This window comes from Haliotis rufescens, unplaced genomic scaffold (genome assembly GCF_023055435.1).
Source record: "Haliotis rufescens isolate VD_foot unplaced genomic scaffold, xgHalRufe1.0.p SCAF_2, whole genome shotgun sequence".
NCBI lineage: Eukaryota > Metazoa > Mollusca > Gastropoda > Lepetellida > Haliotidae > Haliotis > Haliotis rufescens.
This window is the reverse complement of record NW_025963890.1, coordinates 18,319,914-18,392,002: the sequence shown is the minus strand read 5'-3', so window position 1 is coordinate 18,392,002 and position 72,089 is coordinate 18,319,914. Positions and strand designations below refer to the sequence as shown.

The following is a 72,089-nucleotide window of genomic DNA, read 5'->3' as shown; positions in this document are numbered from 1 at the left end:
TTGGCTGTTATGAACGAAAAATGAGAGAGGAGTATGACACAGATTTCAAGAAAACCTTGATCCATCGCGGATTTGTATTCTACATGACATTTGTAAAAGAAAAGGGGAACCATGTTGAAATGGACCAACTCAGACACATACTGAAACATGTGTGAATTCATAGCATGAGATAAGTTACCAGTCATCCACCTGGGTGTTTCGTTTCTATTTAAGTATTTTTTAAAGCTGATATGTTCAGCTTGTAGGATTATGTATGTGTGTTCTCCCTATCATATATTTTCACCCATGGTTTAAACTAGAGATTCTTTGAAACCATTCCTTAAGGTGTTTTGTTTATAGATTCTGTTTGACAGCTGTGAAATGTTCACCATACTAGGTTTATTTGTGTTATGCCTATCAGGTACTTTCTTAGAGATGTCACTATTTGAAATCAATGTGACAAAACTGTCATTGTATGAGGAATATAAAAGTGTAGCACAAGTTAGTAACATTTTTACCTCTGATATTTGTAAAAGTATTATTTCATCCTTATGTATGAAGAGGAATATAGACCCATGCGTTATCCTGTTTGATAATGTAACTCCAACAGTATCTTCATATCTTAAGAAACTTTTATCAAGGTATGGTAAAGCTAAAAGAAAGGGTGGTAACCAATTGAAACGGCTTCATCATGAATGGGAGAAGGAGGAATATCATATGAAAGTATATGTTACAGGAGATTGCTTACCACATGTTTTATCAAAGCTTGACCATGAAAAGAAATCAAAGCTTTCCCTTCTGAAGAAATACAAATCAGCTGTTAGAAAGGCTACGTGGATAAGTTGCAAGAACGTTCAGTTGAAACATAAGGTTAAGAAACTTTCATCCAGATTGTTCTGAAATCTGAAGGAAAAAAAGTCAGATGTCTGAAATCTGATTTAATCTCTCAGTCACAGATGTATTACCGAAAGCAAATGCTTGTCACAGAATGTTAGCGTTCTCTTGAATTTCTACAACGATATGATATGGAGGCAAAGGCTGTTCAGGCCAAGGATGCTAAGGACAATTGTTTTGATGTATCCCTTGCTGGAGGCACTGTGAAGAAAATTACAGAGAGCCCTCAAGAAGATGATCATGTTGACAAAGTATTGTATGTGAAAGATTCTCAGAGTATCAGCAACAAGGCTTATCATGAACTGTCGATGGTAGTTCCCTCTTTACCGAGGTTGCATGTAGTAAAGAAGAGAATGTTACATTGCAATCATGAGGTCCATATAGTGAATACTCCTGGAGAAAGTAATGGTGTTCAACAGTCTTTGAAGGAGAGATTGAGTAGATACATTTCTGGTAGATTAGCAGATGACAGAGACAAAATGTTAGGAACCAGGTGTCTTCAGGTCAAATTAACAAGGGATGGTACTCTTGTAGGTAGAAGGAAAACCTTGATCAATTTTGGTTTCTCTGTCTTAGGCGATGGCTTGTGTAAATCCTGTAAAGGGAACTACCTTTTGGCTATGTTTTATGCCAAGGAAGGGGATGAGATTGTAGCAGAGGCTTTGACAGATATTATCAAGGAAGCTGAAACATTGGATCATCTTACTGTCGAGGGGCAAGTCTTTCATGTACAGTTCTATCTAGGCGGTGATCTTAAATTCCTCAATATGGTGTCAGGAATAACCTCCTGTGCTTGTTTGTATAGTTGTCTCTGGTGCAAATGTCCTGCTAGTGACAGATATGATACCCAAAAGCAATGGTCAGCTTCAGATATATCACAGGGGGCTCGAACTGTTGAGGAGATAGCATCAATGTCAAGGAAAAGATCACAGAACTATAACTGTGTACACCCTCCCCTATTCAAGTTTATACCAATAACAAGAAGAATTCCTGACACTTTACACTTGTATTTACGCTTATCAGATCAACTGGTGAAGCAATTGATATATGAGCTAAGGAGCAGAGACAACATTAGAAGGAGCAATGCCACATACAAAAGAGATCAATGTAAAAACATATCAAGGTTTAAAACCTTTGTTCAAAGTCTTGGAATTGAGTTTCACTTCAGAAATGAGAGAAGTCTGGAAGGTTCACTTTCAGAGATTTCACAGGACCAGAGCACAGGAAAATTGCTGCTCAGATAGTCCTTGGGGACATTATCCCAGATCATCCAAAACTAAGAGCTATAATCTTCCTTTGGGGGGAACTTGGTAGCATTATGTCAGTCCTGGGTCAAAGGAATTTCACAGATAGTGAGATAATGACTTTGGAGAGTAGGTGTAAGGCCTGGGTACACACATATGGTAATGTCTACCAGAGAAAAGATGTGACCCCTTACATGCACATTCCTGCGTGTCATATTCCAGAAATGATAAGACTCCATGGTGACTTAGTGTCCTTCAGTCAACAAGGTTTTGAAAAACTAAATGACTGCACTACAGTTTGGTATTTTCGATCCACATCTCACCAGGGTAGAGCTGCATTGAAACAAATAATGCTTAAACAAAACCGTCTCGAGTTATTACAAAATACAGCAGACCGAAAACCACTGAGGTCAGCAAAATGTTCTTATTGTCAAAGCAGAGGTCATAATAGTAGAAGCTGTGAAAATCATCCCTGAAATGCTCAAATACTGTCCTCTTGACAACATTTTATTGATCTTTCCCGGTAACACTGAACACAATTGTCTGATTTTTCAAGCTTCTTAACTTGTTTTATTGTGTCAATAATTCTTAGGTGTGGTCTGTAACTAAATATTAAGGATACAATGGTTTCATTAGATGAGCACAAAGTTTTACAGATTTCTTAAAAGCATTTTTAAATCAAAAGGAATATGATTGGCTTTGCAATAGACGATATGGTATTATCATGTGTGTCTTTTATTTCTTGACACAATTTGGTTTATTAAGATTTGATATTATTGACACCATATCTGTTAACAGTAAAATCAAATGACCAGACAAATGAAACTAAATATTTCATTGATTATTTTGCTTCCTATATGACATATTTCTACGAGATAAAATGGACATTAGATTGTGGACCGTACATCTTACACATATCTCCAAATATTAATGCTTCAATTATTTTCATTTCATAGGCAATTTGTTTCAGATTTCTCAAAAGCTTGTTTAATTAAAATCAAAGGAACATGATGGGCTTTGCAAGAGACGATATGGTATTATCATGTGTATTTTTTATTTCTTGGCACAATTTGGTTTATTAAGTTTTGATATTACTGACACCATAGCTGTTAACAGTATATTCAAATGACCAGACAACTCATTGATTATTTTTCATGACTTTAGATTGTGGACCGTACATGTACGAATAACAGGATGTCCTTCTTGTTTGTATTCTTCAGTGAGAGTACACTGGTTTTTAGTAATCTTATTCCCCTAATATATGCGTATCATAAACATACATTTGGTGACTGGTGATTTCACAAAATGTGGACCTTGTTTGTGACTTCTGAAAACGTTTGTGAGATTATAGGCTGTGGAAGACAACGTTATGAATATGGTACACCATTTTGTGAACTAAGAAATAAATCTTTTTGTTTAAATGATATCATTCTTGTTATTGCCTACCATGTCAATGGTGCATAAAAGGTTTAATTCCAATGTTATAACATTCATGATTGATTTGATAATTGTAAACTGCTCATCATTTTCCTTCTAGGAATAATGGTTGTTTGTTGTTTAACGCCGCACTCAGCCATATTCCAGCTATATGATGGCGGATTGTAAATAATCGAGTCTGGGCCAGACAATCCAGTAATTGACATCATGAGCATCGATCCACGCAATTGGGATACGATGACATGCATCAACCAAGTCAACGAGCCTGACCACCCGATCCCGTTTGGAAAAGCAAAGACAGCTTTTACTGCAAGCATGGATTGCTGAAGATATATTCCACCCCGGATCTTAACGGGTCTCAAGGAATAATGAGCTAATGCTGCATAGTATTATAAGGGTATCGTTATTTTTCAGATCAGTATCATCTTCAGAAGCCTCAGGTCTGTAATGAACAGACTGGGGGCTTCTGCAAATAATAATACCCTGAAAAATAACCTTACCGTTTTCATAGCTGAAATTTGTAGTTAATCCCCAAATTAACAAAACAACAGACAGCAGCATACGTTTCGTGACAAAGAAGGTCGCTTATTTACAAATAGTAACGTCCTAGAAAAATAATATTGGGTAACGTCATGATCACATACAAGAAATCATGATCACATACAAGAAACGTGACGCCAATGACGTCATATCAATAGAATAGATAACCTGTCGGGAGGGAATGTGGGGTGCTATCACGTTACAGTGGCCCGAAATTATTTTATATGCAGAAATAATTCTATCCTATTTAGCAATGCTGGTTGGCGCTATTAACCAAAAATGTACACAACACCCCCTTGAAGTAAATGAACTCTTCCATTGCAGGGGTAAGTAGGTCACGAGAAAATTTACATAACCATGTCTTGACATGTCATACAATCTAGACAAAACAGAAGCGACACTTTTTACTCTGAAACAAGCTAATTCAAACATGAGATTGAAATCTGATTATAAAAGAGTCTTACTAAAAGAGATACAAACTGTAAGTGCTCATAAGGATCTTGGTATAACAGACCCGTGAAGATCTGGGTTAGATGTGATCACTAGCAGCCAAAACTGATTGCTAAAGAAGGACAGTAATCAATGACATCAAAAATACCCGGTACAGATTACAGAAGCTAGGTTGTCGGCATTCGCCTGTATCCATAATGCTACAGAGATATTCTCAGCAACAAGGATTGTACTCACAATGATTCCCAGTCTACTGGCGAGCAGCGTAACAGAGGGATGTCACTATTTCATTCGTTGATATATGTCGATATAGATGACGCACATACTACTACGTCTGGTTAGCCCAGAGGCGTGTTCAGGAGGGCGAGCGACCGCGCGATAGTACAGTGAGGCAATATCACGCCTTTCTGAACGGGAGGCGCGTACTCGCTCTCGCGGCACAGCATCAAAAATGGCGTCACCGGGAATCAAAACAGCCCTGTCCACAAGTGTCATAGATTCACACATTTAATTTCATCACAAGTTTGATGGGTTCATACTTTGATGTTCATGATAACAAAGTGTTTATTTTTATTATTAGTTACATGTCCCTGTGCTGGACCAGACAATCCAGCAGTCGACATGAGCAACGGTCTGTGCAATGGGGGTACGATGACATGCATCACACAAGTCAGCGAGTCTTATACATTACTCAATCCTTACGGCAAACATATGGGTTGCGGAAGACCTATTGTCTTCCCTGATCATCACGGGTCAATATATTGAAAATGCAAAAATAACTTTTTGATGGTAGATCTAGTCTAAAAGAATATTCTATTGACATCGGTTCCATTCTCGCCAAAGGCAAACATTTGTTCAATGTGCGACGCCATCTTGGATTACGAGGCGAACTACCTCTCGGGCTCGACCGCACACGCGTGCGCTCGCGCGGTAAGCCGTGTTCAACAGCGCGCGCTCGCGTAATATCGCGAGCGCCCGCCCTCCTGAACACGCCTCTGGTAGGACAGTTGAGTGAGTTACGCGACGTTAAACCCCATTTCACCTCACCTCACCTATGACGACAAGCGTTTGGGGACCACTTCTGCACAATGTACTACTGTGTACCCGATAAATGAAAAATCAAGTGTGATTCGTCTCCGGTATTGCTAATAACAAAATATATGAGCCTATATTTAAAGGGACAGGACGTCGATAAACACAGCCGATACTCCCGAGCTCACTCGGCTCTGCTCGCCTTATTCCGTTTCTGTTCCAGTGACCACATCGCGGGTGGTGGCTCATTATGTGACCGGACTATGATTTTGTATGTAAAAAAGCGCACTTGTCGTAGTTTCGTATACCACATTTTTTTAATTTGGACAAGTGTTACATCATTACCTTACGTTGAGCCACATAAGAGAACCTCTTCTCTCTGATTGTTTGGGGATAGTTGTAATGCATTAATAAAAGGTTCGATGCCACAGAGATAACTCCTTTTGGGGATGGTGATGCCCATGCCTATCATGTTCAGCAGTTTTCTAAGAACGCATACCGTGAGACCCCATACCATCTTTCCAACGATCTTGAAAATTATCAACATAATCACAGGTTTGATTTATGTAAATAGTTACTAAATACCATCCATGTTTAAAAGAAAATCGATACCTGACCGCACCCAGGTGCAATCTTAGACTACATTACTACTATGGTATTTTTTGTAACACTTTGAAAAGGAATGTCACCTTTATACTGCTGTCACTCAGCTACAACGTTGTACAAAGTTAGAAGTGATGACTGGGTGAATGAATAGAAACCATCCAATTATGATTCTGCCCATTTGTTTAGTAACGGACATTGACTTATTTCGTTGGTATTAATAAATGTATTGCATCTGAATGTTGTTTAAAAAAAAGAAGCTAGAAAATATCAACATCGGCCATGTTTTTTTGCTATTCTATTCCAATTTCAATGTTTTCAACAGAAGTTTCATCAATTTGTTGGATCGATGCTCATGATAACAATCACTGGATTGTCTGGTCCAGACTCGATTATTTACAGACCGCCGTCATATAGCTGGAATATTGTTGAGTGCGGCGTTAAACAACAAACCAACCAACCCATAAATATATTGCAACCACATACGAGTCGTACAACACATTTCTATTTTGTCAGAAGAGTCACATCATATATATTACGAGTTATTCTTTATTCCTTAAATGGAACACCAACCCACTTAAACATAAACATTTTTGACGTCATGGAATGGAAAGTCAAAGTTAGGAATATTTTCACTGCGACATAAATATTGTATGCGTGGCTCTACATATGTCGACATATATAAACTTCCTACATACGTATCTCGTTCAATACCTGAGAATATTTTATTCGCTCAAAGTTTTCTGACAACTGTATAATAAATAGAGGTTATCACGCGAGTGTGTTTGGGGATGGTAAATATCCTGCATTAGGAATAAAAATTGTATTTAGCGAGCCTTGGCGAGCTAAAAACATAGTGTTTATTCCTAATACAGGATATTTACCATCCCCAAACACACAAGCGTGATAACCTCTTTATCATATCATGTCATTCTTTAATTCTGTGCTTCAAAATCGCTTTCCCTCTCTCACAAACATTACCTAAACATTGCGAGTTTTCCTGTAATGCGCGCATTAATATTTATTACGTCACAGGGTAAGTGATGTGTTAGTCGGACAGTGACAGTAGCCAATATAGTTCCATCTGAAACCTGTTTCTTATACAGTGGCGAAGCAACATATACGCAAAACAACAAATTTTTTATTGCCTTTCGCGGCAATCCATCGGTCTGTCCGCTAGAGTAACTGCCCTTTGTCAAAGGGAAGCTACTCTAACCCTAGTCTATGAGACGTCACGGCCACGGTCAGACGTAGTTGACAGCCTGTCTGTCCTGTCATAACGTTAAGAAGTGTAGTCAGATGTACACACAGCGACAAAACGAAACAAGGTAACAATTCAAACATATTTCGGCCAAATCCAGATATTTTAATTTGTGGAGAAGGTTTCAAGCCGCAGAGGTCTACAAGCACAGATATGGCTACTGATCCCGCTTGGCTAGGCCTCGTGCCCTCACAAAATTGTTTCGAAATTTATATCTCCAAAGTTGCCAAAACTTATAAAATGCCTTAGCTACGAGTACGTCACAGTTAGACACTGATTTTCAGTATATTAGACTGTTCTTTTGATAATGATAGCAATTATCCCTGTAGTTTATCCAGATTCCCGATGGTTAATTCTGACTCGATCGCCGAATGACGAGGGCGACGCCATGTTTGTTTATAAACAGTGAAAGTAGTCCCTACTTGACCTTTGATATTTGCATCTCTATCCGCATATGACCCCAACGGATATCGTTTTTATCCGTTGGCTTTATCCTGCCGAGAAACCTACCCATTATATGATAAATATTTTTCTCGCATAGCACAATTTGGGGGTGTATTCGAAAACCTGCGAAATGTTCATGCAAAGAATACGCGAGTCTATGTTCACTATTATTTTTCTTATTGATATCATGTACGTAAAATGCATGAAGAAATTACTTTTGGAAATTTAACTTCCTACAATTAAGTACAATTTAAAGTTTGAAGGTCTTTTGTGACGCTTCTCAATGGAGGCTTTTGAAGAAGGGTAGCGCTTCGTCTAAAAATAGCGACCAATGAAAAATTACATAACATAGTGTATGTCCAATATTTCGAAGGCGTTCACAGCCATCGTCTCATATTGGCCTGTACCGGCTCCGATATTAGAGACGGGCCCAGCTTATGCATAGCTTAGTTTTTGTCAGGTGTGCCCACCTCATGTTAGCTTTACAAGTTGCCGTGCTTGTATGCTGTCAATGCCTGTCACATGTTCGAGTGTAGTATTAAGGTGTAAACAAACTGCCTGAGCATATTCAGCGCCATATTTTGTTTAATGGCTTTAGTAAGTGAATCCGTAATTCACATCGACAACCCACTCAAAACACTGGACTTAACCCATGCTGCTTCACTCAAAATATTTGCTAACATCAAAGAGTTCGCGTTTTATTGAGTCATGGCATAATGGCGATAAACATACGGTGTTTTCAATGTAGACCTAGGGTACGTGTAGATTTAACCGCGCTAAATGTAACATTTGAAACCTCACGCTGTGCGCTAAATTGAATTTGGAACCGAACGCACATGAAATATGAATATGAATATGAAATGAAATTCAAACATTACTTCCCTGATTGAGGTAAAACACAGGTGGGAAAATGCTAGTTAGAAATGAAACCCGAAGACATGAAAGTTAAACCGAGGCGAGCGGGGGAAAAAACAGGCGAGCGAGCCTGCACGTTTGCTGTTTCATTCATTCTCGGCCTTCGGTTTCAAATGGTAGTTTGGACAATGAATTTGTCCTGTGCTAAATGTCCTGGGCATGACGATACACTTGAGCAGAAAGGGAATTCCCTTGACTGTTATATTGGGATTCCCCGACATTCCGCAGTAATAAAAGTAGTGCGCCTCGGTGGGCGTGGCTTAATTTTTTACATTCATTGGGAAATGAATGCAATAACACGTGACCAATTCAGTTAATCAGAATGCAGGAATTTCAATGAACACAACGAAAATTTAATTATTTAAGGATTGACTGTATTTTTTTCGGTTCATTGAGGTATGAATCGAAAAACCGAAGTGCAAACTGTATGAATCCGCGTACACTCGAACATATGACAGTCATTGAAAGCATACAAGCACGGCAACTTGTAAAGCTAACATGAGGTGGGCACACCTGACAAAAACTAATTATAAGCTATGCATAACCTATATGACATAGGTAGATTACATAAGGCTTATAAAATATGAAATAAAGGAGAACAGTGAGACCGCTTCATCTTTTTCATATTTAGATATTTAGATTCAGAGTGACAAAACACTCTCCACAAGACTTCATATTTAGATAATTAGATTCAGAGTGACAAAACACTCTCCACAAGACTGTATGACAAGAAGGATGACTTCTAATAGTCGATTTTCCCTTTATGTCCAGCAATATTCCTGCAGCTCCAGCCCTTGGTGTCTACATTTCACAACTTTTGAGGTACAATCGAGATTGTTCTTTCGACCAAGATATCAAAGAGCATCATACAACTCTTGCTCAGAAATTGTTTGATCAAGGCTACATCATTCAAGGCCTCATTAAAGCTTTCAAAAAGTGGTAGACACGTGGAGGACATTTCAAAATTTGACGCATCAGTGACAAAAATTATATCCGATGCAATTCCCTATTTCGATTTGTGCCATATGTTCCCGTGTTTTTTTCCGGTGAACAATTGACTTGTCTTTGCATGTGTTTGTGTCGGGTGGCACCGGTGGGACAGGATAAGCTCACCTTTTCGCAAACACCTGGTATCATGGGTTGGTTGGTTGGTTGTTTAACGCCGCACTCAACAATATTCCAGCTATATGGCGGCAGTCTGTAAATAATCGAGTCTGGACCAGACAATCCAGTGATTGATATCATGAGTATCGATCCACACAATTGGGATCGATGACATGCATCAACCAAGTCAGCGAGCCTGACCACCCCATCCCGTTAGTTGCCTTTTACGACAAGCATAGTCACCTTTTACGGCAAGCATGGGTTGCTGAAGACATATTCTATCCCGGATCTTCACGGGTTACCTGGTATCATCACTACAAGAATTTGATAGTGATTCATAAACAGATGCTCATGATATAATCAGAATCGTACAATCAAGCCTATGATTATGAATATGGAAAGTATTTTGTAGCTTTTATTTATGAGACAGTAAAAACAAAAATACAAAATAAGATAGTGCACATGATATACACAATTAGTCTGACCCAATGTCACTGGACAACGGCACGCCATAAGGTAGCATTATAAGTCCACCCTGTTTAACATTATGATCAATGATTTATCAACCCTCCAACCCAAACTTCTAACTTCGCTGATGACGGAGCAATATGGGTAAAACACAGAAATATTTTACAAATCCGAAAAAACTTAAGTCAGCCCTTGGCGGAGGAGATGAATGGTGCAATAAATTGGGGTCCACCCTTTCAAGCGAAAAAAGCGTGGGAGTTCAAACGCAAGGGAAAGATGCTTTGATACACCGTATCTCCATTAAAGGCAACCCAATCAAATTTGAGGTATGGCACATGAAGGACTCACCGATCTCAATCGATCAGATATATGTTATTTATCAAATAATGGGTAGGTTAAAGACACCGGATAAAAACGCTATAATGGGCAGGATAAAGCCAGCGAATAAAAACGATATCCGTTATGGGTGGTCATATGTGGATAGAGATGCAAATATCAAAGGTCAAGTAGGGATTACTTCCAGTGTTTACAAGCAAACATGGCGTCGCCTTAATTATTCGGCGATCGAGTCAGAATCGGGAATCTGGAGAAACTACTAGGATAATTGCCCAGTGTTCCCACTGGCTTTTGAAACTGCCAGTCCTTGTGGACTGGCATCTCTAAAAATTACCAGTCCCCTCTAATTTTTGCTAGTCCCAACTTTCAACAAATAAAAAAACGTATAAAAAGACAATCCAGTGTTTGATATCATGAGCATCGATCCACGCAATTGGATCGACGACATGCTTCAACCAATCGATTGTACGGGTCCGACTATAGCAAATAACATGACTGAATATAACAAGAGTCATCCGAAGATGACATATCCCCCCGACGTGGCATGTCGGTAAACTGTGTGTACCTTCAAATGTATTTAGATTGGCAAGGAAATCTTTTTCCTTGATGCCAAAACAAGAAATATAATGAAGGTCATTAAATATTGGTACATGAAGCTCACTTTCTGATGATCTCATGAAATTGTAATAACAATAACTTCGCAGATTCGCATATAAATAGCTCTGTAGTAGCCTCATGACACAAAGGCATAAAGAGAATGTACTAGGTTATGTAGCTCACATCTTATATATAGTATATGGTATCGGTAAATAGTACACCCTAGAATTATATGTCAGGGGCTACAAATTAAAAAGATTAAAATCTATAAATAACAAACTGCACTACTAGTGAACATGATTGATATGTGCATAAAGTTTGGTGAATCTCTGTCGCATGGTTTAGAAGATATGTTCCAGACGAGGACATTACCCAAAGTTTATCAATTTTCAATTGAAATTGAAAAAAGAAAGAAAAAATCTGTTAATAGCAAAGGCACCACTACATGACCTGCTTGATAGGTGTAAAAACTTTTGAGAAGCTAAGTTGTATGGTTCGGGACATATGGTCCGGACAAGAGCACTACCCTTAAATTTCCTAAGTTCATCATATTTCCATGGAAACGACAAAAATACAAAATTCTAAAAATCTCTTCTAAATAGCAAAAGGCACTTCTGAGCCCGATTGTTAAGTGTACCAAGTTTTGCGAAGCGAGGTTGTATGGTTTAGAAAATATGCTCACGACAAGAGCAGTACCCTAAAATTTCCTAAGTTCATAATATTTCCATGGAAACGACAAAAATATAAAATTCTAAAAATCCCTAAATAGCAAAAGGCACTACTACTGACCCTGATTGGTTAGTGTACCAAGTTTTGCGAAGCTAGCTTGTACGGTTTAGTAAATATACTCGGGACAAGAGCAGTACCCTAAAATTTCCTAAGTTCATCATATTTCCGTGGAAACGACAAAAATAAAAAATTCTAAAAATCTCTAAATAGCAAAAGGCACTAGAACTGAGCCTGATTGGTAAGTGTACCAAGTTTTGTGAAGCTAGGTTGTTAGGAAATATGCTCCGGACAAACAATGAATTCAGACGGACAGACGGACATACTGATGGCCCCCCGTCATTATATGTCGGGGGGATAATAAAGTCAGGTAACCACAGCACGTGGGACATAGATTGCCTCTGGGGGAACGCCTTATATGAGGAGTATGTGGAAATCCCTAAAATCATCCCTTAAGTATCATTTGTCACGAGAATATCATCAGGATGTTGACGCCTAGTTAACCCCTACAGAGCTGGAACATCTCTGTGCCCTGGTGGTTCAAGGATGGCCTGCACGTCATTTTAACGGAATATATCTCAGCTATATATGCCTTGATAAAGTTCAAAATTCATACATCAATTTTTCTGTATAAGATTGTATTCATTGGCCAATTTTGGCATTATTAACCCTTTATATTTGAAAACAAGTTAATACATATCGGCCTTTAATATGAATTTGAGGTGTCGAAATTTTAATCGATGCAGCTGCTAAATTTTAAATGCGTCAGAACATTTATCATCCTATATATTGTGCGACATGTTGTTGTCAAACCCAACAGCCGGGGAGTCGACAAAATGTTTTACCACAAAAGTAGGGCAGACACGTGATCTACATTCACAATATCATGCTAAGCCGGAAATGTGCCCAGCTCTGGCCCTAAGTGAGCTAATAATAGACATGGATGTCTTTCCAGTTGAGACACAAATTTGACTTCTCATAAACTATAAATTACCGGGGCGGTGAGGTAGCTTTTTAGGGTCATCTGCTGTTTATTTTCTTCTTGACATGTCAAGATACTAACTTGATATTATAATTGATAATACGTTACTTCGGAATATTCATATATCATTATCTTGAAATTTCAACTTACTATCTTGAAAATTCAAGAAACAAATTCAAAACCAAATGGCTCTAAAAGGCTTCCGTCTTTATTCTCGTGAAAAGGATTGAGCACAAGTTATCACAACTTAGAACGCCCTCTCCCATAGATTTACATGTCTGCTTATTTACAGTTAATAAATCAAATGACAGGAAGGAAAGGAAAGAGATAGAGAAACGTATATACATTCACACTGCTCACTCAAATTTTGTATTGTGACTATCTAGTATGTCATCTACAGCTACTCTTTAAATAAAGACTATGAGCCTAAATATTGGTTTCATAAAATAATCTTTGAAAATGTATTTTTTGTAGCCTACAATTCTTTAGCGACTTCTTTGTATACGTACATGTCATCTTTCGTATCCCAACTGCGTGGATCGATGCTCATGATGTCATTCAGTGGATTGTGTGGTCCAGACTCGATTATTTACAGACCGCCGTAATATAGCTGGAATATTGCTGACTGCGTGCGGCGTTGAACAACAAACAAACAAACAAAACATGCCCTTTTTTGTCTATTCATGGACGATATGGTGTTTGTATACCATGAGTGTCTGTAGATATTCTTTTCTTTAAATCTCTTCATTTTACAGTTCAATATTTTATTTACATAATTTGTCATCAGATACATTTAATACATGAACTCATGGATCATTCATCACACATAATTAACAATTGGCCACAGCATTTCTTATCATCAGAGTCACTAGTACTGCATGAGATGACAAAGTACATTTCGAGACAGGGACATCCGCAGCCACAGAGCTTCGAAGGAGTACGACGGCAGAACGAACAGATGTCATCGGTAGCCCATTTTAAAGAATATTTCGAAACGAGAATTCTGTTTAGTATACTTCATTTTGCCCATGTGGTAGCTCTAAAACGAATGAAATTTCATAATGATGGTCTAGACGAAGACACGATGTATGTTTTACTAAACAAAAGGAAAATAAACAAGGATGTGAAAATGGGGATACTGTCATTTAAAGGAGGACTACGTTCTATAATCTAGATCTAGATATTGTGGCAGACACAAAACAAAATGGGAAATTAATAACATTTCCTAGGACTGCCAAACTCCCAAATGCCATTCAATTACCAGGTTTTTTGGTGTTTGCTAGGGCTGGGACGAGTCCAAATTGACTTCCCGGGTACCCCCCTCCCTATTACCCGACCCTATCCGGGTACCCACTGTAGGTCTCAGGAGATGTCTCAAAATGTCCAATTGGGAACACTTTTAGCTTAGCCCTGGCAAAACGTATTTAGATACATGTATTAAACAATCTGGTCATTCATACACTGAAGTTGAAATAAGTTATATCTTTATTCAACCATATGAAAAATCAGAAGGAATGGAAGCAGTCAGAAAGAAATGCGAACATTATTGACTTGTGTTACCATAGAGTTCTAGATATTTTTGTAATTAAACAATATATGGTTTAAACATATTTTTATTTCAAAAGAAATCTGGATCGGTAAACAAGCAAAACGTGCTTATGTAAATACCTCTCCAGGTAATAACTTTACAATAGCTGGTTATATATCAGATTATATGTAAAATAGTGCTAAACATAAACATACTAAATACACAAATGAAATATATGAAGCCAATACAAGTGGTGTCTGTGAAATAAGATATAGCAGTTTTCCATTACTACATGCATAAGATTAAGCTACTCGAATCTTTTGCTTTTGACAATGAAATCGTGAACTGATTTAAGAAGTCATGTTTGTAGAACTGCTAACTGGACTATTGCCATGTAATACCGTTTTTAAATCATACCCATGTGTGTAGAAGTACATAGTGTTTCTGATATTATGGTATTTTTGACAGGTATAGAAAAAGTGAATTGCGTCTTCAAAGTGATACAATATATCACGTGACTAACCATGGGTCCGGGTCTTCCTGTAGGTACCCGGGTCCTACTCAGTACCCACCCGGCCCGGGTACCCGAGTTACCCGTCCCAGCCCTAGTGTTTGCCAAATTCAATTAAAATAAGGGCCTGGCAATGATCATCCGTGATGTTACGAAAGTCCCAAACATGAGTGTTTACTGAGCGAGCTTACGAAACGATTATCTAAACCATAGGAGACTTACTGTGGGAATGGTGACCTGCTTCGAGAAGAACGTATTCCAAGGCTAAATTGAGCCCACCATATCCAACTGTCAAGTTCTTCACATAATCTAGTCAAGCCAGTGTAAAACGTGTGTTATCTGTTACCATGACAACACGTGTATGTAAACACCGACGGTACTCTGTTGTCGCGTGGTATACTGCAGCCACCAGTTACTATATTCTGTTCTGTCTATGTGAATCCACATATTGGCAATCGATGACACCTTTCCGAGTCAGACGAGTGGCTACATGTAGACAGGCCACTTGAAATACGCATGTTTTTAAATAATATAACGTGATATATGTTGTAGCGGACACGCCAATGTATCTCTGATACTTTTGTGGGAACTGGGTTTTAGAAAATTACACATGTTCATGTGATTGGTCACAAAACAGATTGCAGTTCAATGACTAGCAGATGAATAAGTAATTGGTGAAGCATATGGCTGGTGTGTGCGATGATTTGACTGACCATTATTGGTAACCTAGAAATTAGTTATTGTGTTCATTAGTTGTAGCACAAACTTTATATGCTTGGGTTAACCCCCTGGATATGTCCCTCCTCTTTGGGACCCTCACTTTGAAGTCGAATAAAATTTAAAATACATCACCAACATAATATACTTCACGGTTTTGAATAAGGTGGGAAATTCCCTGTTCTGTGATATCATCCACTGGCATTTTAAGCCAAGCAATTTCTACACATTACTAAATCACGACTCACGGCGTTATTAACAGCATGTTTTGAAATCTAAATTTCGGATATTTACTCGGAGAAATGAATTTCAAAAGAAGCATATTAGTGATCACGGGTATCTGTCTTTTATGAAATCACCAATGATCATTCCAAAAACCCTACAATCGTTTCGAATGTTTTGGAAAATACGCAAACACGAACGCCGAAGTGAACTTTCCGCCATATTGGATAGTGTTTACAAAATCAAACGTTCATATTTCAAACTTAGCTGCAATACATACATCCTTGGATTCCTCATACATTTTAGAATAAAATGACTAATGGACTTTATCACTAATACAAAGTGCCTAGATGAAATCAAGCAAACTAAGTTAGGTGTGAAAACGAACGGTGTGTTAGAAAACCTGCACTTGTTTGAAATGTAAAGAAAGCAAAATATGTATGGGGTGAGAATCGTAGGAAGAATTAGGGAATTTAAAATAGATACATTGCAATGATTTGATATTTTCAACAGAAATTGTCAAAGTTACCCTCCTGTGTGACGCCATGACTGTCGCAAATTCACGTACAACGACAAAGGTATTTATCGGAATTTCTGATCACTTACATGTCACATTTATGTATACACCATCCCTGAATCAACGAAAGTCCCCTCGTAAAATCCCGCGTACTGTTGACAGTGAACGAGCCATTATATATTTGGTGAAAGTCGGTCACCGGTAGTAATATGTCAACATTGTTGATTGTAATTTCTTTTAGGTGAGAGTGCACACGATCATTTTATCATGCTCTTTACAGTTTCAGTTATGATGTAGATTTTGCATATCTTTTATACATTTTTCACACTATAAATTTCACTTTGGATATTCAAAATGATATCATACGTAAATATAGGCCACAACACGTATGAACGAACCTTTTATAATCCCCGGTTTGTTTGAACATTGTCACATTAGAATGCCCCTTTCCGTAACCTGCAAGAAGACTCGCCCCCCATCGATAAATGTCATGTGCGAAAATACGACAAACCAAACAGAATGCGCGTATGATTTCAAGTTCTTCGTCAAAGAATCCCTCAGAAATACGTTAAAATAATATTCAAAATTTAGGCAATCATTTTTTATGATACCATACATTGTGCCTTTTGAAGACTTATCCCTTGCACTGGTCCAACACTGTAGGTTTTTGTCATTTTTTCATGGACTAGATGTTTTAGGTATGAGGGATTTTTTAAACTTTGTGAAAGCCAAATGTAGCTAAGTCCAAGTTAATCAAAAGTTCGTTTGATATATGTAATCCATATATGTTTACATTTTCCAAATAGGTCATAATTAAATAACAACTTGTATACAAGAAAGGATAATTTAGATGATTTCCCGTAAAGTAATTTTGCCCCAAAACTTATCATTCTCATTTTGACGATGTTTGACAGATGGAGTCTTCCAAGTTCCCCATGTACCATGAAATTTGGAGAACATTTTCTTAATGATAAAAGATATTTTAGGAAACACAAATGTAAACTTTCTAGAGCTGAGGTCTAAAATTCCCATACCCCGCATTCGTAGAGAAGAACTGGTACAACCATACTGTCAAAAAGCCACAGTTGACATTTAAGTGACAAACTGAACTTCCGTCCTTGGCATAAAACATAGAACACAGCTTTCGTTGCTTGTTCTATTAGCTTTTTCTTTGTTAAAGTGAATTTCGAAAAAAAATTGAAAGATAACACCAAGGTGGTTATAGGAATTAACTTTATCCAGAACATCATGACCAGTTTTGAAACTATGTTTTTGATCCGCCAAATATTAATATTTTAGTTTTGGTAGTATTAACCTTAAGACTTCAGTGTATACAAAAAGAGTCTAACATATGTTTTAGATCATAAGCTTTTGTGGCCAATAGCACGGCATCATCTGCGTACAGTAATACAAATAGTGTGACAATATTTCTATTCGATCATAGAATTCATCTGGTTTCAATTGGACACCTTTACATAAATCCTGTACAAGAGATGCCTCGAGGTCATTTAAAAAATATTGCAAACAAGACAGGCGACAGGTTTTCTCCTTGTCTTACTCCAGATTTACATGAAAAGAAACCTGTTACCATTACCATTACAGGAAACACATGATTTTATATTCTGGTACATATTATAAATAACTTTAAAACAGTTTCCAGATATGTTATTTTGTAATGGTTTTTTGCCAAAGTCCTGATCGCCAAACTGTGTCAAATGCTTTCTGAAAATCTACAAATGCACAAAATAATTTCTTTTTCCTAGCTTTCAATAATTCCATGAGGTTATATAGAGCAAAGATGTGATTACTGGTAGAGTAACCCTTTCTGATATCGCCTGAGCTTCCGACAATATGGAGTTCGTTTCGATGAATGTTTGTAAACGGTTATTTAAAACTTCTGTGAAAAGCTTACCAAAACAGCTTAGCAGGGTGATAGGTCTGTAATTTTCGGGGGTTTGTGGGCCACCTTTACCCTTAAAAATGGGTTTGATAACACCTACTAACCATTTTTCTGGAAATGTACCAGTATCAAGAACCATGTTAAAAAGTTTGATATAAATATCTATGAAGACATCAATTGTGTTTGAAATATATTCGTTAATTATATTATCAAGACCAGCAGCTTTTTCACCTCTGACTTGTTATAGCTGCATTAAGTATTGTGCTTTCTTCCATGTTTACTTTACGTAGATTATCAATATCAAAGTCGTCATGTGCCGAAACTTCATTTAAAGATTTAAAAAAGCTGAATAATGCTTAACTATCTGGTAGGTTTTCATCGACAGACTGCCTTTGCTTAAGAAGTTTCCAAAATAAATAGGGTCATTTCTTTCAACATTTTATAATTTGTCTTAAAGTTTTTTTAAAATGCACATTTGAAAATGTATGAATGCAGTTTTTATAACTTTTACTTGCATTAACTAGTCGTTGTTTATTTTGAAATGTTTGACTACGTTTGAAATATTTCTTGGCCTAAAAGTATTTTCCATGGGCGATTTTACATTGTTTACCAAACAAAATTATAGTTCGCTTGTGGGGTGTTGATTTTCTCTTACTCTTTTTAACAAATCCGAACACTTTGCCAGCAGTACGAAGAAGCACATCACTTTTTTTTGTCATTTACGTTTGTTATAACATCAATCGGCTTAAATAATCAGCACAAAGTAGCTCAGATTCAGTGGATTGTATAAGCTCTTTGTTAATAGAGTCGACATATCCAGTAGCCAGCGTCCTATTCCATTTTCTCAGGCGGGGGCTTGTGTCGTTCTCTGGTCTCAACGGTTAGTGTTACAGTGATAGGTGAGTAGAGTGGAGCCGTGGAGCCAAGCACCGGGGACACAACGAGGCTCCACAGGAAGGCTTTTCTTGATGAGCATTAGGAGGTCGGGATAGGGAATATGACTTCAGTCCTCAGGGACGGGAAGGCCACGAACCATATTTCTATGTTTTCAAAATTCAAACCATTGTCATTAGTCAATTAAAATCTGAAATTCCGCAAAAACGGACTGTCAAATGAAGCTGATGCTCTAATTTTAAACTGAGTAAGATCGGTCAAACAGGTGAGAAGACTTTCATCACGCCTTATTTCAGGACTGGAATGGACCCAGCTACTACAGCCGACGACTTAGAAACACAATTCTTAGCATACATGAACAAAATCCGTTGCGAAATTTCAAACTTTATCGCAGTTCATCCTACATTTCCCTTTCTAGTGAGCTAAAACACAAATGTATTCTGTTAAATATTAATAACACAGAGGATGTGAAATGTTTTCTGTTGTCTGTACTTGCTTATCTGCACCTTGTTGGGTCAGAGCGTGTGCGGCAACAAGTACATGGTTACATGGCTTTAACTTTCCCACGCCGTTGAAATATGGCTTTGAACGTATGACTCTATTAGCTGTACGTGTGTACGGGTAGGAGAAAGACACCAGGTTCCCCGCACGTTAGCGATCAAACGGATCGCGTAGCAAAGTAGGGTGGAAGATAACTTACCCTGGACGCCCGATATCGATGAAGAATAGCCGTTCTATGACAGGGACGTCTCACTTCCACTTCATAACCAGTGCGACAGAGTTGGTGAGAAAATGTTGCAAATGTTTGTGGACGTTTACTTCAGAACAACGTTTAGAAAAGTATATGACGCGTTATAAGGATAAAGTTCAAACAGTTCAAATGCACAGGCCAGATAAAGCCTCGCGAGAGAGGTAGGTTGTTTGTTTTCTTTATGTCAACGGGTCAAGGGGTCTTATTTGTCGACTGTGGTGATTTTCAATGGATTCTCGAGCCGGTGGATACCCAACGCATTCAACATCACGTGCCATGTGGTTACGCTTACAAACTGACATACTTACCCAATCGTTTCTGTTCTGCAGGTGATGAACACTTCATAATCTGCTCGGCTGTACCAGTCCCCAAATATGACCGCTTTGCTGAATACATGAAACACTGTTCGGCACAAATCTATTGTCAAGACTTACCATCGACATGAGAGTGGTGTTGACTGAATAACAGTACGAACCTATCTGCTATCATTGTTGCCATGGTGAGACATTCACGCACACAAACGTTATCACAACTTGATGCTCTGCATCTTCCCGAGGCAAGATCGTTAACTGACTATAAAAGTCCTGTTTCCACCCTTACCGAACTGGGGCTGGAATTTCTCGGCGTAGAGCCACCAGTAAGTATTACGATTTATGTCCCTTCTTTGTTTCTACTATTGACCAATCTGATTTCATTTATCATATCACTTACATTATCTTCAAACAAAACAGCGGCGCTCACACTAGACGACATGCTCGGTGGTCAAGATCTGTATTGTAATCAAACGGGGCTTACCCAAAGAAGTGCATCAAATCACGTGAGCACCTAGATAAAAAACATAAGAATTTGCGAAATATCTGTCGACGCCCAGTTGGCGGTACACATGCTTTGCAAATCCTGCAGTCGACCGTAATCTGCACGTTTGAAATCCATGTTTGCGAACCGGATGTCTAGTGCGTTACGCGATTTGGATTGGACTTAGATAGACTAGTTAGTCAAGTCAACATTTAACTCCACAATTGCAGCCTAGTTCGGCAAGGCTGGAAACTGAACTTTTATCGTCAGTTAACCCCCTTGCCCCTTGAGAAGATGTTTGCTCTGATGAAAGGCTGTTGAATGGAAAGACAAACGAATGCATACATGCATAAAAGACCGAAAATATGTTCTAAATTCATAGGCAATTGAAAGGGTAAGTGAAGCTGATTTGTTAGCTTAGCTTTTGGTATCACATCTATAATTAACATATAAAATGATTGGCTAGGCTATACAGAGAAGGGCATTCACACATTCTATTTGATGATGATCATTCGAGAGTATCAGAAGGAATCAACCTGGCTACCTTTCTAAAATTCAGTGGCATTCCTAAAGAATTCCTATGCTAAGGTATTTAAATACATTCTTCACATTCAACGGGGATGTGAAATCTCCGCGGAAACGCGGAAAATCGCGTTTTTTAAAACAGTAGTCCTCGGAAAAAATCATCTTCCGCGTAAAAATATAATCAAAGATTTTTAAAAAAAACACTCTGAAAATTATGATCGAAAACCGGACAACCGTCGCGGATTGTTCTGTTTTCGACCAGAGCTTTCAGCAGCGTAGGTTTTCGGGTATCATACGTTTTCTATCACGAATACTTGCACTATAACGTGGGGTGTGGCGTCACACAGAAATTGTAAATACTCTGAGTCAGATGATGGCTTGTTTTTAAGATAAATTTGTCTTTTAGCCTGTAAGTGAATGAGATGATTTACAGTTGTTCATGTGATTAGCGAGAAAACTATGAATGTTTCTTCAGCGTCCAAAATCCCATAAGGTGGGGGTATATGTTGTATTAATGTCTTATGTTTGCAATGGAGTTTTGGTTTTTTTCAACAAAAGGTAAGTAAGTACAAGGTAAGTTTTTTTCAATATGCTTCAACATGGGGAAAGGGTCAGACATTGCACGCTTGTGACAGTTGTCCTTGTGTCTGGGGGATGGGGGTTGAAGTTTATGGCAGTATTGCTCCCAGACCTAAAATTGGGCTTCACACATTGTACCTGATATGATACTAATTTCATGACTAGTGACCTTAAACTTTAAAGACAACCAATGATTTTTAATGGTGTTTCTTAACTCTGTCAAGTTAAGTAAGCATGTGGACAAAACTGAATATTCACCTGATTACAAACACCTTAAACCAACGTCATGACATTCCCTTTCAAGTTCATGATTAAAAGCTTACTGTGAGGAAGGACCTTATGAACATCCTCTGAACATTCAAAACATTATGTTCAATGGGCTGTGTGGAAGAGAATGTTGCAGTGTTTGCGATTGTGAATTGAAAAATAGAAATCTCCCTTTGTGTTCATTTCGGAGCCCTCCTGCTTTGTACCCCTGTGGGGCATCTACATAGATGGGTTGTTGTTTGTTTGGTTTGTTTTTTTATTTGTCTTTTTTATTCTTTTTATTTTTTTAAATTATATTTAATTTTTATTTTTTGGAGGGGGGGCTGTTGTTTAATATTGCACTTAGCAATAATCCAGCAATATGACAGTGGTTTGTAAATGTTCAAGCCTGAGCCAGAAAATCCAGTGATTGACACCATGAGCCCAATCTACGCAATTGTGATATGATGACATGCATCGACCCAATCCTGTTAGTCGCCTCTTTCAACAATTAAGTATGGGTTGCTGAAAACCAATTCTAACCCAGGATCTGTACAGAGATGAACAAAAAGTAAAAGACACATGTAACATAGAAGAGGCTTTATTCATGTTATCAAGTCAACTTGATTTCACTTAACAAAAGAGAAAGCTCTGTATAGCAGGAACTAACATTAAACCGATAACCAGCACTTAGGTAATTTGATCCTGTGTCAAATGCATGTATGTTTGTTGTTAACTTCCTTTCAGAATACAATATGTCCACTTTATATTTTAAATTCATTTCCAAACCCATATAGATAAAGATGTTTCTTTTTCAATTTTAGTAGAATCTAAAAACTAAAAAATGATTTATTATTCTCACACCATGTTAGAATTACCTGAAATTTCTTGCTTCATCAATTTCCGTGCCAACATTTTCTGCAGACATATTTTCTGCATTCACTGGCAGCAACAATGTGAGATTGCATGAAATAATTCACAGATATGTCAATGGCAAAATGATGCATTGAAGCCAAGGTATATCCCTGTGCTTTGACGTTGTATTAAGTGGTAAGGTCTCCTAATGCCTGCAGCAACATGAAGAGTTCTTGAAATAATTGATTACCTCCTTTTTCTTATGTCATAGCAAACTACAAGATGGATGCAGAACAAAACACTTTTGCATCTTGGCCCTCCAAGGATAACTACTTTCACTGCAGCAAGATGGTCAAATCTACAGGCACTTTGAAATCGACCCACCCAAGTCAACATTAGAGTTATTAAATTCCACTGATTTAAAATGAAAGTTCCAATTTTGATTAAACTCTTCAGTAACCATTCATGCTCAACAATACAAATATTTAAACCATGTAAAGAGTAGCACAGACAAAAATGCAAGCATGGTGAGTGATTTTCATTTTTTACTGATAGGTTCAACTACATAACAAATATTTAACACTTGAAAAGAGCAAAATCCTTCAATACATATATTTAGTTATTTATACTTTGTTTTTTGCGCCATTATGATGATGTCCAGTTTACATAAACCTCACAAAAGGCAGGAACAACTATGAACCATACACCACAGCACACACTAACACATTTCTCTGTTCAAAGAATTACCTTATGTTTGAAAATGATGTCAAAATATTCCATGGGTACCTGTGTCAACTTCTAATGCAGGTCTTTCAAATCCACAATGTTTCAATGTTAGAACCTATATTCAGATCCTACACTACTCCTGCTTCTCATACAAACAGTATGGTTGACGTGGATTTACAGGACATACTACTAATCAGAGGGGAGATAGTGGGATTTATTGTAACTACCAGGTACCCATCATAGAGGCAGATGGAAAGAGATAGGGGGATGTATTCCAACCACCAGGTACCCATCAAACAGCTGACTTAACAGAGATAGGGGGATGTATTCCAACCACCAGGTGCCCATCAAACAGCTGACTCAACAGAGATAGGGGGATGTATTACAACCACCAGGTACCCATCAAACAGCTGACTTAGCAGAGATAGGGGGATGTATTCCAACCACCAGGTACCCATCAAACAGCTGACTCAACAGAGATAGGGGGATGTATTACAACCACCAGGTACCCATCAAACAGCTGACTCAACAGAGATAGGGGGATGTATTCCAACCGACAGGTACCCATCAAACAGCTGAAATAACAGAGATAGGGGGATATATTCCAACCACCAGGTACCCATCAAACAGCTGAAATAACAGAGATAGGGGGATATATTCCAACCACCAGGTACCCATCAAACAGCTGACTCAACAGAGATAGGGGGATGTATTCCAACCACCAGGTACCCATCAAACAGCTGACTCAACAGAGATAGGGGGATGTATTCCAACCACCAGGTACCCATCAACCAGCTGACTTAACACAGATAGGGGGATGTATTCCAACCACCAGGTACCCATCAAACAGCTGACTTAACAGAGATAGGGGGGTGTATTCCAACCACCAGGTACCCATCAAACAGAAAAGTTAATAGATAAGGGGATGTATTCCATCAAACAGAGTTATCAGTGATAGATGGATATGTTCCAACTACCGAGTACCCATTAGACAGCTGAGTTATCAGAGATAAATGGATATGTTTGAACTACCGAGTACCCATTAGACAGCTGAGTTATCAGATAGATGGATATGTTCCAACTACCGAGTACCCATTAGACAGCTGAATTATCAGATAGATGGATATGTTCCAACTACCGAGTACCCATTAGACAGCTGAGTTATCAGATAGATGGCTATGTTCCAACTACCGAATACCCATTAGACAGCTGAGTTATCAGATAGATGGATATGTTTGAACTACCAAGTACCCATTAGACAGTTGAGTTATCAGAGATAAATGGATATGTTTGAACTACGGCGTACCCATTAGACAGCTGAGTTATCAGATAGATGGCTATGTTCCAACTACCGAATACCCATTAGACAGCTGAGTTATCAGATAGATGGATATGTTTGAACTACCAAGTACCCATTAGACAGCTGAGTTATCAGAGATAAATGGATATGTTTGAACTACGGCGTACCCATTAGACAGCTGAGTTATCAGATAGATGGATATGTTCCAACTACCGAGTACCCATTAGACAGCTGAGTTATCAGATAGATGGATATGTTTGAACTACCAAGTACCCATTAGACAGCTGAGTTATCAGAGATAAATGGATATGTTTGAACTACCGAGTACCCATTAGACAGCTGAGTTATCAGAGATAAATGGATATGTTTGAACTACCGAGTACCCATTAGACAGCTTAGTTATCAGATAGATGGATATGTTCCAACTACCGAGTACCCATTAGACAGCTGAGTTATCAGATAGATGGATATGTTTGAACTACCAAGTACCCATTAGACAGCTGAGTTATCAGAGATAAATGGATATGTTTGAACTACGGCGTACCCATTAGACAGCTGAGTTATCAGATAGATGGCTATGTTCCAACTACCGAATACCCATTAGACAGCTGAGTTATCAGATAGATGGATATGTTTGAACTACCAAGTACCCATTAGACAGCTGAGTTATCAGAGATAAATGGATATGTTTGAACTACGGCGTACCCATTAGACAGCTGAGTTATCAGATAGATGGATATGTTCCAACTACCGAGTACCCATTAGACAGCTGAGTTATCAGATAGATGGATATGTTTGAACTACCAAGTACCCATTAGACAGCTGAGTTATCAGAGATAAATGGATATGTTTGAACTACCGAGTACCCATTAGACAGCTGAGTTATCAGAGATAAATGGATATGTTTGAACTACCGAGTACCCATTAGACAGCTTAGTTATCAGATAGATGGATATGTTCCAACTACCGAGTACCCATTAGACAGCTGAGTTATCAGATAGATGGATATGTTCCAACTACCGAGTACCCATTAGACAGCTGAGTTATCAGATAGATGGATATGTTTGAACTACCAAGTACCCATTAGACAGCTGAGTTATCAGAGATAAATGGATATGTTCGAACTACCGAGTACCCATTAGTACCCATTATCAGATAGATGGACAACCCCTATTTTTACCCTTCTAAACATGTTGAGGAAACAAAAATTATTTGGAATTTTAAGGTTTTGGACCAACCGACATGAATTTTTGGGCAAAAGCACCTCTGAACCAAAACTAAAAGCCTGGCCTTACTGTAATTACATAGTTGGTTGCACAAGTCCTACAACAGTTAACTGTATAGTGACCTTTGTATGAATAACTGTGAATAAAACAACCTATTTTACAGTTTTACCTTTTGACAATCAATAAAGTATTTATACAAGATTTTCATACCAGTACTCTTATATGATTATAGGGCGTTCAACAAAAGATCATTCACAGACATTGATAAGACCATAGAAAACAGGATGATCTAAAATCGATAACTACAAATATACTAAAAGATATTTGGATTAAACTCAACAAAAACATGACTAGAAGGATAAAATGATTTGGAATAACAAATTCTTGAAGTCTGGAAGATGAAGTTGATGAGATATGAATTAAAACCATCTGAACAACCCTCATTTCTTGCTTGATGCTGCAGCAATGTAGAACATCATCACAGAAAGTTTGGTTTCAAGGAGTTTAAAGTCATCAGCAGAAGTAATTTTGCTAATGTGACGAGTGAAATTCCTGAGATGAGACTTGATTCTTTGGAAAATGTACAGATCATCCTCTTCATCAACTGTTTCCAACATGGCCTCATGGCTTCCAAGTGAAATTAGTTTACTCTTGTCTCCATGGAAGGCTGTTTCAGCGTTGGTCAAATCTTCTTGAAGAACTTTCCGCTTGCCCATATCATAAGAGTCGAATATTGCCGGTTGTTTTCTCACCCTGGTTGACACTCGTCCAGGCCGTTGGTTCTCTTTCACTGCCACCTCAGGTACAACCTTGACAGTGTGAAAAGACACTGGTCTGGTCTGCTGCGTGTGTGTCTGGTGTGTGTGTGTCTGCTGCATGTGTGTCTGCTGCATGTGTGTCTGGTGTGTGTGTGTCTGCTGCGTGTGTGTCTGCTGCATGTGTGTCTGCTGCGTGTGTGTCTCGTGTGTGTGTTTCTGCTGCGTGTGTGTGTGTGTCTGCTGCGTGTGTGTCTGGTGTGTGTGTGTCTGTTGTATGTGTGTTTGGTGTCTAGACAGGAGTCTGCTGGCGTGAATGTAGGACAGGACAAGGTGAGTAACCAGAGTGACATATAGACGGCAATCTGTGATGTCAGCCATCGCCTCATTGCCTTCCTCACCCAATACTTGTTGATACAGGAAGGGGGCTGGCATGAAGTCTATCTTGTGAGATCTGGGAGAGTCCTGAGACTCTGAAAGGAGAAGTGATAGAAATTCTAAATCCATCTCTTAGAATCAACAGAATATTGATCATTTTGAACAGGCCTTAAGGTTGCGACTAAAACGGTCGCCAATGCGACCTAAATTTCAATTTGTCTTCTGACTAAAATTCTGAGGTCACCAAATGACTACCTTGAAAAATATCTTGTGGCGACTAAATGCCATTGCTTCATAGACACAAACATGAATAATTTTATTGACATTTGCGACGCCGTTGTCTTGATCGCCAGAGTTTTCACAGTCGCAATGGAGCGCATATACAGTTCTCATCGTCTGTTTCATTAATATTCCCATAGCTCAAAGCAGCATTACGAGTGATTCGGTTACATAAACTCTTTCAACCCCATAGGCCAGTTAATGGCCAAGAAGCCTCGAGTCCCCAGACACCGCGGGCCGGCTGACCGGCCAAGATGTAGTCACGTCAAAATAGTACATAACTTTAAAAACCTACCTGTCATATTGTTCATTCATTAAATCTATCACATTTCACAATGTCTGATATACATATTCCATTTCAATTTATAATTTTTCATCAATAGATTAAAAAATTATTCACTTTTTCCTGCAATGTTATTGAAAATAAAATTCTCGGACACACACTTCGACAACGGGTCCACATCGAACATGTCAAAGAGCAAAATAAATTTGTTTCAAGCAAATCTCTAAATATATTATACAAAGTAATAAATACAATGAACAAAAATATTTCTTAAAGTTGTCAAACATACATCTAAGTTATTATCTCCATCTTTTCGTGCAGTCACGTGTAGTGTAAGTCAAATGACATCTCGGTTTTCGTCACCTCGGTCGAACACGATGTTTAATGCCAAAATATATGCATGAAAAAGCTTTGTCACAGCTCGTAACCTAGCATGATACATCCATGTAGTTCCATATTGTTAATATAGATTGTGATTTCCTGCTTAAAAACATTAGGAATAACAAGATTTAACAAGAGTTTGCCAGTAACGTGGCTATATCCCCCGCCCTTGTTGCAGAATTTATGACATAATTAAATCTAAACAAACCCTAACCTTTTTTAATCGAGGTTGAACTTGTCATGGAAATTGTAAAAAAAAGATGAGTTTGGAACCTAAGTCCATCTTGTTGCCATGGAAACGTAAAAAATAAATATTTCTAAAATCTAAATAGCAAAAGGCACCAGTTCAGCATGTACCTGACAGACCTGCAAAGTTTGATGACAAAATATTTAACGGTTTATGACTTATGCTCCGGAAACGAAACGTGATGGACGGACGGACGGAGCCCGTTTCTATATCCCCCGCCAACTTCGTTGGGCGGGAGATAACAAAAATCCTTTGTCAAAATCTGAAATTCATCACACAAGGGGGACAGAGAGTAGCTGTAATTTGATTTGCTGCCTTAGGTCACATGCTCCAATTTGACAATCACGAACCTTGTAGCAGATTTCGGCAAGAAAGCGTCTTTAGAAGCCAATTTTTATCCAATAAAATTCCATGTTAGTACAGATACAAAAAGACTTCAGGTGATGTTATGTGTAGATTAAAAAACAAGCTTTCTAGCGGTGTGTCATATGAGAGTCTTCGACAAATCTGTTTGTCACACGAAGTTTCGAAAACGGAGGTGTTTCTTCATGTTACTGAGCGCCTTTTGTGAGAAATAAATTATCTCATTGTTGCTAATTTAACAAAAGAGTGAACCTGGAACAATATTCATTGCATAATGAAATGGTAACACCATTTACAACACTGGTATTCGCTTTTAATATCTTATCACTTTGAATATTTTTTATCTAAGATGTAATTACTATTTTATTTTAGTTGACAATGCTCATTAGATAAGCAAGGATATACGTTATCGTGTAAAATAAACTGCATCATTCGAGTTACAAATGACAAAAATCAAGTTCACTAATATACAGTTTCAAGCCTAGTGCTATGTGCTACTTGTACATATTATAATAGTTATTTGATAAAATTTTGGCTTGTCTTGTTGATTTTACCACTGGCTACCTGGAAAAATATACATGTAGCCATGTGGCTACTTGTTAAAAAATTAAACTTTGAGGCCTGATCAGAGATTTGGGAGCAAAAAGGCTTTCCAAACACTGATGTGACAAAGGCCCCGTGGGTTCATTTTAATAGGGAGACAAGTTGAGTGAGAGGGTTGGGCTTAGTGCAACTTTGAATACTTTTTCAATGACAGCATGTCAGATGAATGGGTCTAGAGCCTCAGGGTGCATATGTATTCTGATGACACCTGTTGTATGATAGTTACCCTGAGAGGAGTGGAAGTCCATGCCCCTGTGTTTCATTGGAGTTGGCAGCGTGGTCAGCAGTGTCCGCATACTGGGAGTCCTGGCCAGGTCGGACGGACACTGACCCCTTGAAGTCTTAGCCGTCAGTAAGCTGGGCCCTAAAACAGAGCATGCACACTGATTTGAACCAAATACAGCATGCATACTGAATTGAACCCTTACATAGAGCATGATTGCTGATTTAAACCAACAAACAGATCATGCATACTGACTTGACCCGATAAACATAGCATGGACTGATCTGAATCTAGAAACAGAACATGGATACTGATTTAAACCAACAAACAGAGCATGCATACTGACTTGACCCGATAAACATAGCATGGACTGATCTGAATCTACAAACAGAACATGCATACTGACTTGACCCGATAAACATAGCATGCACTGATCTGAATCTACAAACAGAGCAGGGATACTGATTGGAACATACAAACAGAGCAGGGATACTGATTGGAACATACAAACAGAACATAGATACCAATTTGAACATATAACAGAGCATGCATACTGAATTAAACCTATAAACAGAGCATGGATACTTACTTGAACTTATAAAGAGAGCATGGATGATGATTTGAACATACAGAACAGGGATACTGATTTGAACATACAAACAGCAGGGATACTGATTTGAACATACAAACAGCAAAGATACTGATTGGAACATACAAACAGCAGGGATACTGATTGGAACATACAAACAGCAGGGATACTGATTGGAACATACAAACAGCAGGGATACTGATTGGAACATACAAACAGCAGGGATACTGATTGAAACATACAAACAGAGCAGGGATACTGATTGGAACCGATAAACAGAGCAGGGATACTTACTTAACTTATAAAGAGAGCATGGATGCTGATTTGAACCGATAAACAGAGCAGGGATACTGATTTGAACCGATCAACTGAGCATACATATGGACTTGATTTTTACAGTGTTTTTGAACCTTGAAGTATTTAATTATGTTCATGAACCAGGTCGTATGAAATTTAACTGCCAGGCAAAAGAAAGAAAGCATACACTTGAAAATACCTGCTTCACTCATTACTGTGTACTATGAAAATGTGACCCCATGTTACTTGAGATGTCAAGCACACGCCACCTGTTATGAGGTACTCATTTATATGATGCATGTAATGTCACATATGATGCCCGTTCCAAATACATCACTATGGAATAACCAGTTCTTCTTAGTATCATCTTTAGCCACCATCAAACATGGGGGCATACTTTCTTTTGCCAAGGAGTTTATGTCAGTGAGCCTTGTAATATTCAGCACTATGATATTCAAGTGTGTCATAGTATTGCCACCTCATGGTATTTACCCATGTTCTGGTGTGAGTGAGTGAGTGAGTTGGGTTTAACGTGGCTTTTAACATTATTCCAGTTATATCGAGGCGTGTCAGCTTACTGTGGGAGGAAAGCCCGAAGTGATGCAGGTCTCAGACGTTTACCACTTCGGTGAAACCCACGAGCACAGGTATGGTGCTGACAAACCTAGAAACATAACTGGGGCAAACCAGGTTTCGAACCAACAATCATAGGTTTCTGGCGTGCCCAACGGACGCAAGTCTGCACAGCGAATCGTGGCGCCTTAGACGACTGGGCCACCCATGTTCTGGAATGTGATATTTAACTATTTCTGCAGAAGTTACCTCCATGTGTGAGCAGGAGGCGACACACGTCCAGTCTGTTGCTGGCGACAGCGTCATGGAGAGGCGTGATGCCGTCCGGGGTGCAGGCTAGTAGGTCCACCTTCTTACAGGTCTGGTCTGGAGATAAACCTGATTTATCAACATACTACAATACACAACACAGCATGACATGTATTGAATGCATGATCCTTACACCGCCCCCGTGGTCTTGTGGTAGAGCGTCCGCCCGGAGAGTGGAAGGTCAGGGGTTCGATCCCCGACCGCGTCATACCAAAAGACGTTAAAAGATGGTACTTGTTGTTACCCTGTCTGGCGCTCGGCATTAAGGGGATAAAACAAGGACTGGTCGGCTCGGAGTTAGTATACTGTGTCTGAGTAGGGTATTCATGTTAAACTGTGGCATGGTATCTCAGTGAGCTAGCACTATATATCGGCATCAGTCCGGACTAGTACAAGCAGGGACACCCACCCACACCCACACACACACACACACACACACACACATGCATGTCACTATATAAGTGCAATAATCTTGGACGCGACGTTAAACCCCATTTCACCTCACCTCACCGCACATAATAGTGAGTGAGTTTGGTTTTAGGCCACTTTTAGCAATTTCATGATGGAGAAATGGACTTCACACATTGTACCCACAATAGGGAAGCCAAACATTCCGTGTGATAAGCAATCGCCTTACCCCCAGGGCTCGACAACTGCCCTGACTGAATGATAGTGTGAAGGAATGAACCTTCAGATTTTACACTAGTCAGTGCCAAAATGGTACCAGCCATCAGTCAAAAAATAACTGCACAGCAGTGTTATCATATTGTATGCAATAAATCTCCACTTCCGGGTTATAAACTTTTTCACTCTAATTGAAGTAAGTAAGTAAGTGGGTGGGTGGGTGGGTGAGTGAGTGAGTGAGTGGGTGGGTGAGTGAGTGAGTGAGTGTGTGTGATTTAGGTTTAATGCTGCTTTTAACAGTATTCCAGTTATATCACGACGTATCAGCTTAATGTAGGAGGAAAGAGCGAAGTGACTCAGGTCTCAGACGTTTACCACTTTGGTGAAACCCACATGCACAGGTATGGTGCTGACAAACCTAGAAACATAATTGGGGGGAACCGGGTTTCGAACCCACAATCATAGGTTTCTGAGGTGCCCAAGGGATGCAACTCTGCATAGAGAATCAAGGCGCCTTAGACGACTGGGCCACCCATGCCCCCCTAATTGATAAGAATGAAGTCTGTTGACCTTAATCTTCATTGCCTGAAAAAAACAATTTTACCCTTTTGCCATGGCATTTATTATATAAATAGGTCAGGGGTTTATTCCTATTGTGTTCAGCTTACACAAAGCCATAATCATCAATATCACGATGATGGTGACCAGTAAATAATTGAGCCTGGCCAGACAAACCAGTGATTGATATAAAGAGCAAAACCTCAAGCCATTGGTACAATGAGAGTCAATAAAACAAATTAAAAGATTAAACAATCACGTGTCAACAACAAACTGAGGCTACTAAACAGATCACAATTTAATCTTGTATACTGACATAAGGCTACTTCAAAATATTCTGTTAATTTGAGCACCATAAGATCATTTTTTAACTTGACCGTGTTTATATTTTAGAAACATGAATATTAAATTCAAAATTGCCATCATATACAATCAAAGCTGTGATTTGACAGACAGTTTTACTTTTGCTGAGATATGAGTCAATGGTTCTGGCTGGGACGTGTTTGAGCAGCGTGTCGACGCACTCCACATGGCCTTTGTTGCACGCCTCGTGCAGCGGGGTCCAACCTGCATGGTCTTGTGCATTCACATCCACACCTGAAACACGCACAGAGGATGAGTGAGAGGTTTAAGGGGAAAGAAGCAGGATTCAATTGAGGTGGAGCCTAGTGGAAATGTGAATAGCACGCGAAGTCTGGCGCCTTGGAGTGGAACAGAAGGGAGGGGACGAGGGTGGAATTAAGTCAAACGGAACCAAAGGAGGTGGATTTAAGAGGAGAAGAGCTGAGCATAAAGACAGCCAATTGGATGGTGAAATGGAGAGGGGGTGGAGCAGAGTAGAGCCATCGGGAGTCGGGGACGTAGGGAGCGGAGTAGAGTGGTCTGACATAGATTCACAATTCAGCAGTTACTTCTCAACTCAGATAACAACACTGAACACAATTTAACTGTGTACTCAACTTTACATCTTTAATCTTTGAACTTCCGACTCAAAACTTCTGAAAACTACTACAAAGTTTTTTGCGCACCTGCAAAACTGTTCTTTTTCAAGAAACAACAGTTTTGGTGAGTAAACCATGAAAGCAACTTTAATATATCTGTATTTGTTGCACTCCTATGTGACTTAATAGCTTGAGGCCGTACAAGCATAAGTGACTGGGGACCAACAAGCATAGGTTACTGGGGACCAACAAGCATAGGTTACTGGGGACCAACAAGCAGAGGTTACTTGGGACCAACAAGCAGAGGTTACTTGGGACGAACAAGCAGAGGTTACTGGGGACCAACAAGCAGAGGTTACTTTGGACGAACAAGCAGAGGTTAATTGGGACGAACAAGCAGAGGTTCTGGGGACCTACAAGCATAGGTTACTGGGGACCAACAAGCATAGGTTACTGGGGACCAACAAGCATAGGTTACTGGGGACCTAAAAACATAGGTAACTGGGGACCTAAAAACATAGGTAACTGGGGACCTACAAGCATAGGTTACTGGGGACGAACAAGCAGAGGTGACTGGGGACGAACAAGCATAGGTTACTGGGGACCAACAATCATAGGTTACTGGGGACCTACAAGCATAGGTTACTGGGAACCAACAAGCATAGGTTACTGGGGACGAACAAGCAGAGGTGACTGGGGACCAACAAGCATAGGTTACTGGGGACCAACAAGCATAGGTTACTGGGGACCAACAAGCAGAGGTTACTTGGGACCAACAAGCAGAGGTTACTGGGGACCAACAAGCAGAGGTTATTTGGGACGAACAAGCAGAGGTTACTTGGGACGAACAAGCAGAGGTTACTTGGGACGAACAAGCAGAGGTTACTGGGGACCAACAAGCAGAGGTTCTGGGGACCTACAAGCATAGGTTACTGGGGACCTACAAGCATAGGTTACTGGGGACCAACAAGCATAGGTTACTGGGGACCAACAAGCGGAGGTTACTGGGGACCAACAAGCAGAGGTTACTAGGGGCCAACAAGCATAGGTTACTTGGGACCAACATGCATAGGTTACTGGGGACCTACAAGCAGAGGTTACTGGGGACCAACAAGCATAGGTTACTGGGGACCAACAAGCAGAGGTTACTGGGGACCAACAAGCAGAGGTTACTGGGGGCCTATTCGAACCCATAATCCCCCAAGGGCCATAATACCAACAACCTATACCTGCAACATTACAGTATATGACTCACACATACCTGGCACCGTCAACAGCTGTTTCAACTTCACAATATTGTTCTTTATACAAGCCATATGGAGTGCTGTCTCACCTACAAAAAGCCAATGAAACCTTCAAGGTATAAAACAAATCACATAAGAAACAAAACAATGAACCTTCACACACGTCTGGTGACTACAACTCAATATGAATCACAACACATAATTCAGAGATTTATCTAGGTTTCAAAAGTAAGTGCCCTTGGCACTCAAAATTGGAAAAAACATCATCTCGTTCAAAACAGGGACTTTCTTATTTTATCAAATCCAGGGGTATTTGAATATTTCATCCAATGCAACAATGTAAAACTGAATATTCAAGATTCTTCCTGTTTACAGGTTGTAAATTATCGGTGAGGTGAAATGGGGTTTAACGTCGCGTCCAAGATTATTGCACTTATATAGCGACGTGCATGCACGTGTATGTGTTTGTGTTGCTGCTTGTACTAGTCCGGACTGATGCCGATTTATAGTGCTAGCTCACTGAGATACCATGCCGCAGTTTAACATGAATACCCCACTCAGACACAGTATACTGACTCCGAGCCGACCAGTCCTTGTTTTAGCCCCTTAATGCCGAACGCCAGACAGGGTAACAACAAGTACAATCTTTTAACGTCTTTTTGTATGAGGCGGCCGGGATCGAACCCTGGACCTTCCGCTCTCCGGGCGGACGCTTGTAAATTATCGGTAGCCTAGACAGTCCAGTGAATGCCTTCCTAGTTGCATGGCACAATATTCAGGGTTTTACATAACACTAAATTCCTACTTCTGTGACTCAATAATTTCCTGAAATACTTGCAGCAGTATTTGATATGAGTCATAACTGATGTAACAGTGTTAGAAATTGGCACTAGTCCTATAGTCCTTGCCAAACTGCCCAATAGTTAAGGTATGATAAGGACTAGTACAAATTTGCCTTTTTAAGGGTTTTGCTGTGTGTTATCATTTTAAGGACAAGTGGACTAAAAGTGTTAGTTTCTACCGCTGTGTAATTTACAATATTTTTGATTTTATCCTTCTAATCTGAACCTCCAAGTCCACCATGTATAATGGCTTGTATGGATTCTAATGCTTTTGTAGTAAACCCTATTGCACTGAACTACAGGGCTCATTTGGACAAAGCGAACTGAGCGCTAAGATGATCGTAACTTTAACATACGATCGTCTTAGCGCTAAGATCACTTTGTACAAGTGGGCCCTGCACTGCTCTACAGAATGTAGCTGGTTACCCTTGTTGTTGGTTTTGTTGATCTTGGCTGCCATGTGCTGGGTGAGTCGTTCCCCACTGCCATCTCTCTGTTGATCTTCGTCACACTCCTCCGGTCTGCCATGCCTTCTGCAGTGGAAGGAAACACTCAGGGAAATGATACTGTGTACTACAACACCCCTCTATACATCCCTATACAGGGAGGCCGCACTTCCTTATTTTTATGTTTCACGGATCCATTCCAGCTTTTCCAAACGAGGTCGGTCGAAATAAAACTAAAAATAAATGTCAGTCATTTATTAATGTATATGAAAGTATATTTGCCATGGCATTAAAACTGGCAGCCTTTGGATCACTGATAGTGATGTAGACATGGAACATATATATAACATTTGGTATTGTATTAGAGGGTCTACATTACTAGCAGGACAACATAATAAAAATAAAATGTTCTTTAATTCATTTCTTAGACCGGCTGCATTTCAGTAGGGGCAGCAGGCCCAGGAAACAAAAAATAAAAAAATGTTTGGCCCAACTGCTGATCAGTTGAGGAATAAACTCATGCTATTGACAACATAACAAGATGAGGAGTGAGTTTTCTTATAAGCCACTTTGAATAGTGTTAAATTATATCATGCCATGTCAGAGCCATGTCAGAGCTAAGCCCAATGTGATGCAAGGCTTAGACGTTAAATACTTTAGTGAAATCCTCAAGGAAGGATCAGGTCGAATCTGGTATTCAAACACATAATCATGGGATCCTGGCATGCGGAAGGGATGCAACTCTGCATAGAGATTTGCAGCTACATAGATGACTGAGAATCATTTTCCAAAAAGCATGCAATGACATAGCTGCCCATTTTTTTATGCAACTTGTACTTAGGCCAAATTCTTCAAAGCTTATAAAAGATCACTGTTCGTGAGTCTGAAAAATATGATTTGAACAACAGAGCTATGTACCTCACCTTAGCTGCCGCTTGTGAATTTCCTTCATGGCTATCTTTGTACTTGACAACCTTGGCAAGAGGAAGATATACTGAGACACCTGTATGTAAGAGAGGAAGAGATACTGAGACACATGTATGTAACAGAGGAAGAGATACTGAGACACGTGTATGTAACAGAGGAAGAGATACTGAGACACCTGTATGTAAGAGAGGAAGAGATACTGAGACACATGTATGTAAGAGAGGAAGATATGCTGAGACACATGTATGTAACAGAGGAAGAGATACTGAGACACCTGTATGTAAGAGAGGAAGAGATACTGAGACACATGTATGTAAGAGAGGAAGAGATACTGAGACACCTGTATGTAAGAGAGGAAGAGATACTGAGACACCTGTATGTAACAGAGGAAGAGATACTGAGACACCTGTATGTAAGAGAGGAAGAGATACTGACACATCTGTCTGTAACAGAGGAAGATATACTGAGACACCTGTATGTAACAGAGGAAGATATACTGAGACACCTGTATGAAACAAGAGTGTAGGAAGTATGGAGACTGGGATTAAAGTATCAGTAGACAGTCAATACAGGTATCTAATCAGCAAACACTCTCCAATACCTGTATCTGCAAACACTGTATGAGGGTACAGTAGTAGGTTTTACAACTGGCAGTGTAGAACTATTCTATCTAAAATAGGTAAAAGATTGTTACTGAAACTAATTGATTTCTACACTGTAAAAGAAAACATGATTGTAGCGCCACCTGTGTAGCGCCAGTAATGTAGCCCAATGGCCCTCCTATTGACCAATCAGATTCCACCTTTCATATCATTTGCATTTGCTTCAAACAAAATGGCAGCACTCGTCAGCCCATTCAAAATAATCCCCATCTCTAAATTCCAGCCTAGTTAGGCAAGGGTGGAAACCTGACTTTTATAGTCAGTTAACTCCCTTGCCTTTGGAAAATATGTAGGATATGGAATCTTGTAGAATTTTCCTTTTCGGAATATTCTATAAGTAATACGTTACCACTGTTATACCGAGGCTGTTGTCTCCCACAACTGCTGCTATAGCGAAATCTACCACAGAGATCTCAATTACCTCATGCAGCACGTGCGTAGCCACCTAGCTGCCATGTGACACCCTTCACTCTTGTCTCTTGCGAGAGCAAGTGCTCGGGGGACGGACGGGCGGGCAGCAGCCCAGTGGTAACGTATTACTTATAGAATATTCCGCGGGCCAAGACGGTGCACACTCTCCACGACGGCATCAGCAACCTGTTTGAGGTAAGGATTGGCAAAAACCGAGTCAGAACGCCAGTAACAACCTCGTAATATTCTGCGAACAGAGATATTCGAGTGTAGGGAAAATGTTGCCGCTAGCGCCCTGATCTCGTGCGGGTTTGACCCCGCTACCGGTAACCCCCGAGACCGGTACGCCAGATTGATGACAGAACGAAGCCACAACGCAATCGAGTTGCGAGTTATGTCAACCGTGCGATTAGGGTTACACGATATGAACAGACGGTCACGCCCTTGTCTACGTTCATTCGAAGCCTTAAGATAATACTTAAAGGCCCTAACCGGACACAGCGCTCTGTCCTCAGTATCAGCAGGATGTAAGATTTCTTTGAGTGATCTTACAGTGAATTCTCTCTCCGTTTGCCCGACTCTCTTGGCGAGGAAGCCCATGAGCAGGCCCAGGCGGACCGCTCCTTCGTCACCCCTAACGAATCGTACCTTGGCGACATCGAGTGCATGAATTTCGGATACACGTGCCGGAGAAGGAGAGGAGAAATGCTGTTTTCCAAGTCACATGCCGGAATGAAGCACTATGCAAGGGTTCATACGGAGCTTCCGTAAGTGATTGCAACACTAGGGAAAGATCCCAGGCCGGTGCCCGAAGGCGGCCCTTCTTAAGATCGTGCTGTTTGAAACCCTTGATAATACCCCGTATCACCGGCTCTTTGGAGAGACTGGTACCCATAGCAACGTCCCGTACCGTAGCAACGGACGAGACATAGTTGGCAATGGAACCCCCGGAGAGTTTCCGGGTCTCTCGCAAGTGAGACATGAAACGAGCAATAACCTGCACATATACCTTATCTGGCGAATGAATGTGATGTTTACAACACCTCTTCGTGAAAATAACCCAACGTGCATTATACACCTTCTGGGTAGAATCACGATGCAAACTAACGTATGCCCGAGACGCCCGGCGAGAAAAACCTTTACTCCTCAGACGCTCGGTGACAACATCCACGCGTGCAGATTGAACTGCCCTGCGTTTGGATGAAGCTGACGTGTGTGAGGGTGGATCAAGAGATCCGGTCTCACAGGCAGTGGAAGTGGCGACTGCGTGACCTGGGTCAGCAAGTCGGGGTACCACGATCTGTTCGGCCACATGGGCGCGATCAGTAACATTCGACAGCGAACTCCTCAGAGCCGGCTTAGAATGTGTGGTATCAACGCTGTCGGCGGGTAAGCATAAGCGTCGTCTGTGGGGCTCGGATCCTGAGGCCTCGATAGAGCATCGGCCAGTACGTTCCGCACACCTGGGATGTGACGGGCACGTATCTGGCACGGGACACTGTCCACCAGAGCGTAAAACTCGAACGTGAGATCGAGTAGCGAGTGACTGTGGGTTCCCCCCAGTTTGTTCACATAGGACACTACCGTCATGTTGTCGGTCGCCAGCATGAGCCGGGCGTCGACGAGACGATGCTTCCAGTGATTGACTGCGTTGATCACTGCCTTGAACTCGAGACAATTGATGTGAAGACCTAGTTCGTCTACGCACCACAGCCCCGAGCTCACCTCCCCATCTAGATGGGCGCCCCAGCCCACCAGAGAGGCGTCTGTATACAGGTGCAACGTGGCCCGGTAGGGCCGCATAGAGACTCCTGATAAGACATTGTAAGGGACCGTCCACCACTCCAGATGCGGTCGGAGCCGATCCGGGAGGGCGACGGTCGCACTGTTCACCTCCGTTGCTAACAACTGGATTAAAAAACGTTGCAGCGGGCGGAGTTGGAGACGACCCCGTTCGGTGCAGTCCTGGGCTGATACAAATAGCCCTAACAGCTGTTCCCAAAAGTGAACAGTCTGTTGCACCGCTAAGACTTTGGCAATCATCGCCTGAAACTTGTGCCCCCGGTCTGGGGGGACAAAGAGGCGATGGGACACCGTGTTGAACCGACCTCCGATGAACAGCAAGTTCTGAGAAGGGGTTAACTCGCTCTTTGGGAGATTGATAATCCACCCGAATTGCTCCAAGAGCCAACGTGCGAAAACGGGATGGCGTGACAGGGTGTCCGTCATTCGATTTGCTACTAGCGAGTCGTCCAGGTACGCGAAGTACCGGACACCACCCCTGTGGAGGAACCCCACTATGGGGGTGGTTAACCGGGTGAACAGCCAGGGAGCGGACGTGTGAATCATTCTGAGTTCGGCACTGTCCTACTTGGGAACGAGAAATATCCTGGAGTAAAACCCCGGTGTTATTTCTGGTAGAGCTAACTCCCGTACTGCCCCTTCTCCACCAACCTGCCGATGGCATCGGCGAGGATGGGAAGATCGGTTTCCGAATCGAAACCTGCCAACGGGGCAATGGTGAGCGGCGGATTCGCTTTGAGATCAAGCCGATAGCCGTACCGAATCGTGTTGACCACCCACGGGTCGTCGAACACTTGTTCCCAGTTCTCCCAGTAAGTCTGGTGTCTGGCTCCCACTGGGGAAGGAGAGGGGGCCCTGACAGGCTGCGGCAGGCGCAACTGTCCAGGGCCAAGTGACTCGGGTTCGCCTAAGGGCCAACTGAAGATGGCGCTGTCGGCATACGAACCCCTCCAATGAGAGTCACCTGGAGGGGCCCTTGCCGTCCTTAGACGACATGGGCTTCCCCCAGTTCCCCGTCTTCCCGCGAAAGGGCAGCTGATTGCCCATACCGGAGCCCTCAGGGCGGGGCTACTTCCCAGAGGAAGAAGAACCCGACCCCTTAGACCTACCGGCGCTTGCAGCCCGGGACGTCGGAGGCAACGGGAGACCCCGACCGGAGGCCGCCGCAAAGGCGTTCTCAAAGGAAGGCTTGATACCGCGCAGCAAGGTTGATGCGGGGAAAGCCGTGTCGGAAGACTCATCGTATACCTCGGAGGAACCCACAGTCGTGGATTCCCCGCGGTACCGGCCGGGGCATGTCCTCAAAGAGGTCATAAACCATGGCCAGGCGGTCCTTAACCGATAGCGGGAGCAACGGTTCGGGGGAAGGACCGGTGACCACGGGAGCCGCCGCCGTACCGGTGGACCCCGCGGACACCAAAGTGGCCGGGGACGGAACAGCCAGCGGCCTATCCTGAGATAAGGCCGCCAGCTTGGAGTCCACAAGTTATGCAAGTAATGCAGCGACGGAATCCCCGGACAGCCCACGGGCCGCCAAGGGATCCGCCGCAGCCGTGGTGGTGGTACCCGCAAGGGGACCCCGACCGGACGAGTCGGCCACCACAGGGATGGAAACGGACTGCACATACAGCCGGTAGCGCTCGCTTGCCACACCCCCCGCAGCTCCTGGTTGCGGGGGTAGAGGGGGTGGAGGACGGCGAAACATCCATGTCAGACATTTTGTTTGTACTATGAACAAAGAGCAAAACATGGTTACAACACACGCACCACAAATAGTCACAAACGAGTATTTTCACAAGAAAATAAACGAGCAATGGGAATATAGAACATACACATATAACATATAGAGGAATAAGTGATGTGAGTGAGTGAGTGAGTTTGGTTTTACGCCGCTTTTAGCAATATTCCAGCAATATCACGGCGGGGGACACCAGAAATGGGCTTCACACATTGTACCCATGTCGGGAATCGAACCCGGGTCTTCGGCGTGACGAGCGAACGCTTTAACCACAAGGCTACCCGACCGCCCGAATAAGTGATGTAAAAACCCCAAGATATACTAGAACAGGGGAACGTAAGACGCAACGTGCATACGAGACACCCCGCAAGTATATAGAAAAAAAGGGCGGGAAAAATATTTCCTTTTGGCAGGAAAAATATTTCCAAGCGTAGTTACAGCAAACGCCCCGTAAAAGCACAATTTTTTTAGAGAGAATAAACAGTAATAAATATCACCAAATGGTCGGAGAAACAGGAACGCTTGAGCAGTTTATTGTACGTCTTGCTAGAGCAAGCGAAGAGACAAGAGTGAAGGGTGTCACATGGCAGCTAGGTGGCTACGCACGTGCTGCATGAGGTAATTGAGATCTCTGTGGTAGATTTCGCTATAGCAGCAGTTGTGGGAGACAACAGCCTCGGTATAACAGTGGTAACGTATTACTTAATGTAATAAATGCTAATAAAATTGCTTGATTATCCAACCAAATGACACAGCAATATATTTTTCCACAAAAAAGTAGACTATGTTTACGGGTTTACTAAATCATGAATTCTTTAATGATGAACAGAAAAGTTGAGATCTTACAATTTTGGTGAGGTTGAGATGTCCTAGATCTAGTCCTTTGACCAGCAAGTAGTCATCCATTTTGGCCAGCAGGAGCTGTGTAGAATAATAATAGAGCACACAGCATCACTGTACAGGTGGTGTCCATGTCCCTGATCTGGAGCCTACATTTCTCAGCACTACTTTACACACACCTTGTTGACCAAAGGTCACCGAAGTCTATATGCTTATCCATGTGAAACAAAGGTAATTGTGAGAGAGTGAATGTTGCTTTATGCTGCAGTCAGCAATATTCAAGTCAGAACTGGACCAACACTGTCAGGGATCAATGGTTTGTTTGTTTGTTTGTTGCTTAACGCTGCACTCAGCAATATTCCAGCTCTATGAGGGTGGTCTGTAAATAATCAAGTCTGGACCAGAAAGTCCAGTGATTGACGTCATGAGCATTGATCCACGCAATTGGGATATGATGACATGCATCCACCAAGTCAGTGAGCCTGACAACCTGATCCCGTTGGTCGCCTCTAACGACAAGCATAGTCACCTTTTACCGTAAGCATGGGTTGCTGAAACCTATTCTACCCCGGCGCTTCACAGGGAACAATGACACACAATCAGCTGAGTCAAACATAGCAACCACAGCATCTACATAACCATCATACCATGTCAACAAATCTGTAGTGAAGTATGCAGGTTGGTCCTGTTATTATACTATGTTGTTATAAAAAATACCCCAAATGGCCATTGGAAGGTTCATCAACAGCAACCCACATCGAATGAACGAACTGACATGCACATATGTAACATGCATTTTTCATAATGAAACTTTGGTGGCTTTGATGAACCCTTAGTTGTCATGACATCAGAATAATCCTGATTTGTCAAATCCTTACATTGGATATCCCCTCGTTTTTTCTAAAAGTATAAATGACATGTCCTCACTCCAGGTCCACATATGCATTTTTTTTATTGATACATGACCTCACGATAGGATTCTAGTACCATGGCACAACATCATTGATTGAAATGCAGACAAATTGGTGGAAAAAAATAGCATTATTTTGTTAAAACTTTGGATTTTTTAAAGTTCATATTTTGCAAATTAAGGGGTACTTTAAAAATGTATTTTAAAAATCCATTCATGGCAACAATTCAAAACTAAATATAAAGCCCCTTCCTCTGATATTTGGTGACTTGCTAGAAACCTATTAATTTCAGAATTGAGGTTATGCCACATGCTCACAGACAGAACAAATCTTCACACTAGAACGGATATTAGTTCGGACCAGAACTGATTAACATAGCTAGGATGAGAAGAAATCTCAGAACAAGTACAAATGTTAATGTGAGAACAGATTTCATTTCTTGCACAGACCTAACAAGAACAAAACAAAACAACAAGAACAAATGGAAGGTCTCAGATGGATTGTAAGACTAAAAAATATCCTCACCTGAACAATCCGCAGACACAACCAATCAGGCTGTAGGTTACGAAGCGTGGTCAGTAGAGTTGTCTCCTCCTTGATACTGCAGCCTGAATGGGACATACGAGGTTCAAAATGGCCACTGGTTCATAGAACACAACTGACTTTAATGAAATTGTTGTCATTTATGACACATAACAATGATAACGATGGGATTATCAGATAAGAGCTTGCTCACCTGAAATGTTCCGAGCCAATGCATTCACAAACAATGATGTCCTCTCTCCGATGTCTGGGTAGCCACTTGTCACCTCACCATGGTCAGCTATCTGACAACATTGTGTTGCCATGGAAACAAGGCTAAGGACACTCTCCAACAGTTGCCCCTGCAACAAAAACCAAAATAAATTGGAGAATAGAAAGTGACCAGGCAGCAGTCACTGCCCCACTAAGTCCAACAGACTTGAGGACTACCTCACCTTGTGTGTGCAGTCACTAGGCAGCAGTAAGCACTGCCCCACAAAGTCCAACAGTCTTGAGGAGTACCTCACCTTGTGTGTGCAGTCACTAGGCAGCAGCAAGCACTGCCCCACAAAGTCCAACAGCTGCTGTGTGCGAGAGTTGGGGAACAGCAGATAGGAAGGGTACCACAGACACTGGACCAGCATGCAACTCCTCAACAGTTTCCGTCTCTGCTTCTCATCTGATGACTGCAGCCTGGATGGAGATACAAAAGATGAAAAGGAAACATCCATGTACATCCCCATAGACTCATTCAGGTGTTCAAGACAGCAGAGTTCTGACAAATTGGCTTTGCTGACGGCTAAATCTGGATTTCTAAAGAGAAATCTGGTATTAACTTCAATCATACAACAAATATATGCAACAGAAACATCTGTTGTTTTGCCAATAACCTCTTAATGTCTCAATGTTTTAGCAATAATTTTAGGTGATGAAAAGAAAGAAGGGCACAAAAGGTGACAACTATTAAGAGAGTATAAAATTCCCCGAAATTTCAGTCAGACAACCGTACTGCCAACATTGTAAAGTTACTGGACTAGACAAAATGTTGCCAGTCCAGAATTTTCTAGACTTACAAACAAAAGTAACAAAAGGGCAAAGATAAGAATAGAACTGTTTAATGTTAGTTCTCAGAAAATAACAATAAACATGACAGAGGGCAGCTTCATGTGCCATGTGCATCACATGATACCATGTCCATAGACCAGCATGAATTCAAAATGCATTCTCAGACCTGTCAACCCTCCCGCATTTTGCATTAGATTCCTGCAATTTGATGAAATCTTCCAGTTTCCCGCATGATGGACTATTTCTCCCGCAAAACAGGTTTCTTCATCATTTTAAAAATTCGCCTCCATTGTCCCGTGAGTAAAAACAAAGAACGGGAAGTTTACGTCCCGATCTGTCCGGTAGGCTCCCGGATTAGCGACCCTTATCGAAGACACCAGGAGGGGGGACCCAGACGGGCCTTTGTCTAGTAATCACCATATGGTGAACGATTTAACAATGTAAACTGGAAAGAAAGCACGGTTAGTCCTAACAGGTGCCTGAAGGGTTGAACTTTAAATGAATAATCAGCCGAGTACTTATCATTTCCTGAAATGAACTGTTGTCTTCATGTTCTTATCGTGTTTATTCCTCCACAATTTAAGAACGTAGATACATATGGTCCAGTTATACATGACTTTATTGGCTGCAGATTTTTCAGAAACTTTGTTAAAACATGAATTAAAGTTACGTCATTAAACTCTCGGAGATGAAAACAAAATATGAGCTGTCTTTAGAAACAACACTATGAGTGATTGGTTGATTCGGTAGTCGAAATAAGAATAGGTCACACGGTCAGAGCTAGGGTTTCAAAGTCAAAGTTTAAAGTGAAACTTTTGACTGACATCATGACTCGTGTTCACAGAAATATCAACATACAGAACTATATCAAATTTCCCGAAAATGTATCATGAGATTATTTTACACGATTTGATTGGCAAATAGTTTGCTAGCGTCCCAGATTGGCAATCTAATTTGCAAACAACAGTACTAGTTAACCAATGAAATTAATACATGTCAAGGTCAGAAAGGTCAACAATGATGACGAGACTCATTTCATTCATAAATTGTAGTAAAACATAATAGTACTTCCAAATATGGCATGCATTTCTTGGAATGGAATAACGTGAACATTTCTAGGAAATTTAAGAAGCGAAGTAATGGGACTGTCAACAGACTACCTCAGACAGAAATAAACAATATATTTTATTGAAATTAGGGACGATCATGTTGCGCCAGGATAAATGCACTTGATATTTCTTTGGCGTATTTAGAAACCAAAATCGCTCCAAATACTCAGAAAACCTGCATCATAACGAAGCCTGACAACTGGTCAAATTGAAACACATTGTCAACTGGTCGAGCTACCAATCATTGAATTTCAGTATCTGTTTATCTGAGATGATCTTTGAACGAAGGTGATATCGGTAGATTGGGCTAGGTTTATACTTGGAGGCGGAAAATGCAAACGGAAATTAAGCAAGCTGTAAGTATAAGAAACTTCTTAATTATTTATTGTTTTAAAACATTTGGTTTTCTTAATAATAACATTAATAAAATAAAAGTTGGAAATAATCTCATCTTCATTATTTTAAAAATCTCCCCCTTTGGAGGCAAATCTTCCCCATTTTGAAGGCAAATCTCCCACATTGTCATGATGAGGGGTTGACAGGTCTGCATTCTCAGCTCCCTGGGGAGGGTACAAATATCTTCTGGCTAAATGTAGGATTAAATCTTGCATCATGAACTTACTCTGACACAAAGCTGCGGAAGCTGTGCCGGAAAACCGTGACGAGGAACTGTAGCAGAAGACAGTGGTTGCCCCTGTGGGCATCTTGCTCCATCGACAGAGCCCCCCTGAAACCAGATGGATGGATTACACTTCACCACAGTGTGAACAATGAACACATTATTATATAGAGCATTGCTTACACTCAACCCACTAACCATGCTAAGATACAAGAGTAGATTTAAGTGATAAATCGAATCAGGAACCTAACACACAGGATCTAACTCCCCCAAAGGATCTAAGCTTCCACATCCTATCTTTGAACCCAGCTGACAAACTCCCCACTGAGTCTAAGCTTGTGTGATCTCCACCTACCCTACAACAAAGCTGATGACCTCCCACACAGGGTCTAAGCTTGCATGATCTCCACCTACACTACAACAAAGCTGATGACCTCCCACACAGGGTCTAAGCTTGCATGATCTCCACCTACACTACAACAAAACTGATAACTTGCCCTACAGGGTCTAAGCTTGTGTGATCTCCACCTACCCTACAACAAAGCTGATGACCTCCCACACAGGGTCTAAGCTTGCATGATCTCCACCTACACAACAAAGCTGATGAACTCCCCACAGGATCTAAGCTTGCATGATCTCCACCTACCCTACAACAAAGCTGATGAACTCCCCACAGGATCTAAGCTTGCATGATTTCCACCTACCCTACAACAAAGCTGATGAACTCCCCACAGGATCTAAGCTTGCATGATCTCCACCTACCCTACAACAAAGCTGATGAACTCCCCACAGGATCTAAGCTTGCATGATCTCCACCTACCCTACAAAAAAGCTGATGAACTCCCCACAGGATCTAAGCTTGCATGATCTCCACCTACCCTACAACAAAGCTGATGAACTCCCCACAGGATCTAAGCTTGCATGATCTCCACCTACCCTACAACAAAGCTGATGACCTGCCCCACAGGATCTAAGCTTGCATGATCTCCACCTACCCTACAACAAAACTGATGAACTCCCCACAGGATCTAAGCTTGCATGATCTCCACCTACCCTACAACAATGCTGATGACCTGCCCCACAGGATCTAAGCTTGTGTGATCTCCACCTACACAACAAAACTGATGACCTGCCCTACAGGATCTAAGCTTGCATGATCTCCACCTACACAACAAAACTGATGACCTCCCACACAGGATCTAAGCTTCCACATCCTATCTTTGAACCCAGCTGATAAACTCCCCACTGGGTCTAAGCCTGCCAGATCTCCACCTACCCTACAACAAAGCTGATGACCTCCCACACAGAATCTAAGCTTGCATGATCTCCACCTACACTACAACAAAGCTGATGAACTCCCACACAGGATCTAAGCTTGCATGATCTCCACCTACACTACAACAAAACTGATGAACTCCCCACAGGATCTAAGCTTGCATGATCTCCACCTACACAACAAAACTGATGACCTGCCCTACAGGGTCTAAGCTTGCATGATCTCCACCTACCCTACAACAAAGCTGATGAACTCCCCACAGGATCTAAGCTTGTGTGATCTCCACCTACACAACAAAACTGATGACCTCCCACACAGGATCTAAGCTTGCATGATCTCCACCTACACAACAAAGCTGATGAACTCCCGACAGGATCTAAGCTTGCATGATCTCCACCTACCCTACAACAAAGCTGATGAACTCCCCACAGGATCTAAGCTTGCATGATCTCCACCTACACAACAAAGCTGATGACCTCCCACACAGGGTCTAAGCTTGCATGATCTCCACCTACACAACAAAACTGATGACCTCCCACACAGGATCTAAGCTTGTGTGATCTCCACCTACACAACAAAACTGAGGCCTGCCCTACAGGATCTAAGCTTGCATGATCTCCACCTACACAACAAAACTGATGACCTCCCACACAGGGTCTAAGCTTGCATGATCTCCACCTACACAACAAAACTGATGACCTTCCCTACAGGATCTAAGCTTGCATGATCTCCACCTACACAACAAAACTGATGACTTCCCACACAGGGTCTAAGCTTGCATGATCTCCACCTACACAACAAAACTGATGACCTTCCCCACAGGATCTAAGCTTGCATGATCTCCACCTACCCTACAAAAAAGCTGATGAACTCCCCACAGGATCTAAGCTTGCATGATCTCCACCTACACAACAAAGCTGATGAACTCCCCACAGGATCTAAGCTTGCATGATCTCCACCTACCCTACAACAAAGCTGATGAACTCCCCACAGGATCTAAGCTTGCATGATCTCCACCTACCCTACAACAAAGCTGATGAACTCCCCACAGGATCTAAGCTTGCATGATCTCCACCTACCCTACAACAAAGCTGATGAACTCCCCACAGGATCTAAGCTTGCATGATCTCCAACTACCCTACAACAAAACTGATAAACTCCCCACAGGATCTAAGCTTGCATGATCTCCAACTACACAACAAAGCTGATGAACTCCCCACAGGATCTAAGCTTGCATGATCTCCAACTACCCTACAACAAAGCTGATGAACTCCCCACAGGATCTAACCTTGCATGATCTCCACCTACCCTACAACAAAGCTGATGAACTCCCCACAGGATCTAAGCTTGCATGATCTCCACCTACCCTACAACAAAGCTGATGAACTCCCACACCCCCTCCCCGTGGCCATCTTCCAGCAGGTAGAAGGAGTTGAGGTAGATGCCCCTCATCAGTTTGCTGTTAGGGGGATGGGCAGTCAGGATATTCATCAGGATCCTGTACGCCATCTGAGATATGTGCCTGGACTTGGCTTTCTGGAATAAATGTTTGCATAACAAAACACTACATTACCTGATTTTACCAAAGGTGCTTCATGAATCAAGGTATCAAAGTTTCCACAATACTGGAGACGAAACAAATTTTGTATTTTTGGTCAACTGAAAGTATCTCTTGCAGAACTGCAGCCAAATTCCTTTGCCCTATTTCTTGCAGTAATGACAGGTTTGGCTGACCATTGAACTTGACCTGTGTTTGTCAAAAATTTGACAAAATTAAATTCATTAATATTTCTTGCAGTCATGAAGATCCCGGATAGAATAGGTCTCCAGTATGGTGGCCCATACCCGCCACTGGTGAGATCATTTTTCACTGTATGCCTCTATATTTTGTCAGATGCTTTTCGTTTCAAATTGGCTTACCACGTGCGACCAAATTACTTCCAGATCAGTGCCCTTGGAGATTGTATCCGTAAGATTGAACTTTGATTCTAAAGTAGGTATCAGCCAGTCGATGAGCAATTAGCAGAGTGAAATTAGTGATGATCGGGTGTTAACTGGGCCCTTATGACCTTTATAAAACTAGGAAGTATTTGGCAGGCCGCCAGAAAGAAATTTAGCAGCCGCCAGATAAAATATAGAGGCATACAGTGAAAAAGGATCTTACCAGTGACGGGTATGGGCCACCGTACTCCGGCAACCCATGCTTGCCATATAAGGAGAATATGCTTGTCATAAGAGGCGACTAACGGGATTGGGTGGTCAGGCTCGCTGATGTGGTTGATGCATGTCATCGCATCCCAATTGCGTGGATCGATGCTCATTGTGTCAATCACTGGATTATCTGGTCCAGACTCGATTATTTACAGACCAAAAGTGGTCAAAATCACTCAACACTTGTTGACATCATCAAGTTAAAAATCTCACCAGTCTCAAACCAGTTTAAGTCATTCAAATGTGACCTTTCATCTGGTCAATATTAAGAAGGAACTGTCTTTCATGAGGACAATATCTGTACCCAATTTGGTCAAACTCTCAACTCTTGTGAATATCATCAAGTTAACAATCTCACCAGGAGGACCTGTGTCATCAGTGTGTGCAGCAGGTGAGATGAAGGATACGTTTGTATCGATGCCTGGGTCATTGTCAGGGCTTCCAGCTGAAAGTTCTCCTCAATGCAGATGTTAATGATGTTGCTGACAGAGCTTGGCATCTGACCTGGTAGGGTGTAGTCACTATTAGACTGGAAAAAAAAGAGTGTTGCTTTATCTAAAAAGATTATTCTTTAGTGAGTGAGTGAGTGAGTATAGTTTTATGCCGCTTTCAGCAATATTCCAGCAATATCATGGCTGGGGACACCACAAATGGGCTTCACACATTGTACCCATGTTGGGAATCGAACCTGGGTCTTTGGCGTGATGAGCAAACGCTTTAACCACTAGGCTACCTGACCGCCCCAGATTATTCTTTAACATGTGTGAGCAAGGTTTGAAAGTAAATTTCACAAAAATAGTGATGTGAAATGAGGCTTAACATGCATGCATGTGTATCTGTGTGCTGTTGTTTTTATTCATCAGGACCCACATGCACAAAACGATCTTAGCGATAAGACTATTGTAAGCCTATGTTAAAGTATGCGAGTTACGATCATCTTAGCGCTAAGATCTCTTTGTGCAAGTGGGTACTGGACTAATGCCAGTTTTAGAGTGCAAGCCCATTGAGATACCATGCTGCAGTTTAACATGAATAGTTAGTGAGTTGGGTTTAACGTCGCTTTTGAGAGTATTCCAGCTATATCACGGTGTGTCAGCTTAATGTGGGAGGAAAGCCTGAAGTGATGCAGGTCTCAGACGTTTACCACTTCGGTGAAACCCACAAGCATGGGTATGGTGCTGACAAACCTAGAAACATAATCAGGGCGAACCGGGATTCGAACCCACAATCATAGGTTTCTAGCGTGCCCAAGGAACGCAACTCTGCACAGCGAATCGCGGTGCCTTAGACAACTGGGCTACCCGTGCCCTCTTTAACATGAATACCCCACACAGATACAGTATAATGACTCCAAGCCAATCATTCCTTGTTTATCCTCTTAATGCCAAGCACCAGACAGAGAAACAACAAGTACCATCTTTTAACGTCTTTTGGTGGACAGGGCCAGGGATCAAACCACCGACCTTCCGACCTCTGGGCAGACGCTCTACCAACAAGTACAAATCAACTGAGTATTCAAGGCATCAGAACCAGAAACAGAACACTGGAGAAATATTCTGAAACCCTGAAACATGAATACAATTAAACCGATCAAAATATCAAAATGATCTACAACTTTGACAAAGGCGACATGGCTACTGTCAACCAACTTACTGTCTGATGGTCCACTTTCACTCCAGACCAGAGAGGACACCATGGCTGAACCGGATGTTTTAGCTGGAAAAACATCACTTTTTTTTTAAATGGTAGGACTAGTGTTTGAAATGAAAGAAATTGCCAGGCTGCCATCAGTATCCACAGACTTTAGAAGTTGCAGGGCCTGACTAAACTCTTCCTATACATTGTTTGACTCAAAATATTTGTATGTCCCTTTAATAATGTCTGTGTATGTCCCCATACAAGACAGGGACCATAAACATCTTTAACAGGGTCTACCCTTACGCAGAAATCCTTCAAAAGCAAAAGTTATCTTCACACCCAAACATCTGTCAAAGGCTGGAAGAACTAAAATATCATGTGACCTATCACAATGGAATTACCATTCTGCACATTCTCCAGTATAATAAGTATAAGTACATCTTGACTGAATGTAAATGTCACGGCCTCACAATTGACGGGATTCGGACGACAGACTTTCTAATACGTGGACAGACACCTTGTCCAAATGACCAGAGAGGTTACCCTGTCAGCAAGGTGAGAAGGTAAGGTTGTTACATGTGGGATGACTCCACACCCTGCTACATAAACATTCAAACAAACATTGATGATCCTGCTTTATTGTTATACCCACACCATGCCCCTGCCTACGTCCACACCAATCCAACACCACACCCACACCAATCCAACACCACGCCCACACAACACCCACACCGATCCAACACCACACCCACACCAATCCAATACCATGCCCACACCAATCCAACACCAATCCTACACCAAGCCCACACTAATCCAACACCACGCCCACACAACACCCACACCAATCCAACACCACACCCACACTAATCCAACACCAATCCTACACCACGCCCACACTAATCCAACACCACGCCCACACCAATCCAACATCACGCCCACACTAATCCAACACCACACCCACACTAATCAAACACCAATCCAACACCACACACACACCAATCCAACACCAATCCCACACCACACACACACTAATCCCACACTACACCCACACTAATCCAACACCACACCCACACTTATCAAACACCAATCCAACACCACACACACACTAATCCAACACCAATCCCACACCACACACACACTAATCCAACACCAATCCCACACCATGCCCACACAACACCCACACTAATCCCACACCATGCCCACACTAATCCAACACTACACCCACACTACACCCACACTAATCCAACACCAATTCAACACTATGCCCACACTAATCCAACACCAATCCAACACTATGCCCACACTAATCCAACACTATGCCCACACTAATCCAACACCAATCCAACACTATACCTACACTAATCAAATACCAATCCAACACCACACCCACACTAAGCCCACAGCAATCCAACACCATGCCCACACTAATCCCACACCAATCCAACACTAATCCCAAACCAATCAAACACCATGCCCACACTAATCCAACACCAATCCAACATCACACCCACACCCGCACCACACCCACACCAATCCAACACCACGACCACGCCCACACAACACCCTCACCAATCCAACACCACGCCTGCACCACACCCACACAACACCCACATCAATCCAACACCACAACCACACTAATCAAACACCAATCCAAAACCACACACACACTAATCCAACACCAATCCCACACCACACACACACTAATCCAACACCATTCCCACACCACGCCCACACAACACCCACACTAATCACACACCATGCCCACACTAATCCAACACTACACCCACACTAATCCAACACCAATCCAACACTATGCCCACACTAATCCAACACCAATCCAACACTATGCCCACACTAATACAACACCAATCCAACACTATACCCACACTAATCAAATACCAATCCAACACCACACCCACACTAAGCCCACAGCAATCCAACACCATGCCCACACTAATCCCACACCAATCCAACACCATGCCCAAACTAATCCCAAACCAATCAAACACCATGCCCACACTAATCCCACACCAATCCAACATCACGCCCACACCCGCACCACACCCTCACCAATCCAACACCACGACAACGCCCACACAACACCCTCACCAATCCAACACCACGCCCACACCCGCACCACACCCACACAAAACCCACATCAATCCAACACCACGCCACACTAAGGCTCAAATCACTGTACCTTCATCTTTTTCGTCAAAGGTTGCACACCATCATCAGCATCATCAACATCATCCTCGAAGATCTTCCTCTTGACAGCACATGACTGCACCAGTGGGTTGGTTGGTGTCACCGACGTCTTCTTCTTAACTTCTATCACTGAAGAGGGAGTGACAGTCAGTCAAACCAATCTAAATCACTGTCTACCCAGAGCAGAAGGCCAGTGTTTCAATCTCCTGGCCGCACCATACCAAAAGATGTTAAAAGATGGTACTTCTTGTAACCCTGCCTAGCACTTGGTATTAAGAGCATACAACAAGGACCGGTCGGTTCAGTAACAGTACAATGTGTCTGAGTGTGGTATCCATAGGTCACCTCACCTTAAAAACAGTCTAGTCTAATTTTTTACCCATGAAGATCCGGGGTAGAATAGGTCTTCCGCAACCCATGCTTGCCGTAAAAGGCCAATATGCTTGTCGTAAGAGGTGACTAACAGGATCAGTTGGTCAGGCTTGCTGACTTGGTTGATGAATGTCATCGTATCCCAGTTGTGTGGATCGATGCTCATGATATCAATCACTGGACTGTTTGGTCCAGACTCAATTATTTACAGACCGCCGTCATAGAGCTGGAATATTGCTGATTGCAGCGTTAAGCAACAAACAAACAGTCTAATTTTCTGAATAATACAATCCTCTAGAAATCCTCTAAGATTTATACCCAACTGGTTAAGTAACACTTCTGTACCAAACAAAGTTTTTTGTACAGCACTAAGTTATTATGACCTTTTGTTCAGCAATAAGTTACTTCTGATATTTTGTACAACAACCTACTTATGATTTTTTGTACAGCACAAATTTACTCATGGTTTTGGGGGATGAAAAGAGGTTACTTTTGACCTTTTGAACAAAACAAATACCTTTGTCTGGTTTGACATCAATGGTTGACCTATCTTGTTCTTTGTTGTCAGGGGCAACCTCACAAACTTCTTTTCGTCGTGACAAATATGTTGACATCTCTTTCTTACTGACAACCTCCGGCTGTGAACACGTTCCTGGAATACACATAATTCACTGTACCTTGGTGCTGGGTGTATGTTATGAGTGAGTGAGTAAGTTTGGCTTAACGCGACTTTAAACCAATGTCAGCTTGATGTGTGAGGAAAGCCTGAAGTGATGCAGGTCTCAGATGCTTACCACTTTGGTGAAACTAAAGAGCATGGATATGGTGCGGACAGCTCAACAAGCTTATCAGGGAAACTGGGATTCAAACCCACAATCATAAAAGACACAACTCTGCCCAGGAAAAGTGGTGCCTTAGATGACTGGGCCACCTGTGCCTACAATAATACAAGAGGTGGTATCTTTAAGAAGCATGTCTTCATTGGAAGACACATAATAGATACATTTAATGCCAAACTGACCCAGATGAAATTAACATTACCAACTTCCAACTAACTGTGGCTGGACCACTAAGGGATAACTGTATTCTAACCTTGTGAAGCAGACACACTCCTAGTCAGATTGCGGGACACTGTATTTCTGGGACGCTGTTTACTAGTTGAACTGAAACCGAAGTCTCCCAGGGAACTCTGTGACACTTTTCTTGAGCTGCCCTGAGACAATGGGCTAGATACGAATGATGACATTGAACAATGTGATAACTTCTTTTGTGAACTGTTTTTAACCTCATTGTCCATTTTGATCCTTTTTTCCAAATCTGGTGTACTTCTGACTGAAAGGCATGATGCCACAGAGCCAGGGGATGAGGCTGTTGAAGCAGGACGTGTTCTGGCAGCTAGAGAATCAGACAAACACCTAGCCGGGAGACTTCCACGGCCAGGTACAACTCTGCTCCTGATTACTCTCAGCAACCCACTTCTTACACTTGGGCATGGAGGACTGTCCGAAACAGGCACAGGTTCACTAGATGTCATAGAAGGCAAGGACTCCTTTTCTTGTTTCTGTGAACTGCACTTATTTTGACTGTTATTCGTTTTAATGCCTTTATCAGAATTAGATGTAGTAAGCCTTGTTGCCCTTTTCAGAGACATTCTTAGCTCCTGCGAGGATCTGCCTACATCTCCATCTACTGTCTCCCCTGACACAGAACAAGGGTCAAGGGTTTGGTTGTTGGCATGTTTCTTTACAAGTGCTGTTGATGTTGGTTCCAAGCTTTGGATACCTTTGAATGGTGCCAGGCTGGGAGATTGCCTTCCTTCCTGGGATGAGCTCATGTCAATATCCACCAAAGCAACAGACACTTTCATCTCCAAACCTTTCTTCACAGACAGACTGTTGTGATGCTTTTTCACAAAAGTATTAAGTGTTTGCTGTGACTGTGATTTTGTTTTCAGAGATGATTGGGGATCTGGATCAGATATTTCTCTTTTAGCATTCTTTGACCCTTGGGAGAGCTCCTTCACCTGTCTGACAACATGACACGTTGGCTCTACTCCGGCCTGTCTCCTTGACATCCTTTGGCGACACTGTGAAGACCCTGTAGAATCCAAACCAACTGATGCTCTTTCGAAAGAGATATGTCCATCTTCCATCACAAAATCAACAGTATCCGCATCTGGTATCACAGCTGTATTTTGAGACCTTGATTCTTGTGATGAAGGCAGAGCGCCCAAATTTTGTCCTTGCTTGATGGTGCTTGAGGCAGATCTAGACAGCCTTTTGGTCTGCTTACGTTTTACACTTACTTCTAACTCAGTCCCACACTTCCTGTTGGACACTCGCTGAGATCCATGTACTGGATGTACAGAACTGTCTGGATCTTTATCATTGGGGAAACAGTCAGAAAACCTTTTTGAAGTCCGTAATGAAGATGTCCTTGACCCTTGACTAGATGACGGTGTTCTTGCATCAACAAGAGAGGAGTTCAGAGACAGAAACGTTCCATCCAAAGACTCCAACTCACTGATTAGAGACCGCTTTGACTTGAGGGTTTGGGATGCTTGGGAGGACTGTGACAGAGACTTCTGAGAGGACATGATAAAGGCGTGGTCGCCAGGGGATTTAGAGCATGGTGTCACAGTTGCAAGGTAGTCCATCGGGTCTGGCCTGGGATCCTGATAAATCATCATCATCATCATCATCATCACATGTCATTACATTTCTACTGGATAAAAATTATCTTAACTTATCCATGACTTTTTATCAGAATATAGTGAACACATCAAACAGTTTTCAAAACAGCATAAAACTTCTTTGTCATAACCCTAATGCTAAAACTCAGGAATTCAGGGCGTCCCAAGATTCAATACCTTAGTCCGCAAGGGCCACAGGACTCCCTTTATTTCAAACACAATAAGCCTGTCAGGCATATTGCATTATAAGCATTATCATTTCCTCATCAAATTCACAAGAATTCACAAGAACACACAAGTCAATCACAAGAATACAACACCATCAGGATCAGTTAGTTTTGTACTTCAGATAGTGGTGTAACGATGAGGCGATACAGTACTGTATCCCAATACTTCGCCCACGATACCAGAGTTCCAAATAAGCTACGTATCTGCGTAAAATACGCATCAGAAATGCAGAAATACGTAATAAAATAAAATCCAAGCGTATCAAATACGCAACGAACATTACAGATACACTACAAAAATAAAACTTGTGGGTATCATCAAAATATTGTGAAGTAACCCTGCGTATTCGATTAGCAAATCAGCAACTTATTTTGAAATTATAAACGGGCATTCCGACAACAACCTTGCCAAACTCCATGATGACAGTTACATCATGATCATCACACTTTCATGTGGAAGTATCGTGGTATTTTTTAGTCCTATTAAGCTCTCGAACCTACACGACACCAGTTTGCAGGGACTAGATGAATAGTGTTATTAAATATTTAACTTAAATACCAACATGTGTAAAAACTAGTGGGTAACAGAAATTTGAATACCCAGATAGAATTACTGATACCCAATGATTTTAAAATGCATGGGTAAAATACCCACAACACCAAAAGCTTATCTGGAGCTCTGGAAACAATACATCGATTTACACCACCTGTACCATGATACATGCAAGACATAACATCACAAGTTTCTTTGGTGTATAAACATGTGATAAATAAACCTGTTTAACAACCAGCTTACGCAGATTCTCTCGTATTTCCCTGTTGGCTATAAATAGCATAACATTCACAGTGCCTTCAACATGTTCAAGCCTATTGGTTTCTGCCCTACAATAACCCATGATTCAGAGTTGTTAATCACCTACAAAAAGAAAGAAATAAAAGAACTGTATCGGAACAAGAATCGCATTGCACCCACAGTATGAAGATACGTATCGTATCATTACACCTCTAACGTGAGAAACATGGTTATGGTGCTGACACACCAAGCATCCAAACCAGGGTAACAATGGGATGCTAACTCATCCCAGTGGGATGCTAACTCATCCCAGTGGGATGCTAACCAACTCTGTAAGCAAAGCAAATGCAAAAGATCCATAAAGAGATAAAACTAACCTAAAACTAAGAGCCTGCTCAGCTCGAAGCACATCTTAACAAACAGTAAAACAACTGAAAGAAGAAGAAATTGGATATTTTACAATAAATTGTATATTTATAATCCTTATCCTATCTCACACTATGCATTTCATGCTTTTCCTTTGATCCTGGTGTGGAAACAATCCTAGAACATGTTTCCAGCATGTGATCAGACAGCATGAGATGCACGCGTTGGTCAGACCACTGAAGGCGATGGTAACCTTGGTTACGGCTGGGATGTGTTTGGATGAGGTGTTTTTATTAACCTGGAAACATGTTCTAGGATTGTTTCCACACCAGGATCAAAGGAGAATGATGAAATGTAAAGGGTGAAATAGAAAAAGTTTTAAAATTGTTCCATTTTAGATTAGTATCAAACACCAGCATTCTGAATGTATCCTTCCAAAATAAACAATCTGTGACAATAGCTACTAGTCCGAAGCCCGAGTCTTGTAAAATTATGTGTGGTCTAGTAAGCTCAGCTATTAGTAGTCCACATAATAACACTAAAGTCTACTGTAAATGCTGTTTGGGCTAGTAGACTCCAAATTTTTTTACACAGACTCTTTCACAAACATAATAGGTGCTGAGGATCTTTAAACATGTTAATTGTGTGAGTGAGTTGGGTTTAACGCCACTTTTAACAGTATTCCCGTTATATCACAGCGTGTCCGCTTAATGTGGGAGGAAAGCCCAAAGTGATGCAGGTCTTAGACGTTTACCACCCACTAGCAGGGGTATGGTGCTGACAAACCTAGAAACATAATCGGGGCGAACCGGGATTCAAACCCACAATCATAGGTTTCTGGCATGCCCAGGGGACGCAACTCTGCACAGCGAATCGCGGCACCTGAGAAAACTGGGCCACTCGTGCCCCCCTAAACATGTTTAAGTGGTAAGAGCATGAAAACTTACTTGTAAGAGATAATCTCCAATGAATTCTGGCTTGACCAGCAGAACTCCATATTCCATGAGAGACTGATCATAAAGTTGGACCGCCATCTTGCCATCCGTGAACACGTATGCTATGGTGTTTGCGATCTTTGTTGGATTGTCCACGGGCAGCTTGACACTGTAGACATCAGCTCCTCCACTCTTCAGCAATCTGGTGAATTCTGTCTTATGCTATAGTCACAACATTACCTTGACAATGGTAGAAATTAACCTGAACAGTTAACCTGAACAGTTAACCTGAACAATTAACCTGAACAGTTAACCTGGTTAACTAGTTGAACAGTGGTAACACATAAAACATGATCAGCATACCTGCCAGCCTCACACTTAAAGACTTGAGACTTAATCTGAAACGAGGGCGAAAGTTTAATTGCCAATTTATATCTACACCTGATCACAGTGGCCCCTAAGTAAGGGGTTTACCACTCATTCTGCCTACAGCTCATAGGCAGAATGAGAGCCACTGTGGGCAGAATGAGAGCCACTGTGGGCAGAATGAGAGCCACTGTAGGCAGAATGAGCTGTAAGGCAGAATGAGAAGTCACCAGTTAGGGTGTCCAACCATCAACGTAGGGGTTTATCAGATCAGCTGTGATACATGCCTTCAGACTACAGCTGTATCTCAGTAAGGGTGGCTAATAGGGACAAGTCCGAATATAATTTCATGTACCAGACCTCTATCACCCAACCCAAGTCTTCTTAAGCCATAAGTGGAAACTAATCATGCCCAAATGTAGCACTAATTTACAGAATAATTATTCATGATCGTGAAATGGGTGGAAAAATTACAGGTGATCTGTGAAAAGGTGGTCTGAATTTCCAGTGAACAATTATTGACAGGAATTCCCTACCCTCTTACAGTCATTATACAATATATTTCATGACTAACCACGGGCTGGGTAGTCCTGTGGCTTCTCGGGTTCTAATTAGGCCCCACCCAACCTGGTACCCGAGTTGCCTTGGTGCCTAAGCAGCATGGGTACCCAGGTGGCCCTGGTGCCTACCCAGCATAGATACCAAGGTGGCCCTGGTGCCTACCCAGCATGGATACCCAGGTGGCCCTGGTGCCTACCCAGCATAGATACCCAGGTGGCCCTGGTGCCTACCCAGCATGGATACCCAGGTGGCCCTGGTGCCTACCCAGCATGGATACCCAGGTGGCCCTGGTGCCTACCCAGCATGGATACCCAGGTGGCCTTGGTGCCTACCCAGCATGAATACCCACGTAGCCCTGGTGCCTACCCAGATTGCCCTGGAGCGTACCCAGCATGGGAACCCAGGTGGCCCTGGTGCCTACCCAGCATGGATACCCAGGTGGCCTTGGTGCCTACCCAGCATGGATACCCACATAGCCCTGGTGCCTACCCAGCATGGATACCCAGGTGGCCCTGGTGCCTACCCAGCATGGATATGCAGGTGGCCTTGGTGCCTACCCAGCATGGATACCCACATAGCCCTGGTGCCTACCCAGCATGGATAACCAGGTGGCCCTGGTGCCTACCCAGCATGGATACCCAGGTGGCCCTGGTGTCTACCCAGCATGGATACCCAGGTGGCCCTGGTGCCTACCCAGCATGGATACCCAGGTGGCCCTGGTGCCTACCCAGCATGGATACCCAGGTGGCCCTGGTGCCTACCCAGCATGGATACCCAGGTGGACCTGGTGCCTACCCAGCATGGATACCCACGTAGCCCTGGTGCCTACCCAGCATGGATACCCAGGTGGCCCTGGTGCCTACCCAGCATAGATACCCAGGTGGCCTTGGTGCCTACCCAGCATGGATACCCACATAGCCCTGGTGCCTACCCAGCATGGATACCCAGGTGGCCCTGGTGCCTACCCAGCATGGATATGCAGGTGGCCTTGGTGCCTACCCAGCATGGATACCCACATAGCCCTGGTGCCTACCCAGCATGGATAACCAGGTGGCCCTGGTGCCTACCCAGCATGGATACCCAGGTGGCCCTGGTGTCTACCCAGCATGGATACCCAGGTGGCCCTGGTGCCTACCCAGCATGGATACCCAGGTGGCCCTGGTGCCTACCCAGCATGGATACCCAGGTGGCCCTGGTGCCTACCCAGCATGGATACCCAGGTGGACCTGGTGCCTACCCAGCATGGATACCCACGTAGCCCTGGTGCCTACCCAGCATGGATACCCAGGTGGCCCTGGTGTCTACCCAGCATGGATACCCAGGTGGCCCTGGTGCCTACCCAGCATGGATACCCAGGTGGACCTGGTGCCTACCCAGCATGAATACCCACGTAGCCCTGGTGCCTACCCAGATTGCCCTGGAGCGTACCCAGCATGGGAACCCAGGTGGCCCTGGTGCCTACCCAGGTGGCCCTAGTGCCCACCCAGCATTGATACCCAGGTGGTCCTGGTGCCTACCCAGGTGGTCATGGTGCCTACCCAGCATAGGTACCCAGGTGGCCCTGGAGCCTACCCAGCATGGATACCCAGGTGGCCCTGGTGCCTTCCCAGCATGGATACCCAGGTGGCCCTGGTGCCTACCCAGCATGGATACCCAGGTGGTCCTCGTGTCTACCCAGCATGGATACCCAAGTGGCCCTGGTGTCTACCCAGCATGGATACCCAGGTGGCCTTGGTGCCTACCCAGCATGGATACCCAGGTGGCCCTGGTGCCTACCCAGCATGGATACCCAGGTGGACCTGGTGCCTACCCAGCATGGATACCCAGGTGGACCTGGTGCCTACCCAGCATGGATACCCACGTAGCCCTGGTGCCTACCCAGCATGGATACCCAGGTGGCCCTGGTGTCTACCCAGCATGGATACCCAGGTGGCCCTGGTGCATACCCAGCATGGATACCCAGGTGGCCCTGGTGCCTACCCAGCATGGATACCCAGGTGGCCCTGGTGCCTACCCAGCACGGATACCAAGGTGGCCCTGGTGCCAACCCAGCACGGATACCCAGGTGGCCCTGGTGCCTACCCAGCATGGATACCCAGGTAGCCCTGGTGCCTACCAAACATGGATACCCAGGTGACCCTGGTGCCTACCCAGCATGGATACCCAGGTGGCCCAGGTGCCTACTCAGCATGGATACCCAGGTGGCCCTGGTGCCAACCCAGCATGGATACCCAGGTGGCCCTGGTGCCTACCCAGCATGGATACCCAGGTGGCCCTGGTGCCTACCCAGCATGGATACCCAGGTGGCCCTGGTGCCTACCCAGCATGGGTACCCAGGTGGACCTGGTGCGTACCCAGCATGGATACCCAGATGGCCCTGGTGCCTACCCAGCATGGATACCCAGGTGGGCACTGGTGTCTACCAAGCATGGATACCCAGGTGGCCCTGGTGCATACCCAGCATGGATACCCAGGTGGACCTGGTGCCTACCCAGCATGGATACCCACGTAGCCCTGGTGCCTACCCAGATTGCCCTGGAGCGTACCCAGCATGGATACCCAGGTGGCCCTGGTGCCTACCCAGCATGGATACCCAGGTGGTCCTGGTGCCTACAGAGCATGGATACCCAGGTGGACCCTGGTGCCTACCCAGCATGGATACCAAGGTGGCCCTGGTGCCTACCCAGAATGGATACCCAGGTGGCCCTGGTGCCTACCCAGCATGGATACCCAGGTGGCCCTGGTGCCTACCCAGCATGGATACCCAGGTGGTCCTGGTGCCTACCCAGCATGGATGCCAAGGTGGCCCTGGTGCTTACCCAGCATGGATACCCAGGTGGACCTGGTGCGTACCCAGCATGGATACCCAGGTGGACCTGGTGCCTACCCAGCATGGATACCCAGGTGGCCCTGGTGCCTACCCAGCATGGATACCCAGGTGGTCCTGGTGCCTACCCAGCATGGATACCAAGGTGGCCCTAGTGCTTACCCAGCATGGGTACCCAGGTTTGACCTGGTGCGTACCCAGCATGGATACCCAGGTGGCCCTGGTGCCTACCCAGCATGGATACCCAGGTGGTCCTGGTGCCTACCCAGCATGGATACCAAGGTGGTCCTGGTGCCTACCCAGCATGGATACCAAGGTGGCCCTGGTGCCTACCCAGAATGGATACCCAGGTGGCCCTGGTGCCTACCCAGCATGGATACCCAGGTGGCCCTGGTGCCTACCCAGCATGGATACCCAGATGGTCCTGGTGCCTACCCAGCATGGATGCCAAGGTGGCCCTGGTGCTTACCCAGCATGGATACCCAGGTGGACCTGGTGCGTACCCAGCATGGATACCCAGGTGGACCTGGTGCCTACCCAGCATGGATACCCAGGTGGCCCTGGTGCCTACCCAGCATGGATACCCAGGTGGTCCTGGTGCCTACCCAGCATGGATACCAAGGTGGCCCTAGTGCTTACCCAGCATGGGTACCCAGGTTTGACCTGGTGCGTACCCAGCATGGATACCCAGGTGGCCCTGGTGCCTACCCAGCATGGATACCCAGGTGGTCCTGGTGCCTACCCAGCATGGATACCAAGGTGGCCCTAGTGCTTACCCAGCATGGGTACCCAGGTGGCCCTGGTGCCTACCCAGCATGGATACCCAGGTGGCTTTGGTGCCTACCCAGCATGGATACCCAGGTGGTCCTGGTGCCTACCCAGCATGGATACCCAGGTGGCTTTGGTGCTTACCCAGCATGGATACCCAGATGATCCTGGTGCCTCATCTAGAGAGAGTTAGGATTATCTCCTAAATGATGACAAAGATTCCTGATTACAAATATAGGAACGTGTATGAACAACGGACTAACATCACTCAGAACATAATTCAGTTTCCATAGTTACATCAAATGGTGTCAAATGACAAGCTCTGGCAAGCAGAGACAGAGTACAGTCTGCATAAGACTAAGAGGTCCTTGTTAAAAAACTAAACGCAATTGAACCGAGGCATGATTTTTTTTATCTTTTGTCTAAAACAAGTAAAATGCCAGTGTTGAACTGATAAGGACAGGTCCTGTATCAAATATATTTTATAAGCCTTATTTCTCACCTTTTATATACATGTCCTCTTTTATTGTCTGAAACAACAACAGATACTTTCCATCCCTTGAAGGCCGGTTCACCTGTGAGGGAAAATTGTAGCCGCCATCTGATTGGTGCAAGCACCAAGGGATCTGATTGGCTCTTTTGCCCATGTTTGGGCTGCCACTCAAAGTCTTCCTCAGGCAGCCACTCCTTCACACGGTCGCTGGCTGTGAGGTACTCAGGCTTCAGTATCCATCTTCCTGGAAAAATATTTTCTATGTCACAGAATCCTTTATCCTCCATTAAAACTAGCCGTCCAATCAAAATACCCTTTTCTTTCGGGATGGAAACTAACAGCATTATCACTAGTACTTGACTCACTTTGTTGCATACTGTTTCTGAGAACATTTGACAGCAAAAGGACTTCCCTCCCCTATGCTAATAGTCAGCAAGATCAGTCGTTATTTATCTTTTTGATTTGACTAAATGTCACGACACTGATTTAGAGTTTGCTCGTGAGAGGCCACAATATTGCAATTAGATCGATGCCAAACTATTATTCATGAGTCATTTCGATTGATTATTGATTTCAAGCTCATGAGCAAGAGAAATTCTGTGCCAAGCTGGTGGTAAGAGAGTTGGAGCGACACTTTTGAAAAACGGTTCTGGCAGTGAATGGATCCTGGGTATTTATCATAAACATGACACATGATGTCAGGTTAGTGGGGGTCTAAGCATGCTGAGGTACATTTTTACTATTTTGCGCCATACTGAAATTACAATTTTGATGCCTTGAACAAACTTGAGTGAGTATGGCTTAACGCCGCTTTTAGCAATATTCTAGCAATATCACGGAGGGGGACACCAGAAATGGGCTTTATACGTTGTACCCATGTTGGGAATCGAACCCGGGACTTCGGCGTGACGAGCGAACACTTTAACCACAAGGCTACCTGACCCCCCTGAACAAACTTGAACCCCCTAACAGTAACAAACATTCACAAAAAAATATTTCAGTTGGGTCCATCAAGCCATTTTAGAGAAAAAGTTCAAAATGTGAAAAGGTTATGAACAACAATGGACAACAGACAACTTGTGACGCATATGCTCACATGGCCTCTCGGGACATAAAAAGGACAGGAAGGACAAGTAAACAATTGAAACATCAACACGAGGCACAACCTCAGAAACATCATCAAAATAAAACTGATATTATACCAAAATGAAAAAGGCTAGTCATACCTGTAGCACAAGCACCCAGGTACTTCTCACTGCGAGAGAGTTTGCCACAGATCAAGTGGGTACAGCTCGCCTTGAAAGACTGAAACATTGTGATAGTTTCAGGTGAGGTGAGGTGAAATGGGGTTTTACGTCGCGTCAAAGATTATTGCACTTATATAGCGACGTGCATGTATGTGTGTGTGTTTGTGTGGCTGCTTGTACTAGTCCGGACTGATGCCGATTTATAGTGCTAGTTCACTGAGATACCATGTCGCAGTTTAACATGAATACCCCACTCAGACACAGTATACTGACTCCGAGTCGACCAATCCTTGTTTTAGCCACTTAATGCCGAACGCCAGACAGGGTAACAACAAGTACCATCTTTTAACGTCTTTTGGTATGTCATGGTCTGGGATCGAACCCCAGACCTTCCACACTCCTGGCAGACGCTCTACCACTAGACCACGGAGGCGGTCTGATAGTTTCAGATAAAGCAGCTGTATAACATGGTATAATACTTGATGGACAATACGAAAGACATGGAAAAATATTCAGGGTTTGAAATTCCTTGCCAATGTCACAGTTAAAATCATAATGGCATTGTTACAATAAGGTCCTAGGCCCTGTTCTACAAAGCGATCAGAGTGCTACAACAGTTAATGCTGAGGAAATGTTAATTTTTTGTTTTGTTTGTTGTTTAACACTGCACTCAGCAATATTCCAGCTTTATGACGGCGGTCTGTAAATAATCGAGCCTGAACCAGACAATCCAGTGATTGACATCATGAACATCGATCCATGCAATTGGGATACGATGACATGCATAACCCAAGTCAGCCAGTCTGACCACGGATAGAAAGTATATTTTGTAACACAAATGTTAACAGGGTTTTACCTTGACCTACAACACTAAGGGTTCAGAAGGCGCCCAATTATCAATTTCATAAGTCCTTAGAGGAAATAGTAGGGTCCTGGAAAGTAATGAAATGGTGTAGTGTAATGTACTGTAAAATTAAATAATTACAGGAACTTTATAATTCTTGTCAAGAATTTGGTACAATGAATATTATTGTCCCTTCAGGATGCAACATATATCTTTTCTGCACCCATTCTCTACATTTGTGTGCACTAGATGCACATTTCTGCGTGTGTAAAACCCTGTGTTAATCATAAGAAGCCATTGATAAACGTACTTTCACAAAGGTAAACTGACAAAAACACATTGAAAATGAACACATCAACATACCGGTACTTCATGGACAGTATCCACAAAATTATCTTGGGGATTCAGAAACTGTGAAGGGTATTATCAGTCTCGATAAAAATGAAGTGGCAAAACTAGCTCATGGTGAAATGTCATTTACTGAGTTTGAAGATGGATCAAAAAGGTTGTCCTTGCAAACTTCTCTATACGTTGACAGTTCCAAAGGGCACATCAACACATTGTTATCAGTGCCACATTGTTATCAAAACAGTTCTATCTCTGACATTCCTCTGGATCATAAAGTCAAGCCCTGGCTCCCTATTCATGAACTGGATGATATTTATTTATGTTATTTACCATATTTGACGTAACAAGGGCCCAGGGCACTCAAAATTAGAAATAGAGGGTTCTTATTACTATTAGAATATAATTTTGGTGAGAAAAAAAAACAGAGTTGAAAGATTGTAAATTTCGTGGTTTATGCTGACAGCCTGAAATGATACATGTGTATTACAAACAATAGATATATTATTCAGGAATTAAATTGCCCATATTTAAGGGTGCATATAACACACGAGTGCGTATTATACACAAATAAATATGTCTTGTGTACATTCATCAATCGGAAAGGGTGCTAATTGGGATTGTTCACTAGCAAATATATTAGCAAATATCGCAAATATTTACAGAGGGAAGTTATTAATCAAGTCTAACGAAGGCACACCAGTGGTCGACAGAATGAGCAATAATGCATATCTGTTGCTGGTAAAATAATGAAGAAAGTCTAAGGCTCGGAAAATTAATTCACCTAAAACACTCCAAAATTCCTCATTAGTTATTCGTTCAATACCTTTACTAAACATAAAATATGTATATACCTCAATGTCAAAATAAATTCCTCCCAATTGTTGTATAATTTTTCCATATTTCTTCCTCTCCTCGCCAGACAAGCCAGACATCAGAAAGACGTGACTTGTCTGTAGACGGGTCCTCAATGTGCCTGACATCCTGCATCTTTTGTAACATCAGTCCTTCTGGGGAAAAAGAATTGACATTCTTGCAAGTTCATCTACTAGTCGTGTTGTTGCCCTCTTAGGCCTTAGACAAGTGTGTTGTGAGTAGGGTTTTTGTCACCACCTCAAATGGTTACACTGCTCACAACAAATACTCAAATTGACATGTTTTTGTAGATCATGTATATTAGGTCAATAGAGACAGAAGGGTTAATCATTGATTGAAGGGAGAAGTTTAGAAATTTAGTAAGCCATTCTGACAATTTAATATTGGACCAAGATCTACATCAAAGTTAAGTCAAAATTCCATAATTGGAATGAAAAAAACTACCTAATTTTGGTCGTTATTATTATAATTATATTTTTATTTTTGCAAACCTGATAAAGTGGCTTATATTTTATCAAAACAAAATCAACAGTGATCTTTGAACACGTGTCTTGACAAGCTTAATATATATTCACCAGCAAACAAATTAGAAGTATGGAAGTGGCAATTCTGACAACAGATACTGTAAATATTGAAAATGACGTAAGCATGAATTAAATGCGAAAAATTGAGTGGTCTTTGTTTGAATAATTAAACTTCGCATTTATGTCTCCAAAATGACTATCAACAATAAGACGGCCTCACTGCACACTTAATAGCAGAAATAACAACTTGAATATAAACACAAAAACGGTTTATTGAGCAGCAGTTGTAACAAGTATATAACAATGTCATTCAAAGAATAGGAATTACACAATGGGCATCTGGTGAGTTATCACTGCTGGGGTCAAGAGTTCTACCCACTCGTGTCAAACTGGGCATCATTGAACACTCCAGCAGTCCAGACAGACACCACCCAAGCAACACTTCATCAAAGTCCGAAACGATCCAACGCGCACCGATATACTTCATCACACTCTTTGGATCTACAGCCTTTGTATTGTCATTTCCCTTCAAGATTGTTGACATCTTCTCCACATATCAATCAGTGCACTGTTGTTGGTTCAATTATTTTATTGCCTTTGAACTTCTTTAATGCCAGTCAAGATAATAAACATAATAACACTTTGTTGTCTTCAGGAAAACACTGTTTACTGTTTTTACGGAAGTGATCTACTCAGCGCTAATAAGCAGTGCTATTTTCTGTTGGATTGGATTAAGGTATGGTTGGATTATGGTAAGAATATGTATCATTCCACTGGGGATGGGGTGGGGGGAGTCACATTGTTATTGAGTTGCATTTATGGCTAGGGGTCAGCAGTCACATTAATTTGGAGACGCATTAATTTCATGATTAACAGTAATCATTTTTATTATTCAAGACAACTATCTCTATACCTTTAGAATACAGTACCACAAACTTTTCAAACACGTGATCATACCCTATGACGTAATTTGTAGTATTTTGTTGCCAGTCACACCGGCGAAACAATGCCCTGTGACGTCAGGGGTCATCGGGTGTGCATAAGCTCCTCCCAGTGATCTGTCATCTCTACATGAAATGCCATTGAATACGCCAAGCAGTGTGGAGAGTTTTGAATATTTGTTTACTAAATATAGCCTGAGGCAGCGCATTTTATAAAAGCAAGCGCTAGTTTACGAAAGCGCTTTTATTTTTTATTTATTTTTTATTTTGTTTTTCTCGTAATTCAAGTGGCAAAAATGGTTATAAATGTTTATGAAAGCACTTTTATTTTTTATTTATTTTTTATTTCGTTTTTCTCGTAATTCAAGTGGCTAAGATGGTTATAAATGGGAACTAATACACATATATTATTTTTTCGATTCATTAATTTTCATTATTATGCACAAGAACGCAGTTTATTAGGGATATTATATTGGCGCTGAGCACATCCAAATATTGCTAGTGTTAGGGTAGGTTACCCCGAACTCTATCCTTAGCCCTTGGATCCCCTTTACAATCAATCACCCCTTTACGATCATTAGGGTTAGGTACCCGTTAAGTGGCTATTAGATTACCCGAACTCTGTCCTTAGCCCTTTGATCCCCTTTACGATCAATCATCCCTTTACGATCATTAGGGTTAGGTAAATCTACCTGTTTAGTGGCTATTATAGATTCTATAGCAGCTCCTAATATTCTTCACACAAAAACGTTAAGTAAAAAGTATGAAATGGTTTTGTGTCGAATACTTTGGTTACTGGAAACTGTCCTGGAACATTCACACAAGCCACTTTCACCGGCGACATTTTTTCAGTACTGATTCAAAAGCGAACTCACCGTTGTGTCGTGACTAGTCATGCTTATTCCTCCCTCGTTCCTTATTATTATCCACATCATCCTTACAGTGTTCCCTACCACACTTTTCTGTCACAAAAATCACCATATCATTCATGCGTACTCGCGAGTTCGACGTCTGACGCCGTAAGCCGTTTTCAGTTCGCGGCATATCGGCTCATTCCTCACCACTAGGTATCTTGTAGATTACGGAATGGGACGAATGTGCCAATGGCATCGGGATCATTCGTAAGTGTCCATAGACTTAAGTCACGAGACACCATGCCTACCCGTAACCTTCGTAAGTGTCCGTCACCTATTCGACCCTTTTCGTTCAGTTCCGTGACGTCATAGGCATGACTAGGTAAATTTGCACAAAGTTTAACAGTGTGGACGTAGCTCAGTCGATAAGCTGTCAGGCTAAGAATCCGAAGGTCGCGGGTTGGTTGCTTGTCTTAATACGTGTGACCTATGGCAGAGATCGTCCTCACGAGAAGTTGTGGTACTGTATTCTAAAGGTGCTCCCAGTGAGTAGGTTGTGTTTTTCTCTACAACAGTGAATGTGTTTGTTTTATGCTACTTTTGTACTAGGTTAATGTTAGATTACATTAGACAGGTTAGACTGCAGTCTCCGTGAGTCTGTTCAATGTAACAAGGCATTCACATGATTTAGGTTAATGTTCCTAATTTTGCAAGGTGTTTTAGGACAAGCGATGTTTAAATTTCACATATATCGTTTTCTACACGGCCACGATGGCATTCAAATATAAATATTATGTCATCCAAATGATTTAACAACTATGATCTTACCATTGAGAGAAGGTGGATACATGCATATAATGTACAGCTGTTTCGGAGGGAAACTTCTGTTTAGGGAATATTTGATTAGCCTACCTCGGCCATGACAACTGACGACCGACAAACCTGGCCATGAAATTTGCTCAACCTAAAATTTAATAAATATCTCAGCCAACCCCGATCCCGCCACTGTAATTTCGTGCGATTGATAAACTTCAAAACAATTTCAAGGCAATTGGCATACACATGTGTGAGGCTAAATACAAATATTTCAATGTTAGTATTTATAAGACGGATGTCGTTAATACAAAGGGTAAGCAATCGACATTATTGTCAACATTCTTAACTTTATGTTTGCGATCAAAACTTACATTTGCCGCCATTATGGTTTCATGAATAAGGGAGGTTACTCTAATGATTTTAACTTCACGAGCTAATGATAGAAGTGGCTGTAAAATCTCTTTAAGTGCCCTGATAAGAGGAAATAAAGTAATTTTAACTTTATGAAGCCAGTTGTATACCTGGTTATTAAGAAAATAACCGACGAGTTACCGTACAATAAAACACTGTAATGAGACTAAACCAGGATTGGCGATAAACATTATTTTACGATAAACAACGACCACCTGTCGTTTATTCCCTGTGTGTGTGTGTGTGGGGGGGGGGGGGGGGGGGGGGGGGGGGGGGGGTGAAGAATGAACTTTAGTATTTCCCGGAAATTCTAGCATTTTTCAAGTCGACCATTTGTACCTTTTCTCCCAATACCGATTCGCCCACTTTTGAATGCTATCGTTCGGCCTTTCAATTCATCTGCGTTGCCCAGGTATATCTATGGGGAACAACTCACAAGACATTTCCCCCTAAAAAATAACGCCATCATATATACGACGTCATCAAGTTGCGAGTGCTAGTTCGAATCTCCAGAAATGACGTCATGACAGAACAATGTTTTATGGTGAGATAAATGGCGCTTCGTTCTTCACTGTTCTTTGTGATTTATCGTGAAGCTATCTTATATAAACATATACATATTTCTTCAACTATTTTAAAATTCATATGTGGC

General features: G+C 42.1%; 1 protein-coding gene across 1 annotated transcript; it reads right to left on the bottom strand.

Annotated features, from left to right (window-relative positions):
• Nucleotides 1-23,111: 23,111 nt before the first annotated feature.
• Nucleotides 23,112-71,419, bottom strand: LOC124138844. Its single transcript, XM_048399726.1, has 23 exons — nt 71,398-71,419; nt 67,870-68,025; nt 65,806-65,884; nt 64,589-64,823; nt 59,577-59,766; nt 55,644-57,225; nt 55,069-55,203; nt 54,172-54,308; nt 51,987-52,049; nt 50,692-50,862; nt 49,489-49,658; nt 46,850-46,954; nt 44,581-44,746; nt 44,268-44,415; nt 44,057-44,139; nt 42,627-42,701; nt 37,163-37,242; nt 36,220-36,326; nt 34,969-35,040; nt 33,229-33,363; nt 31,525-31,641; nt 29,820-29,957; nt 23,112-27,532 (listed from the first exon to the last, which is right to left on the bottom strand). The coding sequence occupies exons 2-23, from the start codon at nt 67,996-67,998 to the stop codon at nt 26,745-26,747; spliced, it is 4,905 nt and encodes a 1,634-aa protein (XP_048255683.1). The 5' UTR covers nt 67,999-68,025; nt 71,398-71,419; the 3' UTR covers nt 23,112-26,744.
• Between the last annotated feature and the right edge of the window lie 670 nt (nt 71,420-72,089).

Excerpts from the sequence above, each read along its gene's own strand:
- LOC124138844 (XM_048399726.1), bottom strand. The coding sequence starts at position 67,998 with ATGTCAGGCACATTGAGGACCCGTCTACAGACAAGTCACGTCTTTCTG. Across the intron at positions 65,885-67,869 it reads GAATTTATTTTGACATTGAG|TCTTTCAAGGCGAGCTGTAC; the intron begins GTATATACATAT and ends ACAATGTTTCAG. Across the intron at positions 37,243-42,626 it reads ATCTCAACCTCACCAAAATT|GTGTCTCAGTATATCTTCCT; the intron begins GTAAGATCTCAA and ends TCTTACATACAG.